The sequence below is a fragment of the Bombus vosnesenskii genome, unplaced genomic scaffold (assembly GCF_011952255.1).
Source record: "Bombus vosnesenskii isolate JDL3184/JDL3185 unplaced genomic scaffold, Bvos_JDL3184-5_v1.1 scf7180000013431, whole genome shotgun sequence".
Lineage (NCBI taxonomy): Eukaryota > Metazoa > Arthropoda > Insecta > Hymenoptera > Apidae > Bombus > Bombus vosnesenskii.
In genome coordinates, this window is record NW_022883046.1 from 143,346 (window position 1) to 204,293 (window position 60,948).

Consider the following 60,948-nt stretch of genomic DNA (forward strand, 5'->3'; position numbering starts at 1 on the left):
AAACGTGGGACAGCCGCGATTTCCCGCGATTATCTATTGCCGTTTAATTTCTTTCGTGGTAATCGGTCAAGCGCATCGCGATGTAATTGCTACTAGATACTCCGCGTTCCGTTATCGAGACGCGATTCGATCGAATACAGCGGCAAACATCTGAAATCGCGAATACCGTGGATAACGGCCGACTCTCGAGATGGCCATTTTACCTCTGGGAAAAAAAAGTTTGGATCGATTGCTTGACAGAGAAAACGCGACTTTGCAAAACGAAAGAGACTCTGCTTCGTTTCGATTTCGCCTTATTTTTGCCCTTGTTCTTTCGTTTCCCGTGGCATTCGCGACTTTTCGCCGACTATTTGCGGCCTACGAGCGGCTGCGGGCATCGCTCGAGAGGAACAGGGTTCGATGAAGGAAATACCCAGGTGAAAGAAAGATGCCAAGAGGTGGAGAAACGAGCATCGAGAATGGAACTGGGATGGAAGTAGTGAGATGAGAGAGAGTGGGGTCTGCGAGAGGAGGCAAACACGCGCATATTTATTTATGCAAACGGAATACGCATCCAGCTAATTGTGCGGTCGCACACCCGCAGTGACTCACGTGACGGCTACTCGGGCATCGTTTCTGCATGTCAATTCGCGTGACAAAGGATCGTGGTTCGCCGTCCACCCACGAAACTTCCGGTTCATCCTCGAACTCTCGCCTCTTCGTAGATAGCTGGCCAGTTCGCGTGCACAAGGACCTTCTCACCGCGTGGTCGCGCAATTAGCCGTTCTTATGTGCAAATGACAAGAATTTTAAATGCGCCTACACCAGATAAAAACGCTGCGTGTAACGAGCCAACGAGTGTTTCCTGGAATTCCTTCGATGCATTTTTCGTGGCGAGCGTCGCTCGTGAATTCGACCTTCCATTCGAGTTCCAACGTACCCCGTTTCTTCTTCGTTTCGATCTCACGGCGCCAGTCATCCGCGTCGCGCAACCCAGTCTCGCTCTATACTCTATCTATAATCTATACTCTATGCGTAAGATCGCGGCAGGTAGGACGCGGGGCGCGGCGCGGTGGAGCACGAGATGAAAAAGAACGCGTAGATAGGAAGGAAGAGCGAAAGGATCGCGAGGAATACTCTTGACAGTGGTGGACGACTGTCAGTCCATCAGAGAGTCGGCGAGCCGGGAATACCGAGGATGGCTTCTCAGCTTACTCGACGAACAGCTCTATCTGTCGAGCACGAGTTGACAAAAAGCGGCGGTCCGCGTGGTCGCACGCACGACCAACGGAAAGCACTGGGACGGCAGGGGGTTAGGACCCGAGCAACCGAGAAAAACCCTCGGATACTGTTCTCTGTTGCTGTTCAGGAAGCTGGTGGTAGGAAACAAGGACGGGGAAAAAGGCGTGGGACATTGCGCGTTTATCTCTATTGGAATTTCAAGTTTATTCGGAAACTGCGCGATTCTATTCGCTCGATAAATCTCGTTGCTAGGAAAAAAATGTCGTGCTTCTTTTGCTGAATTTCGCCAACGTCGCGATAATAACACAGGGCCAACGTTAAACGGCTGGTCGACCTACTTCGGTTCGCACAATTCGACACGATTTCGTGGATACGAAGTTAATTAGCCAAGAAAAGGCGGTAACGAAACGTTTGCGCGAGAAACGAAATATATCGCGAAGAACGCAACCGTGAGACCGTATTTCGGCGTTTCGAAACAGCGTACGTGGTAGATGCATACTTAGTGGCGATCGCTCCAGTTCGTTTCGGTTTTATGGATCGCCGTGAAGGATTATACGAGCGTTCAAAGGAAGATACTACTGCCTCCGGGAATGATTTAGTAACTCAACGTTGCGAAGGATAATCGTATGAAATATCATCGCATCGTAACGCAGCAACGATCTCGCCGCGTATACGTATAGGTACGACGAGTGCCTGGTGTGCGCGGCCTCGTTGACCTCGAAGAATGCGAGATCTTCCGGTAAACTTAATGTACGGGAATTTCGTACAATATTAAGGAATCTTTTTTCATTCGCGATGAAACGTCGAATGATGGGGTTACATCTTAACCCGACGAGTTTCATCGCATTAGTCGAATCTCGAGACGATTCTCGCGAACCGCGGCCATTCCCTTCACCGCCGGGACGTCGAACCCTTCGTCGAATCTATCGATCGAGGCGGGGCGAAACTAGAGCCGTGATTAAACTATAAAACGTTTGGAACGATGAAATGAAACGGACTTATTAGATATCCCGCGTAGCACGAACAGAATTTAAAACGTACTATATTTAACTGCAGCGCACGATCGCGGGCGTTGCAAACCGGTCTAGCAATTACATGGAAGATCGATTGCAGCCTTTTAATAGGCCCCTCTTAAACGGCTAAGACTTATGAATCTGTACGAACGAAACTTCATAGTTTTCCGTGATAATTGTCTCGGATATGCAAATGTTGACCGTGTAGTTGGATGTTTTTACGATTCCTTTAAACCACACGGCAATGCTCGCGTTTGTATGTCGTGTCCTATCGACGAGGATCGTGTCGATAGCGAGGCCATCTATCGCTAGACAACCAACGTCATCGCCGGCGCGCAGCATGTAAAAGTCGGCATACCAGACGCGGTTCGTCGCGTCATCCACGATTTACAGCGATAACTTTAGCAGTCGGACAATTTGTACCTGTAACAGGTGAGCTTTTGTCGCGGTTCCAGTCACCGCATCATCGCCTCCGCATACCGCTGTCGTGCAGTTAAATCTCGCGAACCAGACAGCATTCGAACGGTTTCGAACCGATTTGTTCGAAAGAAAACGAAGGTGACGAAAGGACTCAGATATGGAGAGACGGACGAAAAGACCAAAAGAGAATCGCACTCCATACTCTCGAAGGTAGAAGCGCGAGCATGCTGAGAGCCTTTCGAGGCACCGTATTTTATAACCGGTGTAGACAGCCACCGCACGTACAGACGGTTCTCTACCTCTGTCGCGATGCTTGTACTTACTTACGTACCACATAGCGAGGGCTTATGCTCCTTCCTCGTGGTCCGAGGAACGTGGGATCACACTGACCGCCAACCCATGCTCTTGTCCACCATGGCGGTCCAGTCTGCTTTCACAACCTTTTTTCTCTTCATTTTAAAAAGACGCTACTGCCACTTCAAGAATCGTTCCCTCATTGTCTAAAAAATGAAACGTGAAACGCCGATGTGAATTTTCCTGTATACAAATCGCCACGTGGAAGCGGCATTAGAAATTCGATAGAATCCCTTCCTTTCCATTTATCGGATGCCTTTGTGTCCAGCAGAAACTTTTTAAAAGTACGAGAACTCGATTCTCCTCGCAAGGCAAGGGTGCGGGGTATTTCGTTCGTGCGCGCTGGTATTCAGCGAACTATGGCTGCACGATGCTCGGCCTTTTCGAAGGAAACCCACGGTGGATTGTATTCCGTATACACCCCGATTGAAATCGATATTCCCGGCAAGGTCGGTGCGCAACAAAACCAGCGGAACAATGCATCGGCTGGTATACATTCGCCGAGCACGGAAATAACGGATAAAACTGCTCGCGATTTAATACAGCTCTCTTTCTTCTTTCTCGACCCTCTGCCGGCTCCCTAGCCGAGCGTCGCATCGCGTGGAATTAGCCAAAAGCGCGAGCGAATGTATAGTATATTGATTCGGTCTGCGTTTCTTTCGAGTCCGAAACGGGGACGAAGAGGAACGGTAAGGATGATTGCATTAACTAAAGAATAATTCGCGCGGAGTCAGGATTACCTGATATGTATCGTGAAATAGGAAGCAGGAGAATGCAATTTAGAAATGCAAATCTAAATTGGAAAATTATACAAATGTGTTTGAAGAAGGATGGGAGAGGGGCGCGAAACTAGTGCGGCGTAAAACGAACGAATAGGAATCAATCTGTTGATAGAAAGTGAAATTATCGTCGTACGCGATCGCAAGTTATTAGATTAGTGGAGAAAATTGTGAACATCGTAGTCGTAACAAGATACCTAGTCAGACGTATCACGTGCCAGCTTTAATAATTCTGTGGAGAGAAATGCTTTCGATAACATCATTCGCGAACCGTAACTGCTTGTTTACCGAACAGGTGACGTCAACGTGAGATTAAGCGGCAACTAATACGAAAGATTAACGAAGACGCATTAGAGACGAGATTTCCGACAGGAAGTCGATGGTGAGGAGCGAAAGTGGTTCTGCGTAGAATTAGTCGGTAATATTATCCTGATAATGCTCGGTAATAATTCATTAGCATGATCGCTGGAACGAAAGTGAAACTTGTCGTTCCACTTTTTCTTTCTTTCCTTTTGAATTTTTCAAATTGCTACGTCGCGTCGACAGGAGGGCGATTCTTGACTAGGGAAGAGATCCTTTAAAATGAGTCAGCAATTTTCTTTGTCGCCTTTTTTCAGCTTTATCTTGCTTTCCTCCTTTTTTTCTCTTAGTCTTTGCGTTGTTCTCGTGTTATTCGCTCGGCGAGTTGCAGAAACCATGCAATGCCTCTTTAAGGTGGCAACAGTGTTGGCGGGAAAGTTATTCTACCGGCTGCCAGTAAATCATTCTTCGTGGACTCCTGCTTTATTATCTACTGTCTCTCTTTCTCCTGCTTTCGCTCGGATCTTCGTTGCTTCCTTTTCATCTTCCTTCGTCTATCTCGATGAAAACTCGCCTCTCTCCCTCTCCGTTGGAATCTTTCTGTAATAGCTATGTACCTTGGTAGGCATCTTCCTCGGTTCCTCGCTCGTTCGTCGTGGAAAACGCGTGAACAGTCGGGTAGAATTTTCAATGGGGTCTTGATACCTAATTACGACACCTATGCGACGAACGATGTTACGGTTTTCGTTGTTATTTACCTTTGAAAATGTTAAGAACGATCGGTAGCGACGAATCGGCCGTAAGCACGTAACGAAGTAATCGATCATCGAGATGCAATCGCAATCGAATCTCGGGATTCCACATTCTCGTCGAACATGGCCGGAACGATTTCACCGGGGAACACTCGGATCACGGCTAGATGGTCGGTGCGATACCTCGAACGCGAGAAGAAACTTTAAACTGTCATTAAAGCATCTCCGGCTGGGATAAAGGGTTCATTACCACCATCCGGGACTCGCGTCTCGATTTCTTCTACTTCGAGTTCCCGACGGTTGGCACACACCACGACTACCATCCTGCAAATTACGTTCCACGTTGATAAATTTACGAGTTTTCTCTTCTCTCTAGACGAGTTAACCCGCGTTCAAACGATCGCAATGTCAATTACCTACCTGTCGATCGACTCGATGTAATCGGTCACATGGTACTTGCGATACTCGCATTTTTGCTCGTCGGTGATGAATTTAAGGTTTATGGAATAGTTCCGTTTGGCTGTAAAAGTAATAGTTTCATCTGACCTATCAAAATGGCGCGTTTGTTCGGAAAAGAATACGTTGCATTGAGACGCATACCGGTACACTTTCGTAAGGGACATTACGAAACATCGTACTTGTAATCCATCGAGGGTAAAAGGTGGCAATACACGTCCGTATAAATAACATGTGCTGGAAGCACGCAAGCGTCTGTCAACGCCTCCACATGCGTCGTTGTAACGTGTCCCCGTAACTTTTCCAGTAGAGAAAAAGCAAACGGACCACTCGCAAATTAATCATCTCGTTTGATATTACAAACGGGCCACCTCGATGACGTTTCTTCGAATGTCACACTTTAAAAACACTGCGATATGTATTACTTCGAATTTGTCGACGTTTGCGACCGTACAATTTGTCGACATGATGCAACTGTTTGTCAGCATTCAATTAATTTGAATACGTTGATTTTTTCAGGTACAAGCTACGGATCCGGATTGCGGCGTGAACGCCATGGTAAATTACACGTTAGCCGCGGGAAGAATGGAAAGCGAACAGTTGATGGTACGCAGCGATACCGGAGACATTTGCGTCAGAACACCGTTGGACAGGGAAACAGCTCCCTATCTGGAGATTCCCGTCATCGCTACGGACAGAGGTACGTACCACTCGTCTGACCACTCTCCATAGAGTTATGCGGTACAATTATTTTACGACAAGGAACAAACTTTGTATTTTCTATCACGTTGTCGCAGCCTTTGCCGAGGCGTATCGTAACTTTTATCCGATACGTCGTTCTATTAGCATTGGCGTTTCGTAACGAATCTTCCGTGACCAGAATAAGAGTACGTAAGGAAGAACCGCGTGAACAATGCGTTTCCCCGGCCTTATCGCGACCTCATAGAGGAGGTACAACGCAGAAACGAAAATGAAGAAGAGAGGGCAACGATGTGCGCGACACACGGTGGAAACGTGGCATCAGGAAGAAAAGAAGCAGCTACGGGAGCTGCACGCTGGTGGAACAAGGAAAGGGCGAGCTATCGCTGTGCCAAGATCTAGCAGCCCTGTAATGGGGTGTATGATTTATGTCGTCGGTGTACGGTGTGCCCATTTTCAACAGCCTCCTTCCTTCCAAGTTATCCTTACGAGCGAGGACAATGACTGAAGTCCATTGATCCGTTGAAACACCGACATTGACCTTACAACAGATAGCAGGTTCTCGGGCGATTCAGATTCGTAGGAGATGCGTTTAAGAAGATAATAGAGATAGAGAGGGAATGGCTAGCAATCAAGAAACGTCGAATTAATAGGCAAATTAGAGAGCAAAAGAAAAATGAAAGAAAAGGAGGAAAGCGAACACGGATCGTATGCGAACGAAAGGAAAGGAAAGAGAGAACGAAGGAATAGAAGCAAAGAGAGCTCTATTGCTGGCTGTATACCGTTTTGCAAACAGGAGAACTCTCGTCCATAATTGTCGCTCGTTATCGATACGATTGTTCGACGTGCTACCAGACTCTCACAAGCACCATCGGCACAATAGTACCGCTCGGATATGATGGGAGAGCAGCGTGCGGGCCAACCACGGGACCCAACTTACCACGCGAGCCAGCTTCGCGTGATTTATACCACCTGCTGACGACTCGAGACGTTGCAACGGCAAGCCAGTGCAAGTCAATGTGCTTCGACTATGCTGCGTCTCAAGATACGCGATTACGAAAAGCACGAAATTAACAGCGAGGTGTTAGTCGCCCGAACTAGCCTGCGAACACGCGACCATTGCTCAAATATTGCTCAAATCTCATATCTGTATTTGTAATACCAAAAATCTCTTACGCTACTCACGATTAGTCTGGCACGATTTTGTCATTTGGACATTTACATTCGATTTCATTTGTCGATTTGTCGATTTACATTCGAGTTCAGGTCGATGACTACCGTGGTCCAAGAGAGAAAAGCAATCGTGGATAAGTATCTGTTGATAAGAAGAATGATAATCAAAACGCCGTGCATTATTGCGTTAATGGTGTCGGAAAACGGCAGAGCTGCACCGATAATTATTATTTGCGCAGTCTTGCTATGAATCGTGATAGAGATCCGCGAACGGTTGGGTAACGCGTGTACATATACTTCCTCGTGCGAGTCACTTTGTTCTCCTATAGGACAAGCCGCGGCTAGATACGTACGTAGACGCCGTCGCGCCGGCCCCTCGGGGGTTGCTGGATAACGTTCTTCGGATAATGAACGTAAAAATCGACCCTACCGCGAGAAGGAGTTTAAAAAGCAAGGGCCACGCCGGTGCGCGAGGCATCTTTATGATTTTGTTAAAAGTAATTCTTTTCCTCGTTTCTTTCTCCCGTTTATTTAAAACGAGACAAGATGCGTGTGTTCATCTCTGAACAATACGACGAACGACTGGATAATATCTTAAGATTTGAGTTCCAGGCATCGCGATCTTGACGAAAGAGTTGCCGGACTCGATGTTATCTGGCTTTCTGGAAATTGTGCATTACGTGGCGTACATGCGAAATGGTTTGCGCATCTTGATGCACGTCCTACGATCAACCAACAGAAATGCAAAGAAAGGCGAGGCCACGGTTACAGAAACTTCCTGAAAGCCGGAACAACACCAGCGCGGCGGTGACTTTATTGACACCGCCGTCATAAATTTCTGCCCCTCGACTCCCACCGGCAGCCATCGTCCTTGTCATGTTTCCCGTTTTCGCATTTCGTGCCGCGACCGCTCGAACAACTTCGTGCTCCTTGATGCGCGAAAGATTCAAAAAGTCGATAGTCGACCCATGCAGTTCCGCGAAGACACATCGGATTTTGTAATTTTCTTTACTCGTCGCGTAAGGCGACTATTACGCAACTTTGTTGGCGCATGTCGGTTGAGCACCCCTGGCAAGCATCGGCCGCATAAATCTTTCGGAGGCACTATATCCTCCGCCGCATGAACCTCGAAAAGGATTCGTCGGTCGACGTTCGACCGCGCAAAATTAAAAGGATCGGTGTAGCAGACATGAGGTATCGGAATACGCGTTAGAGTGTCGTTGATCTATGTCCAGGAAGCAGAGTCTCTCGACGACACGCAGCCATTCGCTTCTGGATATTCGGTTTTATTCGATCGTTAATTTGATCGATCTTCGAAGTTCGGATTCGCATGGAATGTCGAAGGAACGTTTCGAACGGTGGAAGGCGAAGAGAGCGAAAGACGAGAGACGAGAGAAGAGAAAGGGAGTTGGTCGATAGAGAAATTAGGGGTACATTTCTTGGCGAGGGAATTCGCGTGGCCGAGTGGCAGGGGCCCGAAGATCGGCATTTCGATACCTCGAAGTCGTGCAGAAGATGCCACGGTGCCGAGAGACGGTGGAAGGCTTCGTCGTTCTTTTCGGTCGTCGCGGCTCCGAACGAAGGAATGGAAAAGGACGGAAAAAGATGGAAAAGGATGGCAAGAAAAGGATAGAAAGGAAGGTTTGGAGAATGAGGAGAAGGGGGAGGAGGAGGAGGAGGAGGAGAAGAAGGAGAAGATGAAGAAGAAGAAGAAGAAGAAGAAGAAGAAGGAGCGGGAGGATAATGGTGGAGCGAGGAGTACAGAGAACGGAGGGGACTGGCCCTTGACGCATGACTCCAATGACACTCGTACCTATAAATCTCGCTGCGCTCCGAGCTCCGTACGGTCGAGTCCATATATTACTATGAGTTACGGGTGTAAACCGTTTAAACATCGGATTACCCGTTTTACATACTGTCTTTAATATTAACACTTGCGTCGGGGTTCGCCTAAATCAGCTTGACCAACCAGGAGCCCGCGTTCTCGCGTTCGCGCCTTTTCGCTCTCGTGCCACCGTCGATTAATTAATCCCTAGTCGCAATCATTGTCGTAATCGTGGTCGTGGTCATACTCGACGAAAGGCAGGAGGAACGCTGTATGCGATTAGGCTTCGACGAATAACGTGATTTACGGATAGCGATCGAGGGAGCGTTATTACTTTCCGTCAGATCGTATATCACTCCTATACCGAGAGAGGCGATACTTTAGCAGGCAAACGAATTATCATCTCGCAACCGACTTTCTTTCCATTGTTTTTGATCCGCTTCGACTTCGAAACAGCAGAACGGACGCAGTTGCAGCTAACGGAGCGAACAGGGAACGCGTACACCCGGTATTATTGATCGATCGGTTCGCTCGTATAATTGCTCAAAAAACAGAACAATCAGAGTAGAGGAACGGCGAAGCGGTTGGCACATCGCTAGGACCATTTGAGCACCCCGAGAAATTCCTTTCGCTTGAAATATTGCGGCGAACGCGTTGCCCTGCACCGAGGGTAAGAACTCTGGCCCTCGACACGCGCACGCACGCTTCTCCGAATAACGCGCGCGAGAGAAAAAGAAAGAGAGCGACGAAGATCGTTGGAGAAGGAAGCGAAAGAGAAAAACGGAAGGAATGAACTTCGAAGTACGCGAGAGAAAAAGAAGGAAACAGCGAAGAAAGAGAGGCGAAGTAAGTAGAAGAAGTAGGTAGGAAGAAAGGAGGTAGGAGGCTGATTGGCTCCGAAAAAAGGCAATGGTACGGGGCACGCTGTTGTGATTTATGTCGACCGGCTCCAAGCGTCCCCGTAGATTCGTTCTCTACGCCGGCTAATACCTCGACATTATTTGGCTCGATAAGAGGATTTTACCAGAGATTGAAATAAGCATAATCGCTCGGGTTTGTACTTCTGGTCTTTGCGCTTGACAAGTTCTACGTACAGTGCTTCCCAACTGTTAACCTTTGATGCTTGTCCCCTTCCATTTATACTATCTAGACGATAGGTTCTGTCTAATTTTGATTATTTATACTGTCGCAGGGGGTCTCAGTACCGTAGCTATCGTGAGGGTGCAAGTAACGGACGTTAACGACAACCGTCCGATCTTCGAACCCAGAAAGTATAACGTCACCCTGAAGAGTGACGGTCCTATTCAGGGACCGATTTTGAGGCTGGTAGCTACGGACTTGGACGTGGGTCTTTTCGGTCAAGTAGCATATCGGATCACCAACGGGAACGAAGCTGGTGTTTTCCACATCGATCGAAATACCGGCGAACTTCAAGTCGCGAGACCGAGTTTACTCTCGAGATCACCGCTGCATCAATTGAACGTGACGGCGACGGACGCGGCTGGCCTGAAGAGCACGTTCGACGCCGAAGTCCGGATCACCACATCCTCCCCCGGGCATAGAATCGCCAGCTGCGAGAAGCCACGCTACACCATCACCGTTAAGGAGACCGTTCCTCAGAACAGCATCGTTGGTGGCGTGAAAGACGGAGCTTCGTCCCCTGTGTCGTCAGGTAAGTTGGATACCTCATAATCATTAGCGACCACTTAGCCGAGAGTACCCACATTCGCTCATCATTCGGCAGCGTTTATATTTCCCCCGTGTTGTCGCGGTATTATCGATTTCCGGCGAAGAAGGTTCGCGCAAAGGCGTTGCATACCGAGTTTAATGGTCGGGGTTTGAGGAAAGCAAGGTACATATACGATCGTCGCTCGGTAGCTGGCGGCGAGTACATCGAAAACGTATTCCACGCGCGGCGTTACTGCGTTAGCATAGTCGCGTCACGAGAAAACGGCGGTGACGCGACGTAGCGAGCGCCCACGTGTTGGTGTACGTGCAAGCATGTAGAGCCATAGTCAGCGGAGTCGCATAAGAACAGGTAGGGTCGGAGCCAACTACTTTGCGTCCTTCTTTCTCGTATCCACCGGAGGAACCGACGACATGTAAATCATACGGGGAAGTATTATGAGTGATATCGTGCAGGAGCGTGATAACTGTTTCGTTGAAACTTCAGTAAAAGTATCGTACAATTTCGCGTTTCTTCGCGACCAGCGAACACGGGTGGATAAAAGAAAAAAACGAAAGAAGCTAGGAAAAGGCGGAAGGGCGAAGGAAAGAAGAAGAGAAGAGGATGCGAATAAGGGTAAGGTCGCGGACGGATGCTTGGGTTGGTCGGTGCAGACGCGATTCTCGAAGGGTTAAGAGCGTGAGGGAGGAGAGGAAAGGTAAAGGCGGGAGAGGTACGTATCCGTGTTTCCACACTGGTGGTACATCCGATGCAAGATACGGCGCGTCACGACCTGCGCTCACCGCGCCATATAACCGATGCACCGTGTAAAGTGTCTCGTGGCGTATCGACCGGCACGGTTCGCTACGTTATAGGTTCGAGAATGGTGAATAGTTTACACGATGGTGCCTTACCGGTGGTCGTATTGTTCGGCCGCCATGGCCCGCATATGCAGCCTGTTGCATATCAATGCGCGAACCTCGAATGTGTTCCTCCTTCGTCGACCGGCGCGACGTCGTAGCTCACTGTCTTTCTTTCGTTGGCTGCTCTCTTTCGCTCCCATTCTCTGCCGCTTCGATCTCTTCTTTCGCCAAGTTTCTCGATCGATCTTGCGTTCTGCTGTCTCTTTCTCGACGTTCATATTCCTCGGCGCGCGATCGAAACAGAGAAACGAGGAGGCCGGCCGAACATGGGATACGCTATCGCAGGTTGAAAGGTATTCCGTCCTCGGCGAACGCACGAACCCGATTCGTCGCAAATCTCTGCTTCTTCGCTGTTCGAGCGATCCCTATGGCGGGTCGCGTCGGTGAACAGCTCGTTTCTCGAATTCCTTGCGTTTACTTTGGTGCGATCGCGATCGTTGATAGATCGTAATTACGCACACCATCAACGTGGGTGTATTGGACAACACTGCATGACACCAGTTTCGCCTGTCCTTTTGTCTTTTTCAACGAATCAACGACGGTCATTCGCGAAGAGACGTGGAAAATGCCATCGCGCGTGAGCCAAGTGTCGCTAAGCGCGATACAAAAGAGGTTTCGGGTTCGACGAGAGGTGTGACTCGGTTGTTCCTGTATCGATCCGATCGATCCGGTGATTTCGGAGTGCAGCTCCCAATCGGCCACGCGTCCGAGCGAGAACCTGTTCGCACGGAAGATCGAGGTCTGGCACTCGGGCCCACAATATTTGACACACGGCAGCCAATCAGATTATCAGATTAAAGTCGGACGAGCCGACGCAGCGGCGATCGTCGACACAGGTGCGATTCATTTTGTAAGAGAGAGCTCGACCGCGTTTCCTTCAATGTTCTCGCGGCTGATTCTCATTGTCCTTTTGCGGCACCTGTTTCGACACAGAGCACGTTTTTCCGAACGATACTCGGCAGTTCGTTTCTTTCTTTTCGCCATACTCGCTCTCTATCGATGCATTTGCACAATTATAGCACGGTGACTGTTTGAATATTTTAACGTCGAATTCATTAATTTCGTATTTATTATGGAACATCGAATCGCGTTATCAGATCGCTGGCGAAAGGCAGCCTCGGAAGACGTTATTGCCACTTTACGAGCACCTGTTCTGATAAGGACGGTGGTTTCTTTCTGGAAATACGAAAAATAGTGCGGTCATTATAGGGGCGCATGATCGTCGATGAAGCAGAGGCCGTTAAAAGCAACGTAGACGAACTCCTTATTGGGCAGGGTTCGGCCACGGACGGACCGACAACCGTGTACGATCCTTCCATAAAACCAGGCGACAAAGTGAGGAACGCGCTTCATTTTACGGCCGAGTTTATGGTACGTGGCAAAGAATCATCGGCCCGTGATCGCGTCGACTAGAGACGGACCGGTCTTATCTTATCCGCGGAACGAGAGGCCGCTCCCAACTTTTCTCGGCTTTTCGATCGCTTTTGTACAGGAGTGTAGTTCGGTGATCTTGGCGACCAAGGTTGGATTACGCAGAAACTGCCTTAAAATTCAGCGCGTTTCGGGAGACGGTCGATTCTTAGGGACCGTGATTCCTTTTAAAATACGGGTCGATCGTTGATATTGCGAATTGCTCTGAGACGAAGTTGCATAATCCATCTGGTAAGGTACTTTGGACGCGGAGAAGGTTCATTTAATCCGTTGATCGAAAGTACTGGTAACGAAATCGAATTACTCGAGGATTTCATCGTGGCGTAATCTCTTGTATTTTTTGATCGAGCCATTCGTGGTTTTTGTACCTTGGAATTCTTGTCAGGAGAATGCATATCGACTGGCGGCCGGGCGTTGGAGGCGGAACGGAGAGAATCGGTTCGTGCGAGACGACGGAGCAGGACACGAAAAAGACCAAAACAGTGAAGAAAGGAAGGAGGAGAGGACAGAGAAACGGCAGGGGAAGGTGGACCGTCCTCATCGTCGTCGCTATCGTCGTTGTTGTCGTTGTTGTCGTTGTTGTCGTTGTTGTCGTCGTTGTTGTCGTTGTTGTCGTTGTCGTCGTTGTCGTCGTTGTCGTCGTTGTCGTCGTCCTTGTCGTCGTTGTCGTCGTTGTCGTCGTTGTCGTCGTTGTCGTCGCTATCGTCGTTGTCGTCGCTATCGTCGTTGTTGTCGTTGTTGTCGTCGTTGTTGTCGTCGTTGTTGTCGTCGTTGTTGTCGTCGTTGTTGTCGTCGTTGTTGTCGTCGTTGTTGTCGTCATTGTTGTCGTCGTTGCTGTCGTCGTTGTCGTCGTTATCGTCGTTGTCGTCGTTATCGTCGTTGTCGTCGTTGCCGTCGTTGTCGAGGTCGCATAAATCGTCGCGAATCGGATATCGAGGAACCGAAGGCAAGTCGCTATTGTCCAGGCCCCCCTCTCTCTCTTGTTCCTTCCCTTAGAGTTGCTGTTACGGAACTGCACTCTTTGCATACGGTTTAAATATCATCTTACTTACTTTAAGGACTCCTAGTACCATATCTTCTCCTCTTTTGTGCTTCTTTTCGATGGTACTGGGCGAAACCGGGATTCGCAAGACATGAAACGTCGAAAGGAACCCAAAGACGTGTTCTGTCTCGTACTTTCGTTCCTTTTCTATCGCTGAATCGCATCGATTCTCTGCGATCGGTATGAGCTGTATATTCATAGTGCCGCTTCACCGACGCGTTTTTACGTTTCTTTCGAAGTAGATCATCTCGCAGATTCGGTCCGATCCATCTCGAGTTCTCCGATTGGCGAAACACGGACGACAATTGTTACGATATCGTCGAGATTCGAATACCTAGTTCTGGACCGTGGTAACGTTATTTCGAGTTCCGAGATAATCGAAGAGGAGTAGATCGAATAAAATTCGGTGCAGTCGTTTTTGTCCAAGTCTCTTGACCTCGGAAAAGCGGTTTCAAGTTTTCGAAAATGACGACAGGGGCTCGGCTCTAATCTTATCCAACCGGCACATCGTCAGTCTTTAACGAATTTAACGACGACACTATATAAAAATCAACAGGCACTGACGTCGTTTAAAGGTGTCCATAAAGATACACAGAGATATAATTCGAGGACTGATCCGGCTGTTACGACCAAAGTTTCATAAAAGATCGTTCGCTTTTCGAGAAATTTCGCCGATAATCGAACTGAGAGGAGGAAATTTGTAGCGAACGCCTGACCGAAACCAAAGGAAAAGGTATCGGTGAAGGCACGAGACCCGCCGTAGATAAAGGATCTGTCGACGTTCGAAACGAGGAGGTCGCAAAAAGTAGGATTCCTCGTTCCTCGGAGATGAAGTATTCCGCATGGCGAAGCGGCCGATACGTTGTCTCTCTTTTCTTTGTCGGACCTTTCGTTCCTTTTTCTCTCGGATCTTTGGATCTTCCCTTCCTCCGTACCGCGCATCGTGCTTTCGCCGGACTTGCAAATTTCGCGCAGGCATCGTCTTTTCTCCGGGGTGCAGCGGTACGTTGCGACTTTGCATCCCGAGAAGAGAGTTACCGTCCGACCCAACCTAAACCGAGCTACGAGATCCGCATGGAAAGATAGCGGAGTCTCTGCCACGGTAGGACGAATGTTCGTAGTCTGATTTGCGTAATTCCGTTCCTGGAATTTCATTTTCTTCCCGCCTTTGGTTTCCTAGTTCTGTTATTCAGAAAGAAAAGCTGGATAACAGAATCATCCAAGCTCCGGACGAAACTTTCGCATTCACGATATTTCGCAATTTCGAGGACACATTTTATGCGTCGAAAACAAATTTACATGGAAACACGTCCACTTCTCTTAATTAAGAAGCGATGTTCGGACGACTACGATAGCTATTCCCGGGGATCGTTCGTTCGAATCTCGATGATCCAAGCGCAGGTATTCGTCCGGTCAGCGTCGAATTAAGAGACGCGTATTAGGACCTCGCCGGCGAAGATGGTGGTTGGGCAAAGAGGACAAAAGGGAAGAGAAAAGAATATACGGATGCAGAGGAAAGGCGGCTGGGCGGCAGTTTGGATCGCATATGTTAATCTCGGTTAGTTCGGCATCCGTTTACATCATTTTCGACAGCGGCTGTTTATTGCCAGATGTAAATCGATATTGAACGGGCGAGCAACAACAACCTCGTGCCTCAGTTGCGAATGATCGAACGTTCGTATCCTGGCTCACGACCCGATCGAGCGTATTTACGTCCACTTTCCGACGCGTCTATTCGTTTCAACGAATTACGGGAAAGTTCGATCGAGTGTTTGTTCGGGGAAACGATTTCAACCGTTTGAGTCCCAGGAGTCTTTGAAAAAACAGGCTCGAAAAATCCCGAACAGCGCGATAGCGTTTGTCTTAATCGATTATGAAGAGAAACAAGCGGCGCAATAGCGCTCGTCATATTTGCCATTTTTATGAAATACATCTATATTAGTATATATGTGCATTATTAGTTTATAAATATTTCAAGTTTTGTTCAATAAAAATTATTGAGAAGATAACAATGAAATACAAAATACCGTCAGTCGTTCGTAGAGTCCAAAAACACACAAAAACGACACAAAATCTAAACAGCGCGATCGCGCTGCTTGCGACTCAAACGATTAAATAAGGCATATGAGCGGTGATGAGCTTTGGCTCAATCCTCGAAAAACTAGCGTTGTCTTCGAAGTTAATAGACAGTTCTGAACTCACGAGACAGCACAACGTTCAAGCTCGTTTTGAAGCCTTTTCCGATGCTTCTTTCGCCCAGCCCATCAAGGGAAATCCACGATATAAATCGTTCGCGGGTACTCGGCGGGTTAGGGACAGGAAAAGCACATCCTCTCCGGTGGAAGAATCGTGCATACGCGTGGTTATGGAGTGACGGGAATCGTTTTGAATCGGGACGAGCTCGAGCCGCTCGTGAAAAGTCGATGGGCGTTGCAGAAATCCCGAGGTTGTGGTTTGCAGCGGCAAGCGCGGACAAGTCGGATGTGTAAATGCTTCCTCGCGCTTGGCCCTGTGCGCGGTCGTTTGAACGAATGTGTGTGCGAACATATAGATGCCCAGATAGAGGTGCGCTACGAGGCGCGATCAACGCACAGGGTCTGCGATAGAACGGCTCCCCTTCTCTGGCCACGCTGGGCCTATAATGCGCCTCCCCGACTCTTATCTCGCGCCTCGTTATCGCCGTTTACCATCTCACGGTCTAGAGAGCGGTGGGCTCTCTATGCGATCTCAGTACATGCACGTGCACATCCATAGATCTTTTTCTCGCTCTTTCTCCGACCCTTCGCCGATTCGATCCCCTTTTCCTCTGCCTTGCCTCTTCGCCTCCTCGATGTTTCCAGGGAGGGAAATTATCGCAGGATAATCCAAGATGAGATCGTCGAAAGAGGTGGTCCGAAGGATGAAAAGGTAAACGATTTCGATCCGGTAGACTTAGGATACGAAGCGAGCTGTTCCAGCAATTTGTCGAAAATTTCTAATCGTAATGATCGTACGAATATAACGAACGTATCTATACCTAAAGATAGTTGGCAGTATAAAGTTGGTGCTGCACATAGCACGCTACTAGGCAACAGTAGCTAATGTCCAGCGTCATTTTATTTTCGTTTGGTTGCAAGCTGCGCAACCTTATTGTCGCCGTCCATTGTCTTGTCGTTCTTGCCGCCCTCCGCTTCTAAACCTTCTCTTCTTCTTCCCCTCGTATACATTCGTCGGCCATGCCAAACCATTTAGCTGCATCTGCAGACCGAGACGTTTTACGCGTGTATGGAGCTCTATTCGTTTGTTTACCAGTCTCTCGATGCTTGCATTTCTTGCGCTATTGTGCGCCGCGAACACGCTCCGTCCTCTCTCGTAAGTACTTGCCGCGTGCAACTGAGATCCCAGACAGGCGCACTTGCGCGAATCCGTGTATACATAGTCGTATCGAAATTTGCGTGTTGACAGTTTACTTTAGTCTAAAATCGTTTCCCACCTCGGAGGAAAGTAAATGGATCTGTTGAATAATTTAGAAATTCGAAGGCAGCGCGATCGACCGCGAATAAATGTCGAACGTAGTCCGCGCATCAAACGCGGAACGCGAGACGTTATCACATATATATGTATGGCAAGACACGTCGATGTAGCTGTAAGAAGATGGAAGGGAGATGGCGACGCAGAAGGGACGGTGTCGATGCGTTAAAGAGAAGGCCCGAGGAGCTTAGAACGAAGGAAGATGGCACGTTGGAAAGATAGGCGAGAGAAGGAGAGAAAAAGACGCGGGACCCCCGTCAACGAAGCATACCTTTACCACGGTATCGTTTCTTCATCGCATTCGTCGCGTCGCTCGACGCTACCACGACTCATGGCTAATCATCATTATTTAATTACGAGGCCGTTTTTCGTTAGACGGAGTAGAGTGTCGGTGGTTCGTGGAGGCACGTCCCTATCGTCGAACGAGGTTTGTTCGTCCAGCGATTTTCGTAAATCTGTTTTACGAGACCTACCCCATTTGGAATTTGAGACACGTATCATCGCTTAGGGAACAGAGAAAGAGAGAGAGAGAGAGGGAGAATGAGAGAGAGGGGAGTGGACAGTTTCCACGGACAGTTTTATGATTCTCGCGTTGGAATCGGCGACGATGAGCTTGGGCACGAGCGTGTTCCGGTTCGTGGTTCAACGGAAAAGGATTACCAGTGAAAGAGAGTCAATTAAAACGGTGGCACAAACGTTTTCGCTCTATTTCGAGCTATCGGCGCCGCTAGGTTAAACGTATTTCTCAAATTTGATCGCGCGCCATTCCCTAATTAACGAATTCGATCGTTTTCGCTTGGGTGTCAAGCGCGATCCCGCCTATCTCGATCGTCGCTATTACCGAGGCTACCTCATCCAATTAAAAATCCACCAATTTATGCAAACGGTCGGGCTTTTATTGGCTGCCGACCAGACTCGAAACATTCCGAAATGGACCGCGGGATGCCTCGAAAATCGCAAGCGCGAAACCGAGATACCTCGGGGCCGGGGGATCCTATTTGGAGCGAAATAGCTGGTAATTCGGTGGCCGATCGGCCGGCCGATCTGTTGGTCGGTCGGTGAACGGCTGGCCGCGCGGGTTCCAGAGAAAAGAAGGAACGAGGTGACAAAGTATTCACCGGAGGCGATTACAAGGTTTCCTCGGCGGTCGTAAAGGTGCGGACCTCGTTTACGTGGATGAGGGCTACCGCGACGATGGTGCCGCCCCTGAAGACGACCGAGCAAGCGATCCAGCCAGCCAGCGAGCCACCGACCGACCTCGAGTGGGATGGCCCGTTACGAGCTAATTAGCAAAATAAGAGAAACTCTCTGTGAGGTATACAGCGTTGTAGCAGCAGCGTAGGCAAGGGAACTTGCGCGTCCTTATACGGCGTGATCGAATCGTCAGTCTGTAATTTATCGCGAGTTTTCTTAACCCGGAATGTTCCTGCTTGTGAAACTCGGTACACCGGTTTTTTTTCCCTAGTCTACGTTTCTTCTTTTCCTTCTTTTCTGACCAATCGACCGGCAATTAAACGTGATGCTTAGCGAAGAATATCTTCCGTGCTTATACTCGTGCTCTGTTAGATATAACATCCCCACGAAAATGGTATAATCGTTCGCGATCCGATTAAAACAGTGAACGAAGCCCACACCGCATTCCGTCGGTAATCACTGTTTCTAATTAACCAAACGAAAGCTTCTTGTCCCGCGTTTTGCTACGCGCTCCGGAGGTTTTTCTACTGTCGCAAGAAAACCGCGATCCACGCCTATAAATAGACTCGCGTTACTCGTCGATGCATTCTAAAAAGTTTCGCGACTATAGGTATCCCGCGGTCATCGCGGGATTTCAAGTGTTCACCGTTTCGAATTAAAGGCAAAAAGACGCGTTACTAGGTTTCGTGCCGAACGCAAGCGTGAACGGGCATGACAGCCGCGGGAAAATTAGTTGGCTAAAGAGAGTGAAAATCTAGCTCTAGCTAGATAGCTGGTGAGGACCACGCAGAATCGTCAGTAGGCTCGATCGTTTTTTGCATTGCCACACATTGCCGATCTACGCGCGATGGTCGGACGATCCAATGGAGAGAAGGGGTAGGAGGTTTCTTGACCGCATGCCGTAACGTCGCTGTTTATTAATGCGAGCTAACGTTTGCCTGCTGGCTTTTCTTCTAGATGAGAATGCGGTGCAATTATGCGGCGCAACTATGCGACGCTACTCGAACCGTGCCACGCTCGATATCAATTAGACGGTTTTTATTGCGATTCCAGTGGCGTACGGCGGCTCGTTTATACAAGGGTGGCGACGGCGCGTCACCCACGGTGAGTACCGGCCGACGAAAAACAAATGGTCGTAATCCCGCGATCTTACGACCGTCGCCCGCGGTCGCGGGCCAACTTTTGTCCTCGTAGCGTTCTCCAACCGAGAGTCGGGCAAGTCGAGAGAAGCGAAGTAGAGTGAAGAGCGAGCGGCTCGTGTTGTACGTGAGAAAGAGTCGAGCAGAAGCGGGATCGAGCTATCGTCGCGCAAGAAAGCCGGACAGAGAGCGAGAGGGACAAGAAAAGGAGCACGGGAACGGGAGTCAAGGAACTAGAAACGAATTCCATTTGTGCGACTGAGAGAGGACGAGGCGTGAACGGTGGAATCGACGGAGATACGGAGAATCAGAGAATAGGATAAAAAGGGTTGTGGCACGACGTTGGTCGCGAGGTACACGCCGCGCTTACCGTACCGCGCGCGTACCGAAGTTAGAGAAAGAATCAACCACGTAGGAACGCAGGCTGAGAAAGCAAGAGAAACCGAGCGCACCGGATAGAAGGGAGGATGCCGGGTAAACGGAACTCGGGGCGTAGAAGACACGGATAGATTGTAAATAAGAGAGGAAAGCATGGTGAACGTGCAGGATTATTCTGAATCGAAAAGCTCTCGACGAGTTTCTACCGGCTTGCATTGTCGGTACGCTAGAGGGCACGTTCTGGTACGAGGTGTTGCACGACTACAAGGTGTTACAGAGATATACTCCGGGCATACCGCGCACGTGTACGCACGCGTACGCACACGTACACCATTGACCGGCGTGCAACAATCGCTTAACCATTGACTGGAACCTCCGGATCCCTCGCGTTATTCCTATCGAGGCCCTCGCGTTCTCTACTCCGACGTTAACAGCCTCGAAAATCTATTAAAGGCGGAATTTCGGCAAACAAACGTTTAGTATTGGCCGTTGTCGATGGAATTGTCGGTGTAGTAATAACAACGATATGTCCAGTCGTAGTAATTAAGTCGGTGATTAAATTTGCATTGCTAATGGATCTTTATGATTGCGGAGATTGGGAGATTAGAAGCAACCTAATGTCGAATCTATGTTCCAACGATTAAAAACTACGAAAACCGATCAGATACACGTCCTTAATGCCATACATTACCGAACGCAATAATACCTCGTAGGACCTTCCGTCGAGGTCGCTGCGATCAAAAGTCGTTTTGTATCGTAACGTCAACGACCCACCCTTCCTTCCTATCCGGAAGCAAAAGTCGAGTTAAACGTACTTTCGCGGAGGGCATGGCTGAACTCGTCGCGATGCGAAGCGACGCGACGCGACGCAACGCACCAACAACTGGCCGAGAGGACGCGAAAGGGCGAGAATCAGTAATGAGTACGTTACGGGTTTCTTGACTGGCTCGGGTATCGCTGCAAAAACTCGCTCTCGATTCTATCCATGAAGCGCGGAGACGAACGCTGGAAGAGGAGCGAACAGAGGAAAGACGGGTAAAGGAGGCACGGAAAACGAGAGAAGAGGGTAGAGATGAAAGCGATGGTGCAAGAGGAGAGGGAGAAGAAGGAGGAGCAGACGTGGGCCACGAGAGCTCGAATGCACCGCGCTGGACCAGCGATCTCCGCGAATTAATCAAATACGCGAGCGATTTGTCTTCGTTACACCCACGTGGGCACCCCGGAGGGACGCCTGTGTAACCGGGGTGACGAAGCCCTCTCGACTCGGCACCGCGGGTGAAAAACCCGTCCACCGACTGCGTCCACCGGACACGCTCCGATTGCAATTTATTCATTTCATAATCGAAGGAAGGGAGCAGGTTTGGTTTTCACGTAGATCCCGCACGGGATGGTTATAACTCGAGAGTCGCGTAAAATCGCGATAACGCTTCTTATCGGTTCATTTTCGCTCTGTCCCTTCGGGGTTGGTCTCGCAATTATAAGTTAACGATTATCGATAAATAGATGGGTGCGAATGAAACGATCGCGTTTGTTTATATTGCCGTTTAAAACGCACTGGCGATTATGCGAGTGGTTCGGACGTGGTCCGAAATCGTGTCGGAGATCCCTTCGGACACGCGGATGATTCTGCCGTATTGGGATGCGAAGTAAATCGTAATTATATACGGAGAGTAGTACGTGATCGGTGGATCCTCCTCTCGCAGCGAGACTCGATGGAAAAAGATCACGCGGACGTTTAATAACACAGGTACCGAATGCCGATGGGTGTAGAGTGTAGGTACGGTATATAAATGTGCGTGTACGTCTCTCCGCTACCAGCGTCGGTGCCGAATACGCGACCTCCGTCGTGTATTTGTACGAGCGCTGATCTCATCCATACGCTATTTTACAATTACACTTTACGATACACAATTTCGTACAAACCTGCTTACATTTACGCGCGCAAATTCGCGTCGGTATTCTTCGAAGCGAGCATGCACGTACGCCAGCTACATTTACATGCGCGAGGACGAGTTTGCAGCAATTTTAATAACACGGCTATCGGGTGCCGGTAAGCATAAGTTTCGACCGAGCGTTCTGGCGTGCGCTCGCGCGCACATGTGTATACTTTTTCTCCAGATCGATATCGATCCGTGGTTGCGGTGTGGTTCGTTGCACGCCAGCCGATTGAACGACCGCTTACTGCTTACGAGCGTAACGTGTGTGCGTGTCTCTGAGAAATATTACATAGTCACGCGCATACGTATACCGGTAACCGTGTATTAATTTCATTTGTCTCAGCTCTCGAGCTCTCAAACACGCTTATTAGAATTCGGATTGAAACGACGAAACTGTACGCGAAACAACTTACTTACTTTTTAGTCGAGTGGGTCGCGTGGGATAATAGCGCGACGTTCTCCATTCCCGTGGATTTCGCGTATTTATCGAGGAGACGTAGAACTATTAGGAAGGGAGCGAAATGGAATGGGTATAAATAGCGAACCATAAATTATGCCATCCACGTACGCGTCCGAGTACCATCTTTAAGGCAGAGTCCGTATAACCTATGTCGCTCGACTCGTCGAGTCTCGATACGATACGATGGCGGCGACGACGACGACGAAGACGATGTTACCGGATATCGTGCAAATGGAAGCCCTCGCGGCTACCTTCCACGTAAACCCATGGAGGCGGTGCTTACTCCGCATCTCCGTCTACCAGGTTTTTCCTACAGTTGCCGAGGAAAAACTCGATCGGTTCCATGGGAGACACGATCGCGACGCGGTAGATCCAAGGCGTTTGTCGAAACCTATCTAGAAGAGACGTACCGGACTCCTGCTTACCCGTACCACTCCCGTTTTGGATTGAAGTGCGATCGATCGATCGGGGCAATTATCGACGAGCATCTCGTGAAAAAAAAACTTATGTGTACTCTCGAGTCGTATCTAAGCTATACGAATACGAGCCGCATCTCGATGTCAAGGTAGGGAAACCGTCTGTCCGTCGAGTACATCGGATCGTGGGGATCGATCGATCGAGCTCGGCTAAATGTCACGAAGATATTCGCCAGGTAACTGGCGAGACAAAGCGATAACGGTTCGCTCGACCGTATTCAATAGCGTCGATAGCGCGAGCAAAACCGAAGACGGTCTAGAAGTCTAACGCAAGAACAATACCACGTGGGATACCGCGGGGCGGCGGAACATCCCTACGGTTCTTGGCACATTGACCGTGGGCGGACAGGGATCGGCACTGGTTATGCAGGAAACATGCTCTGCTCTGCCGTCCGATCGTTCATCGTCTGCCAGCGGTAATGATCGCTTGATTTCCCTATTAATTAATTGATTTCATATGTACGTGTTATAAATTTTCCTTGAATAACTCTCCTCTTTCGAGGTTTTGGGATAAACAGCGAGTCGTTGAAGAATATATATTTCCTCGTCTCATCAAAGATGATCGATCATTGGTCATTTCTTACTTCTATTCGCTTGGATTGACTTCCGTAGAAATCAGCCAAGGAGAAAATGTTCTGGTGATAGCGAGTATGCGTGCGCACGGTTATTGGTAAGGTCATTAAAGAATAAGGCGTACTGTATACGCGCGATGCATTTTATAGAACGGTGTTTAGCGAAATTACTGCCATTCGATTCAATCAATCGATCATACCGTTGGAAACAACGAATCGCGAACGTATCAGAAACAACGTATGAGTGGTGATTGCCAAGATTTTCGTACAATTTGCACCCCAAGAAAGGAAAGGAGCAAAATGCGCACGTGAGAACAAGCCGAAGTTGTAATTAACGAGCAGCTTGCTTATATAGTATCCGAATACCTTTTCGTCATTTTTGCGCTTTCAGTCTTCCCCCTCCACCATTTCCGCCCTTTCTTTTCGTGTTCCTTTTTAAAAGAAACAGACCAACGAACCAACGAATTCTTCGTTCGCTAAGGTCGAGGAAAAAAAATTAATACGAGGTTTGCATCGCATCCCTTTCTCCTCTCAAAGATTCAAGCTTCCGACGCTCGGTCTTAAAACGATCGTTACTTAAAAGAAAAGTATAAGAAAAAGCCACTTTGTAGCCATTTAACAACGATAATAACTGTGTTCGCAGGTGAACGGCCAACCAGATTTTATTTGGTGAAGGAAGAACCGGATCTAATGATGGATTCCAACACGGGCATGATTCGGATTCGCCTTCCACTGGACCGAGAAACTCGGGACAAGTACATTCTCAGCGTAGAGGCGCGCAATGGAATTTCCGCAGGCTACTGTCAGGTAACCGGCGTCGATAGAAATCGAAACAATCACGAGAGAAATCGCGATACATACACGAGCCAAGGTAGCAATCTGATCGCAACGCCGTCGCATTGTTTCTCGTCACACAGGTGGAATTGAACGTGGAGGATGTGAACGACAACGCTCCGACGTTCCCGACGAGCAGCGTCCGCATTTCCGTTCCGGAATCGCATCCCCTTCATTCGGCGCTTTACGTAGCACATGCCACCGATCCCGACATCGTTCCGTCTCACCCTATACGCTACGTCCTTGGCCAGAATAGCAACGACCTCTTTGGAATAGACGGCCGCTCGGGAGAACTCTATTTAGCAAGGAGATTGGACTACGAGACACAGCAAAGGCACGGTCTTCTGATAAGAGCGTTGGATGGTGCGGGTCTCTCCGCGAATCTCAGCCTGAGCGTCGAGGTACAGGACGTGAATGACAACCCCCCAGTGTTCGAGAGGAACGAGTATCATGTGGAGGTTCCCGAAGGCGCCAAGCTCGATTCTCAAGTGAGAAAAATCTTCATTACACGCCCGTCACGCGGGCATTTGTTTGTCGAGGAGACGTGCGGTAGGATCCCCTTTCGCGGAAGGGAGCGAGGGAGCGCATCGCAAAGTGTACATGGAAATGTGTACAGAACGAAGAAAGACTAGAAGAGTGGGAGAGAGAAATTCTGGGTCGGTAGAGGAGCGAGAGGGATTAACAACCTTTCTCCAGTGTTCCTCCGCATTCTTGTTCCTCGCACTCTTTTTGTTTTTCAAATTCGTTTTCGCCAAGCGTAACTTCATCCGGCGGGACAACCGGGAAGACCAATCATGCTGAACCTTAACACCCACTCGGATCGATGATCATCTCCTCCTCTACCTTTTGTCCTCCTCCTTCTCTATTTTTCGGTCTTCTTCGATTAGATACGGCGAATAGAGTGGAAGAAGAAGACGTTGACTCATCGAGTTCACCTTGTCAGCGGAAAACAGAAACGAATTAGCTGAACGCCGGAGCGCGCGAAAGATTAGTGATGCGAACTATAAGGTTACTAGATAGACCAGTTCAGTGGAAGGATTGATAGACTATAACTGATAGTTATTTATAGGAACGCGCAGTACGTTGTTACGCGATATATACATACGCGCTAACACGTATACGCTGTGCGCATGTGGTATGGTGTATCGCGACCCTTTACAGAGTAGTATGGAATACACGGGATTGATAGGTAATCGTTGATAGGCTTAACAGAAACGCAGCGCACAGCTGCTCGTTTTATGAACAACCCATGCTGATTATCCCGCTTGAAAGGATTATTTATCGTGGTTAAACACCATTACCGACGAAGTTGGAACGAAATTCTTCTCCATTCCGTGAAATCTTTCCTTGATGGTGTCTGACTCTCATGGAGACGTCGAACCTCATGCTCACGGATACGACTATTTATTTCGAGTAGACTAGTTTTATGTCGTGGTCGTCGCAGTTATCTCTGTCGTCTTCGAGAAGAAAGGTTTGTCTAATTGTTCGATCAGTGGTTGACAGATAGCATCTTATTTCGTTGCGTTTCGTGGCACGACGCGCGACCATGACGGTCTTGCTCTAAATACAAGGTTAAAGATGAAGTAGAAAGCAATCGGGAAAGAGTCATTAGCTGTTGCGTACACGAGAACATGTTCGTCATTGGAGTAGCGATATCTAGCGGTGGAACGAGAGACGAACAGCGCGATTCCTTGCGGTACGGTGGTAGCCACTGGTGGACGCAATCCCGAATACAAGGATACCGATGACGAATGGCCGAGAGATCGTTGCCGCAAGATAGGCCCGTTAAATGACGTCACATTTTTAATACAACGGATACACGAGGGTACGATAGAACGGAAACGACGACGACGACGACGACGAGGTGAACAGCGCGCACGTTCCTCTCTTCCTCTTTCCTTCTTCCTTCGCCACTCGATCTCTCGTTCCATCTTTTCACGGCGCGGCGTACACGTATATATCGGTGGTATCTATCGGCGAAACAGATCTGTGAGCTGTCGGTGGTATCCAGACAATATCTTAGCCGCGACCAGGAGAGAGACGAGCAGAGAAAGAAACTCGGGGAGATAGTAGGGGGAAGCAGCAGCTAGCAAGAGTAACTTGGCTTACAGTGAGGGTAACCCTTCACCCGCCGCGAACTAATAACGTACAGTTAGACACATTACTGCCTGCTCCCACGTCAGGTTCTCCTTCTAATGGTGGTCGATCTCTACTCTTCCTCCCTCTGTGCCGCTGCTGCCGCCGCCGCCGCCACCGTTTCGTCCTTCTTCCTTCACAGATGAGAAGACGAGTGCCGATCCTTTCTATCCTCGTCCTCGTCCCTCCGCCCTTCGCGCTCGTCGCCTTTTCTTCCTTGTGGTTCGCCATCCATCATTGCCCGTGCGCCAGCTTCGTGCACGGGATACCAAGTTATATACCCTCGATCCTATGTTTCTTCTTCTTCTCCGACCTCCGTAATTCACGATCCTCCCGCACTGGAAAACATCGACCGGTTCGAACGCATTTAGGGTTCGCGGACTTTGGGTGCGTTTAATTAATACGAAACGACCGGATCGACTGGTCTTGTCTCCTCGCCGCCTCTTTCTCCCTGCGTGCCACCTCACCGCCGCTGCCTTCTTTTTCATCGATCTCATCGGCTTTTTTTCGTCTCCTCGAGAAACGTTTACATCGCAGAAATTCAGATTTCTCCCTCTTTGCGCGGCCGAGGAAGTATCGTAATTGTCGTACTCGTTTTTCCGTTGTATCGACCTACCTAAAAACACGCTCGTAAAACAAACTTGTTCCTGTCCTCTACACAGATTCTTCAAGTGACCGCGGTGGACCTTGATACGGGCAATAATGCGAGGCTGAGTTACCGTCTTCAAGGATCAACGGCCTTCCGGATCAGTCCTAACACCGGTTGGATTTACCTCGCGCAGATTCTCGATCGCGAGACCCTGGATCGGCACGCGCTGACGGTTCTCGCGACCGACAACGGTTCTCCGGCCGCGACCGCGAGCGCTTCCGTGCTGGTCACGGTGCTCGACGACAACGACAACGATCCCCGATTCGAGAAGGATTTTTACGGATTCGACCTGTTGGAGAATCTACCCTCGGGTACGCTGGTCGGATCCGTGAGTGCTTCTGATTCCGATCTTGGGAAAAACGCCCTGCTCAGATACGCGGTGGTCCAGGCCAACAGCAGTTTCACCGTCGATCCTGATACAGGTAAGATCTTTTTCTCTTTTCTGACTTTTTTCCTCTGTTTGCATAATCGATATTAATCCGGTGTGCGCGTACTTACTTGTTTCTCGTCGACGCTCGAGTGTTTGCGAAAGCTGTCAGCCGACTATGATACAGCTGATACAGTTATGAGCGCTCGAACGTTCAAACAAAAAAATCCCACACGACTAGAACCGTCCAGGAAAATATCAACGAATTTTATATACTGTCCGAATTTCCGATAGAATTAACATACCATGATATCGAACGCAGTTCGGTACGATATCGAACACATTTACAGCTCGATGTTCCTTTTTTATAGTGACACACATGTTGGAAAGGAATTTACGCGATCGCGTTACGTCTCTAGCTTTCTAGCACGGAAAGAAAGGAACGAAGCGTATTCGAATTGAATTCGAACCGGGCGTTGAGCAAGGCGTGAAGAAAAGGAAGAAAGAAGCGATTAATTTACTAAATAGCCCACGGCCATCGACGCTGTTAATTTACGCGTTGCTCTTACGTCAACTCGGGAACGGTCCTGGTGATGTTGCGTACCATTGTTAAACAGCGGTACCCTGCACGATTGTGCAAGCCTTTAGAAGCACCAGACAGAAACGACACGATAGATCTTCAGACGCGGGTTTCGTAAGTCCCCGAAAACGCTTAATGAAATCGGCTTCCACGGTGCGCACAAAGCTCTGTCGTTCGTTCTGGTGGACGCGCGTCTCTCGGCTTTGGCGCGCGTTCAAGATTTATAGCGGTCGAAGTCGAAGAAAAAGAAGCGAAGGAGCGTAAATTTATTTTTGATACGAATGCCTTTAATTGGAAGACCATACAACGCAATATCGGAGATACGAACAGTGGCGCGATTATTTCGTTTTTGTAACATCTCCCCTGCTTCGTGGATATCAAAGTATAATCCCGTAAGAGTGGTGCTTTCACCTTACCGGCGTGTAACGAATCACCAGAAAGGGTTCAGCACACACCGCGAAACGAGCACGCACGCTGCCTCTCGTATGCTACGCGCATACGTGCTTTGATTGGCATGCGACACGAGAGTATTTGTGTACATGCTGGTTCGAGACCAGGTCGGTCTTCCTCTCGTATCCACGAGAAGTCTCGCTGGTTGGTGCACCGGCCTGCCTGTTTGCAGAGGAGGGTCTCTTCTCCAGTCATTCCAGTGCGAACCTTCGCTACAGAGAAATAAAAATAACCGTTGCCTCTCTCTGCCGGAAGTATCCAGTTGTTCCGTCGCAGCGGTACTTGTATATTAATCTTTGGTTTCGGAAGGTTCTACTCGACTTGTGCGCGTTGTCACCGATAGTTATGCGAGAAATTAGCGGAAAACCAAATAGCGGTGAAACGCGGGAAATCGTGGAGCGGTTGGTCGGTTGGCCAGTTTGGGTATATGTTCCACAGCTTCTAAGAAATCTCTTATTGATCGTGGCGGCGCGGAACGAGTTTCCCTAACGCAGTCTCGGAAGAGCATGGATTTCCAAATATTGGAAGAAACGCGCGGGAACGGAAAGACAGCCGGTTCCTGAAGGGGGCAAAGAAGTTCGTCGCACGGTCCCACGGTTAACACGAGAAACGCATTAGCACGCGTCCTACGATATACTTCTTATTGTTCCGCGATGGTATCCCTCGATGCCGGCTCGTTTGCATGTTCCTCCGTCGATCGTTTGTCTTCTAAACGACGAGCACGGCGACGTCGACGGGGTTCTGTCGGCGCTGGTAGACGAGGTGGACGCGTCGGACTGGACTAGGTACGTCGAGAATTCGTAGAGGCACGCGGGTGTCTCGTGTGTCCTACGAACACCGAAGCCCTTCTTTCGACCCCTTATACGAATTGTTTTCCCCATTCCTTTCCACATCTTGGAATAGTTTTGCTCGGCCGGCTAGGCGTTTGCTTAATTACCCATTAATGCGCTGACCCGTCGAAAAGACAGCTCGAGAAGATTCCCTCTCTCCTTTTTACGTTTCTTCTTTCTGTTCCTTCTTTCTTTCTATCTCCGTCTCCTCCTTCTCGTCCCGTTCCTTCTTCCTCTTCTTCTTCTTTTTCTCTTCCTTCAGCCTCCCTACCCTTCGTAACTTTTGCGGTCCGTCTGTACCGCGAGATACGTAATTACAACGATGCTCGTTACACGCGCGACTGTATACGCATCCATATTGCAATTATAATATGCGAGAGGAGGACGGAAACGAAATACGATAGCCGGTGTCGAGGCGCGACCGAGGAATTCGGGCGTTTGAACGGACGTTTCTTAGCGAGCATATGAACAGCGATTATCCAATTAATCGTTCCTGTCCAGGAAAATTGATAAGGTCGATTTTCTCGCACAATGTCGACCGATGATCGTCCGTCCCACGTACGTACACGAATTCTATGTCAAGATATTTACGGTATTTCCATCTCATTTATAAGCGGTCTCTCGCTCCGTATCACGAGCATATTCTCGTACCGATCTAAAGAGTCGATGCGGTGAATCGAAATAAATACGAGTGGGAAACGTCTCGGATATCTTAGAAAATGAACGAAACGCGACTCATCTTTTCGTTCGTGATTTTCAGGCGAGATCACGACTAAAGAGCCGCTGGATCGGGAAACGAAAGGAGTGCACGAGCTGGTCCTCGAGGCACGAGATCAAGGAACCCCGTCCAGAGCGGCCAGGGTACCATTGAAGGTTACCGTACTGGACGTGAACGACAACTCGCCCGAAATCGTGGATCCGCAAGGGGACGTGGTGAGCGTCAGGGAGGAACAACCACCGGGAACGGAAGTAGCGAGGGTTAGAGCGTTGGACACGGATCTCGGCGAAAATGCGTCCGTAACCTACACGATTTTGAAAGGTAATGCGTTACAGCCGAAGAAACACGGATCGAATCGAAGCGATTTCGTCTCGATCCACGAAAAGGAAGAAAGCGCGCTCGAAGAAATTAGTTATCCAATTACCAAGACAATTATGCACGGTCTTAAAGACGAACTCGAACGGGTTGTGTTTATACGTTCTCGTTAGGATTGCCATCCGATTTTCTCAAGAACGTTTACGAGTCGTTTCGACCCTTTCGAGCCAGTCGGATACATGCTTAACGAGTTTGAATAACCGTAATATTGCTATTTCCTTAATGGTGTTTTAACGTTATTCGTTCTCACTGTCGAGATCACGCGAGTTTTTCACCGAGTGTCGATTATCGTACTCTCATGACTAACCTTAACCTCTACAGACCGAGACTCGGATGGTTACAACGTTTTCACCATTGATCCGATCACCGGCATGATCAGAACGAAGGCGGTTCTCGATCACGAGGAACGGAACGTATACCGGGTGTCCGTAAAGGCGACGGATGCAGGCCGACCACCGCGACATGGTATACGCGCGTTAAGAGTCGAGGTTTTAGCGCTGGCGGATAACCGGCCGACCTTCACCAGCAGCAGTCTTGCCTTTAACGTGAGTATCATCGACCTCGTCGCCACCGCTATGCAACTTTCGTTCACTGGTCGATTCATTCGGATTTTTCGCGCGATTTATGAGCATCGTGGCTGATAAAGCATCTCGTAGGATGGGCGCGCGCGCACGTTCGAAGGCGTTCAAGCATCGACAACTTTTCTTTCGCAAAGCGGTAAAAAGTTAATTACGGAGGAAAGGGATAAATTTTAAAGGGGCATTTTAAATCGGAATCAAACTACTGCTTCGGCTTTTACGATCTTACTAATTAGGAAAAAATCGCGTAACTCGATTCGTTTAGGTACGCGAGGACGCCAGTATCGGACAAGCAGTGGGATCGGTGTCGGGAGCGGGTCCAGCAGGCCGCGTGGCTTTCACTTTGGATTCCCTGACACCCATCAGCGAGTTCCCAGCATTCGATGTGGATCGTAGCTCCGGTCAGCTGGTGGTCGCTCATTCTCTCGACCGCGAAAACGTTAGTGAATACCACCTAGAGATTCGCGCATTGGACACCACGTCGATCGGCAACCCTCAGAGCATCGCCGTCTCGGTGAAGATCGTGATCGAAGACGCAAACGACAATCCACCCCGATGGCCGCAAGATCCGATAACCGTTCGAGTCTCGGAGAAGGCGGTGATCGGTTCTACCATCTACAATTTGACGGCCATCGATTTGGACAGCGGTTTGAACGGCGATCTTAGATACGGTCTGGTGGCCGAATTTCCATCGAGAGGTAGTTTTGCGGTCGATTCGCTGACCGGCGCTCTAACCTTGGCCAGGCCTCTCGACAGGGAGGAAAGAGCCGAGTACATGCTGATCCTGAAGGCGTCCGATCGCGCTCCTCCCGGCGAGCAACTAGCCTCGACCGTGACCGCGAGGATCATCGTGCTCGACCAGAACGACAACGACCCGGTTTTCGTTGCCCCGGAATCGACCAAAGTCGCGGTCACGCCGGACCTCTTACCAGGTGAGTGACTCTCTGCTATGCGATTTAGCTCTTTCAGGCAAGAGCAACGAGTGAGTTTAATCGAATCTTAAACACGTAGAGATGCTTCAGTTTGCCGCGCTAACGCGCAGAGACGGGCGATTCAATTACAAAGCAGCATTATCGTAAATTGGCATCGTTGCAGGGGCGATGCTCGTGAGAGTGGTCGCCGTGGATAAAGACGCAGGTGACAATGGCCGTGTATCGTATGTGATTACATCGGCGAACGAGGAGGCGAGATTCTCGGTGGGTTACGAATCTGGTATAGTGAGCCTGGAGAGGCCGATGGTAAGGTCGACGGAGCTGGAGATTACGGCGAACGATCACGGTTCCCCACCGCGCAAGTCCACTCTCAGGCTGATTCTGACGTTGGCTTCTGGACAGACCAACGGACCTCCTCGGCTACTGCTCGCCAACCCCGTAGCTAGAATTTCAGAAGACCTCCAGGTCGGAGCACCGGTTCTAAACGTCGCCGGTCCTATCATCGCCGATCAGGGTAAGCGTGCACCGCGATCTCTCTCAAAGAGTTATCGTGGACTGGCGAACCGCGAGCGCGCGGATCGTCAAGATCGCGATTCTCGATTCCATTTTATTCCCATTAAATACGCGAAATAAAACTCGCGTTGGGTTTACAACCGGTCAGTTTATTGATAAATATCCGCCGATGCTCGTATATCATTCGCGAAAGATGATCAGATAGAACCGTGTATATTCGGTTAACGCTTGCAAGGATAATGCGAAGGGACAAAGCTGAACTCGGCTGCCTCGAAACTTATCGATCTCTTTCGCGTACACGCACACACCGCCGTTGTACGACAAGGATGCACGGGAGGACCAAAAATGGGGCTCTCGCGCGGCTATCCTTTTAGGTGTTCCGCGAGCGTCCTTATTGTTTCGGTGGTGCGTCGCTGCATAAAGTGCGACGGAACAGGAGGGGCTGTCAATTTAGCGCTCCCTATACCAGCAGAAGGTGAAATTACATTCTGCTATCTTGTCCCGGCTTGTGCCCTCTCTTCTCTCGTATCTCTTTCCATCCCTTCTTCTACGTTCTGCTCCACGGATTTTCGAGTTTGGCTGTCGCCGCGCGCCAGCGTTTGCGCAGTTATGTGCCACCTACATGTCGGACTGCCAGAAAGGAATATAACCGCTGCGAATGGCCACTCCTGCTAATAGGAAAGCTCTGCTATGAAAATACCACGAATAATTGCCTCGAATCTGGCTGGTACCGGACATTATAGTAAATTCAGCGAAACGACTCTCGGTCTGGCTCCCTCCTGTTCGAAAGTGCGTTCCATCCGCGTGCTACGTCTGCGCGATACTCTCCCTCTCTCTCCCCCTCTCTCACACCATTCTCTCTTCTCCCACAATATGGTTGCTTGCCGCCACGTTAAAAGCTCCTCGGAGAATTCCGCCGATGAGAAAATTTCATCCTCGTAGATAGAGGTTCGACGGTGTGCGTTAGGTGACCGCGCTCCTTGGTGCTCCGCTTTCCTCCGCGTTGCCTTTTCTCCACCTTCAGTTCCGGCCGCCACTTTTCGAATAGAAAAACGGACCGTAAAGCAGATGAGACAGAGCACGAGCATAATGATCACTAAAAGCGTGCGCAGAAAATCTACTAGGTATTCTCGGTCTCGTAGCAAAACATTCTGTGCGACCGACAATATGGTATATCGCTCGTTTTGCGCTTATCTAGACCGGTGCCCGTGTATCAGACGAGCGCATTAGCGCGCCCTGCACAACTTGCAAAGGGTTCCGCGTCCCTATGAGATACCCCGAAGGACGAGGTTGCTGTTAGGGGTCCGGAACCGCTAGCGAGCCACCGCGCCGCATCGCAGCAGGGAGGGCGGATGAAAAGGAAGAACGAAAGGGGACAGGGCGAAACAATGGCCGCGTATATCATCGTGCCGCCAGCTTGCCGCAGTACGCATAGGCAAATCACCGGTTCCAACCAACACCGACACCCTCGTACGTGCGGCACGAGCGTGTGCGTGTCGTCACCGTAACTACCGTTCTGCTGCGTCTACGAATACGTAATACACACGAGACCCGGCCAAATGCTCTTCTGGCCACGTTCACGATACGAGAGAGAAATACCGAACGATCGCTAGTGCGTCTCTTTGTTCTATGTTAGCTAAAAGTATTGCCGCGGTAGTTTAATGCGCACCGTCCTTCGGAATTTGTGTATAATAACGAATGCATTAAACTCTGGCTTCCACCGGAAGACGTCACTCCTTCGAGTGAAAACGATGACCACGCGAATGGAATATTCCGTACTCGGATTTGTCGTAAAATTCTTTCGTTTCGACCACACTTTTGATTGTTTTCCTTGTATACGGCCAAACGCGACCACCGGTAGGTATTCCTTGAAACGATATTCTTCCTATTCGACCGCGTTTCGCGGATCGTGCCCGCCTAAATCTCGATTTTCTCTCGTATAAATTTTGCAAGCATCCGTAGTTTCGCGGTCGTAACGCGTTGAGTATAATTGTTGCGGGGCTAAGATCCTTTGCTTTTTATCTCCTTCTTCTCTCTTGTTATTTCCCATTCACTCCTGGTTTCGATCCGTGTCCGGTAATCGAAAGAACAAAGCTATTTCGCGAATCGAATTTGCTTGGTGTATTTTCAGGAATTTACGAAGCTTATCGCCTCGCGCTACGTGTCGATCTCCGACCAAGGGATTCGATCGCTTTCGCTTTAAAGGCACACATTTACGTATGCAAACTGACCAATAATTTCAGATTTTCGGAAAGGATCCGACAGGATAATGGTCTTGCGAGGAAACGAGTCTCGGTCGCGTGGTCCTAATTTCTTGTAACGTGCTTCGGTTGACCGTAACTTCAAAAAAAAGAGCTTAATTTTATTCCACGCGTTGAACATCTATCGATGAAAATATCGACTGGAACGTTGACGAAGGTTTTGATATGATTGCGCAGGTAACGTCAGCTTCAGTATTCCAAGCAATCTGGCCGCGGACAAATTCTCCGTTACACCGAACGGTCTAGTGACCCTGCGTGGACCTCTGAATCGCGAGGAAGTGTCCCACTATTCCGTTCCGATTTTAGCGAGGTCCAGCAAATTGTTGGATATTAGCACGCTCGAAGTTTTAGTCATGGATGAAAACGACAACAGCCCCGAATTTCGACCAGGTTCCTGTTACACGCTCGCCGTACCCGAGAACCAAGGGACTTCCGTGATTCACACGATCGCTGCGGCTGATCTCGACGAGAGAAAAAATGGGGAAATTTATTATAGTATCGTAGGTAAGACGCTTCGAGGTTCCACCTACTGTTTCCCTTCGTCCATCTATGCATACATACAAGCTTCATTGTTCTGGTGGCTTTTTAGGTGGTAACATTGGCGCAAAGTTCATCCTGGACTCCATAACCGGAATGTTGTCGATGTCGAATCTAGATCGGGAAGCGGTATCCAAGTACATCCTGACGATTTCAGCCAAGGACAAAGGTCGGCCCAGCTTGGAGACACGATGTAACTTAACCGTAATCGTGCTGGACGTGAACGACAACGCTCCATCATTCGTTCAGAATCAGTATACCGAATCGAGACCTCGAGGGCCTGTTCCAAGCTCCGAGTATCCCGGATTCGCTTTGTCCAACGGTTTCTCGTATGGGTCTTCCAATTACCCGACAAACTATTATCCTAGCAAGTACGTGGCAACTATTTCCGAGGATGTGGCACCAGATTCTAGCGTCATGTCCGTGAGAGCGACGGATCCGGATCAAGGAGTGAATGGAAAAATCACCTACGCCATCGGCGAAGAAACGAGCTGGCTATTCAGAGTTGACAACCTAACGGGCGTCATTACAACTGCTGGGTGAGTAACCGACTATCCTCTATCTTTAACTATCACAACCGAACGAAGGCTTTTTTTCACTCAGTCTTTATCCGAGAACAATGTTTTCACTGAGCTTTTGGTGATCTCGTCCTAGTCTCTTTACGTACGTCTTGTTCCTTCTCCCACATTGAATTCTTTCTTTCGCGAGCTCTTCCAGCAAACTAATTTCATCCTGGCGTTAATTACTGCGCAATCTTTATTGCGAGTGAGATTAGGATCGCCGGTGGGATATTACGTCGGTACTGTCATCATAAAACGAGGAGTAGGCGCATGGGAGGAGCGGGTAAAATACAGAAATGAAAAAAACCATCGGACAAGAAGTTGGTAGAGATGGAAGGAGGTGGAAGGTCTAGGAACCTTGTAGAATTATAAAGTCAGTCGATGCGACTCGCGAACGATGCACTGTGGTCGATTAGTTGATTCCATATGCATAACCCGTCGGCACGGATCAACGTGTTCTTCCTTCTCCTGTCTCCTTTCTTCGCCCGCATCTCCCTTCTCGTCCTTCTCTTCTGTGCCCTTCTGCCCTTTGCGATTATGCGCGCAATAAACTCGTATCGCGAGACGTCGTTAAATCTCCAGTCCTTCCGTAGCTTCCGTTCTATCAAGGTCGAACACTGTTGATTAAATTTCACCGAGGGTCTCACGAACTCCGATCTCGTCACCATTCGAATCTTGCCGCGTTATTACTGGCGTAATCCCCAGCGAAACGAAAGCTTCTATATTTTTGTTAGTTCGTTCGTCGAAACGACATCGAATGGTACCGGCCGTGCTGGTTCCGTTTTCGATAGAGACGCAGACGAGTACGTAGGATCGTTGAAGAGAGACAAAAATTAGAAGGAGGAGTAGAAGAAGAGGAAGGCAAAAAAGAAAAAGAACGAGGACGGAAGAAAAAAGGAAAGACAAACAAGCAGCAAACCGAGAAATAGGGAGATCTATAGGATGAAGGGTGTCGGTAGTCGGGAGGAGGCACGCAGAAGCGTACTTTTGCCGCGCGACAGCCGTGTGTCATTTCAGCGGGGCACCATGTGGCATTTCAATGCATTATTTCAGCCGGCAAAAAGCCTGATATGCAAAACCAGATCCCGGTCGGGCCACTCTTTCGCGATCTCTGTCTGCGACTCTTTCTCCGTCCCTTTTTCCTCCCACCACTTGTTCGGACGAACTTTCTTTCTCCGTCGTTCGCTCCGCGGCTGCTGCCGGCGCTCGTTCCTCTTCCCAATCGGTAGTCACCAACCGCGTGGTTGTATCGCGTTGTTGTTGGTATTGTTGCTATTGCTGTTACCTCGGCGGCCCGAGCGGGTTTAGCAGCGCGGAGGTTCGCTACGAGTAGGTGTATAAAAGTTCTCCCCATGTCCATTCCCAGGACCACCCGGAAGAGATGGGATTGATAACTAACTTGAATAGGAACGACGATTCGGTATCGATAACGTTGCGCTCGACGATTAATCGAACCATAGCGGTACGAATCCCGTGAACATCGATGCGACATCATCCTAGCGGAGGTGATGATTTTCAAACAGAAGCGATTCGAAGAATATTATCTCGCATCTAGACGGTGTAAATAAAAATAGCCGCGCTCGTATAATCGCACGGTGCGACGGTCAGCAGCGAGAGTCGACTCTCGGCTCTGCTCGGTTAAATCGTAAATAACCGCGTCGATTTTGCGCGCTACCGGCGCACGATTATTATTCTACGCTCGTTAAAGGTTATTACGTGCACATACGAAGCAGGCAGCGTATACGCGGCAAAGACATTGTCGAGCTCAGCCGGTGCTTATTGCCGGCTCGCGAATTCGCAAGGTTCGCGTGACTTTTCCAAGCGGCTAATAAAGACAAAGTCCAGCGATACGATAAATTACCCCTGACTCGCTTTATCGCTGTTATCTGACCGGGATCCTAGAAAAAATATCCGACAATTGAATGTTACTCGTTAAACGGTTACTTTCAATGGGAACAAATTATGCATTCGAGTCGTGGGTCGAGCGAAAAATTTGCCACGATAGTATAATTAGATTAGAATTAACATGTGCGATAAAGACGTCGCGCCGTTTGGTTTCACGGATGTATCGAAGCAGGAGAGCAATACCTCCTAGCGAGTAAATTCTAGATAGCGGCAAGAGTGCCGGCCAAAGGGAAAAAGATGTTTAAAAACGCGCTGAACTATTCAGTTGAGGAGGCGTAGAAATCCGGAAAAGGAGGGAGAGAGTTGGAGCCCTAAGTCGATATAGCGATTTCTCGAGGCGTATAGCTCACGAGGACGGGGACGCTAAATTCGCTCAGTGGTAACGGCGAAAAAACAGCCAACCTTCCCCGGCTTTCGCGCGATTTAAGACACAAAACGGCGACCAGCGAGCCGCCATGGAGGATCCGCAGAGTTATGGTAATGGCGGACGTGGATTACACAAGATCGCTGTGCACGATTAAGGCTTCCGTCAGACAAACAAGCTATCCGCCGTCGCGCTACGCTGCGCTGCCACCTTCCGCCTTAAATCCGGCCCGTTCTCCTGGTTCGAACAATCGTCTATTGACCGGTAAATCAGAATTAAAGATGCATCTGATGCGCAGGGGAAACGAGCTCTGAACCGAACGTAATTTTCGCCAGTCGCTAATGTAACCGAGCTTTCCGGCTTGTCCGTCCCGCCAAAAAATTCTTCCTTTCCCTTTTGTCCATAATTATCGCGAATTTTCGTCACTCGTTCAATCCATCGAATATCTCTAGCCCGATTGTTTTCCGCAGCCCCTTGGATCGCGAACGCCAAAGTTCCTACAACTTCGTGGTGGTAGCTACGGACAGCGGCAAGTACGACGCCAGGAGTACCACGATCCCGGTCGAGATTCGAGTGAGCGACGTCAACGATAATGCCCCTGTCTTCGACGAGTATCCCTTTCGTGCCCGCGTGTCGATCGGCACTCAGCCAGAGAAGAACATTCTGCGAGTAGTGGCGACCGACGCCGACGACGGTCCCAATGGAGAAGTGGTCTACTCCTTTCTGCACGAGCAAGAGAAGCCTAAATTCAGGATACACCCAAGCACAGGTGCCGTTACTGCGGCGTTATCTCTGTCGCAGGATAACGGCAAGACGTATCACTTGGAGGTGCTGGCCAGGGACAAAGGAAATCCACCGAAAAGCACTCGAGGATTGATCGAACTTCAAGTCGGAGATCTCGCCGACTTGGCGCCAGTGTTGAAATTTCAAAACGAGTCGTACGAAGTTGTTATTCAGGAAAATTCTGCGGCTGGCACCGAAGTGGTCCAAGTCTCGGCCGTTCGGTCGGATGGTAGAAGACAACACGTTTCTTACTCCCTTGGATCGGGCAACGACTTTGGCACGTTCACCATCGACGAGGATACCGGGTTGTTGCGCGTGAATGATCCCTCTAGGTTGGACGCGGAGTTGTGGACCGATATGAGGGTGAAACCTGTGGAAGAACAAACCGATGACAGTCGAACGAATTCATGGGGTAGATCTCTGGAAGGACAGCAATCCAAGGAGAAACCTAGAGAAAGTTCGCAGCATGTGCTCGCTGTAGCTGCTAGAACCAGTGGTCCCGATCCTTTGGAAGCATACGTGAAAGTTGTAGTCAAGGTGTCCGACGTCAACGACAATCCACCGATCTTCACTCAAACACAGTACTCGGCAACGGTCCTGGAAGGCAACGTCAAAGGAGACTTTGTCGTCAAGGTAAAAATATAACGTCGACATGTTAACAATAATTACAAGTTTCCACTAGCTTGTAAGCCAGAGGCGTATAATACGCGTGTTTCGTTTGCATAGCTTTCGGCCAGCGATGCGGACCAAGGGATGAACAGCAGAATCTTGTATCATATCGTCGACGGTAATCCGGACAATGCGTTCACCATCAGTCCACCGTACAGCGGCATAGTTCGAACCAATATCGTCCTCGATCGAGAAATACGAGAGAAATATAGACTAACGATAATCGCGACGGACCAAGGAAATCCTCAGTTGACCGGAACAGCTGCTCTCAGCGTCCGCGTGATCGATATCAACGACAATCAACCGACTTTTCCAGAGCACAGTATCATCTCCGTTTCCGAAGGTAAGCCACGTTAATTATCACTAACGACGCTAAATTAAGGTCAGAAGGATAGCAAAAGATAGAATATAAATGTCATTGAGTTAATTATGCCGGTCGTATAGTTCAATTATGGCGTTTATTCTTCTCAGTGTACGGTCGAGGCGAAGGTTAATCACCGATTATTTGTCTCATCTGGTCGCGATCGTGCGCGAACAAATTACGGGCAAACACGAATACGCGTACACCTCCTTAATTTCGGCTTAATTGCGGCCGGCAATTAGCTCCCTCACGACCAACACGGCGTTGGTCAATAACTCCAGAACCAGACGCTCTTCGAAAAGAACGATCGAATTTTCATATTCGTTTACTATCCTATTTTACGTGGAATTCGTTAGCATCGATTCGCTCGAGTTCTAAACGACTTTGTTGAAAGATCGGTTGGTCGAAAGTAGAAAGAGATGTTTCCGCGTGGCAAAGCCGAGTGTATCTTGTGAGAGGCGAAACGCTCGAGAACGCAAGTGTACGAAAGAGAAAAAGAGATGGGATCAAAGAAAGGGAAAAGTAAGAGCAATGGAAAAAAGAAAGGGACACGAATACCAGAGGTAGGAGTGCATACTACTCTCAAAGTATAAAGTTAAGTGGGAAAGGATTTATGCCGGCATTAAAGTCCAACTGTTCGGAACAATCTGCATAACTTAGGCGAGGCTGCGAACGCCTGTTTGAATAATTCGCGGTCTTCGTTCTTCCTGTTGTTCCACGCTGTTTGTCCTTCACATTCGTTTCATATTGTTCCTCATTGACAGATACGATTCAATGAAACGGCACCGAGCGAAGGTGGCCTCCAGTTTAACGCGTAAACACCAGGCTTCGCGCTGCTACCTTTTCGAGCAGACCTGCTTTTTCGCTGGAGTAACGATCAAAATGTTAAAAAACATGACATGAAAGAAGGCGATAGACTGTAAAAAAATAGATGAGCAGACGATACGTAAAAGTAATTGATCAGAGCTACACGTAGAACAATTTTCTAATAGTCCAGTACGATATCTTTTTCTCTGCGCTTTCTGCCGTCTTCGGACGACGAGATTTAAACGCGCTTCGTATTCTTCACTTCGTTCTCTTGTGCCTCTCATCCTTCCGCTCTTAGTATATGGGAGTACTTCCCCTTCTCCTGCTCCTGTTCTTCTTTTCTTCTTTCGTCCACGTTTTTGTTGTATTCTTTTTGATTGTTCGTTGTTTTTTCTTATCTTATCGGTCTTTCTTTTGGTTTTTACTGTATATTTTTAAGGTTCAACGCAAAACAACGTGCGCTCTCACGCGAACGGAATAACGTGAGATCGCTATCTACTTTGTATCATCGTAAAACTTGAACGCGCTGTAAACCAGACTACTACATAGCAGCCCTATTGAGGATGCAGCATTCGATAGAATTTAAATAGCGCAATCGCGTAACGTGTTAAATATGCAGAAACGTGGCAGCCTTTTTACGCGCTTATTATCACCTCAAAGATTTGACTACGTATCCCTTCGACAATGACGTGGAAGGCCTCGATGAAGGTCTCTACGTCCGTTGCGATGCGATCGATTGCGAAAAATTTGGTCGTGGCATAAAGTAATCGATGAAATCGAGGACACGATTACTTCATTGAACCGCGCGCTGATAAAAAACGATCTCGTAGTCGGGTCCGTTCATATTTTAGCGAAGCGCATGATAATTGTTTTTAATTATCCCGGTGAACGTGGCGTATGTAATTATCGTTCAGCCTAAAACGAGAGGTGCGGTTCGCCGATGTTTGATAGCCCACGCCTTTGTTCCTGAAGGGCCTTCCTTCGCGTCCGCTAGATGGGAACACGTACGCGGCTGCACACGTACACATGTATCCAAAGGAGGATTTAATCGACAGCATCGATCGTATCGGTTCCGAAAGTGGCACTGACACGAGAAATCGAAACAATGGTAGACCACCGACGAGCGCATTTTCCGTACAAGGAGCACATCGCCGACATCGTATTCGTATTTACGTAGCCAATCCGCGAATACCGAGGACCTCCGGTAATCAGAATTACCGCGATATAACTTACGGAGATCGAGTAGTACCCGATGTGAATTTATATATTTCGCGAGCAACGAGTTTTACCACGTGCTGGTTGCCTGCTCTCTCAGCCTGTTTCTTGGAATACCGCGGGCTTGAAGAGAGAAACGGAAACGCGGACGAGAACATCCACCGATAGAGAGATCTTTGTTTCGACTTCCGTGGCATGACGCGCGGCGTGGCGGAGGAACACTACCGGCATGGCGCGGCGCGGAGCTCGTACAGTGCGAGCCACGCGTTCATTCAGGGCCGTGGCCGCTCTCGAAACCGATTTACACGACTTTAACGATCACCCGTGAAATTTACGAGCGGACGCTGCCGCGTGCCAACTAGTCCCCGAGTCATTCGGACGCGTCACTTCATCGGAAAATAATTCCTTTATCGGCGCGTGTATCGCTCTGCTCGTCCTTCATCTCTGTCCAGTCTCTATCGTTTCGCGAAATTCTATTTTAAACGTTATCGTTCCTCACAGTAACGACGATACTTTTGTTTGGTGGTACGATTTCTAATATCCAGTGGCCGCTCGTAGATATCTCTCTCACAATTTGCTCACGGCAAACTGCAGATTATCGCCTACGATCCGCAGACCGAATCTTCGCCGAGCGTTCTTCTTAGCACCAGCGAGATAGAGAGAGCCGATAAGTAAGGATTCAATGCATTTTAAACGCGACTCCCTCGAACTGTCTTTAACTTCGCGGAAGAGCTCGGTCTGGCTCGGCCGAGATTGCAACACCGCTCTATATATATATAATACTCTGTATACGTATCGCACATGATCGTCTGGCGGTGACAAAGTGGCTTCTGGCCGAAAATAAAAAGATCAAGGGAAGCGGGTTGGCCCGTATAACGACGCCATTCATCAGTAACAACGGAGTCTGGCATTGTACCACGATGAACTGGCTGCCATTCAATGTTCCAGTTAAATGGTTCATCAAGAGCGGACGTTCTGTGTCGCTCGACGAACTTAACGCTATTTTCCTCCCGATTTCAGTAAAATTCTAACGAGTTGAATTTCATTTGCGATATGTTTTGCGTTAGGTACCGCTGTTGGCACCGTCTTAACCACCATCACGGCGAACGACGTGGACAGTTCCCCGGCTCTGACCTATCGATTTGGTAACGTGACCAGTCCAGGTCCTTTCAGTATCGATAGATACGGAGGCAAGGTCGTTCTCCGAAGACGTTTGGATGCCGAAACACGGTCGGAATACAGCTTGCAAGTTATCGCCAGCGACGGTGTTCACGAGGCGACCACGGACTTGATAGTTCGTGTCATGGATCTCAACGACAACGCTCCACGGTTCCAGCAATCCGCTTACATCGCCACGCTGCCTGGTAAGTAATTTTCGTGGCCGTTTTCTTCGAATCCGCGAATCGTTTGCCACATACCGTACCAACCTGGTCGGAGAGTTTCCTGCGAAGCGAAGGTAGTAGACTCGTGTGAACGTTGAAGGAGAAGAGATCGCAGTGAACTGTACATAGCTACGAGTTGCAACCTATTCGGTCGATATTCCGTCGAAGGAATAGCGGCGAAAGGGGCTCGAAGAAACGAGGGAAAGGGAGAGAAAGATGTCGAGGGGGACGACGACGGCCCGAGGCAAGTCTCTCGGCGCGAAATAAACGTGAGTTTAAAAACTGGTTTTTAGTAGACACACGTTGTCTTGTTGCCCGTGTTCCAAACTCGAATTGACACCGCGCCAAGATAAAGCGCGGAAAAGAGAAGCGAAGAGAACGGAAGAAGCCGGACGAGGGGGGACGAGCATCGAAAACGACGAAAAGGAAAGGAGAATGGAAGGATGAAGGAGAGGATCGATGAAAAGCTAGCTACTCGAACGCCGAAGGGAGCACACAGCGAGCAGAGAATAGAGAGGGAGAAAGGGGGTCGGGTGAAAAGGAATGGCAAAGACGGCATGGAGAAGGGACGAAGGGGGAGGGGAAGGGAGATGGAGAGGAAGCAGAAGGGAGACGAGGAGAATTGCGAACGCCTCGCACATAAATAAACGCGAGGACACCGTTTGCGAGGCAGCCGAAAAGCCGCCTTCGTTGCAACCGCCGGCCGAGATCGCCGGCTTCGAAGACTCTCGAAACTTATTAAAAATACATAGGCCCGCGCCTAATGGTGCATTTGGGTGGGCGGCAGAGGGGTGACAGGGGAGGCTGGATTGGCAGGAGGTGGACGTGGAAAGAGTTGAAAGGGGGGAGCTCCGATGGTGACTGCCTCGCGAATTTGCATCTCTCTTTTCGTCTCCTCTCGGGCTTCGCCGCGTAGATTCGTAAATAGAGTGGGAAAGTCAAGAGTGACGTTTTAAAAAATACTCTCCTCCGCAATTGATCGATGACGCCGCTTCTAGTAGGGCTATTTTGTCGCGGGATTTCCAGAGAATAGGCGAGCAAGGTTTAATTTTCTCGCTGACACTCTTTCCGATCTCTCACTAGGGAGGAATCGTGCGCAGATCATTTATATCGTGATAAACGAACGAGGAAGACGGGTTAATCTGGCGATTATCAAAATCGTATTAAACTGTCCGGGGAAGGCAGGATATATTCCGAAAAGAAGGTGGGATTAATGAAGCTCGGCCAGTAATAAGAATTCGTCCCACTGCAAATCGTGATGCGAACACGCATACTCCACGGTCATACGCGTCTCGCAATAATTATAGAGTACCTGTCACTTCTCGGTTCAAATTCCCTTTCCTCCGAGGTCGTCCTACCTCCTCACCTCGGACATCCCCAAGGGGGTGCGCGTTCACCAAGTTTTATTTCAGCCTCCCCTCCTCTCCGCCTTTCTTTCTCTCTCCTGTTTCATTCCAGCTTTCTTCTTTATCTTCCTTTTTCGCTTTAGGTTGCAACTTGGCACATTAATGCCGAGTTATCCGACGATTTGAAACGCATCGAAATGATTTTTGTAGCTGCGGAGCTGCTCCATCCTGCTGGCCCCACGGCTCGCCCGAGCGATTTATATAACTGGTTATTATTTCATACTTCCGTTCAGCCCGATGTCAGGACGGCTTATCCTCCTCCTTTACCAAGAAAAGAAAGAACTTAGTTGGTGGTGGCGGTGGTGCTGCTCGAGGACGTGGTACCTCCAACAAAAAGAGGTGGAGAGGGTACTTGACCTCGCGCCCATGATCCCTCGATCTTTGTCCCGCGCGCTTTTTCAAGTATACTCTCCCGAAGCGACCGACGATCGATTCCCAATACGTCGGTGCAAATACTTAGCTTTTTTCATCTACATTCCGCTTTATCGTACTCTCGATATAGGGAAACTTCGTACGGTTGCCTACGATCGATAGCTCTTCTCTTTTTCTCACTTTCGTCATTCTTTTTTTGTCGTTGCAGAAGGACGAGGGGACTTGCAAGAAATTCTGACGGTAAACGCGACCGACGACGACCTTACAGAGGACAACAGTCGAGTACGATATTATCTGCTGAAAGCTACCAAAGGTTTCTCAGTGCATCCCGCAACCGGCGTTCTGACGGTTAATCGTACCGCGATACCAAGACCTTTGCCCAAAGAGGTGGAGTTGGCCATCGTAGCGGAAGATTACGGTAAGCCACCGGCCTCGTCCATATGTTCCGTCGTCGTGCGATTGAGCAGCTTGAAGAGCAGCTTGCCCGGCAAAGAGTACAAGGTCACTGCGAAAGAAAATACGTTGAGGGGCACCACTTTGATGAGATTGTCCGACGTGGACCTTTTGGACGGCGCCATCGTTGCCGGCGATGACAGCGGAACGTTCGAAATATCCAGAGGCAAATTGATTCTCTCCAGAACGCTCGACAGAGAAACGAAAGACAAGTAAGCACGATCGATTTTTAACGTTTTCGTAGGAATTCCAATTTGGCACTAACGAGGGTTATGAATTTTTCAGATACGTTTTACGACTAGGCTCCAAGAACGAAAACATGACAACCGGGTCGCTGGTAGGAGACGAACCTGTTACGGTAATCATTACGGTGGAAGATGTGAACGATAATTACCCTCGTTTCTTGGAGGATCTTCATCAAGTATCGATCAAAGAGAACGCAGTACGCGGTACCACGGTGGCCATGTTGCGCGCCAAGGACGACGATCTGGCTGGCAGCGTGGCTGCGAATTTAGCGTACGAAATTACTTCCGGTAACGACGGTGGTCTGTTTCGTGTGGACAAAACCACCGGCGCTGTTCAAGTAAACGCAACCTTGGACTGCGATCTCGAACCAGACATTCACAATCTAGTGGTCATGGCGTGCGACAGCGATCCAGTTTCTCCGCTGTGCGCTTTGACGAGGCTTCGTATTCACCTGGAAGACGTGAACGACAATTCACCCAAGTTCCCAGTCTCTGAATACCTGGAATTTGTCGGAGAGAACGAACCGATCGGAACGATCGTGTTTTCCGCGCGAGCGTCGGACTTGGATCGCGGTATATTTGGATCTTTGAACTACTCCATAGTATCTGCCGCGGCAACCGGATTTTCCGATATTGACGATAGCTGGAAATTGTTCGCTGTAGATGGAAAATCCGGCACAGTGACGACGCGCGCTGTCTTTGATTATGAGCTGCGAAACAGATACGCGTTCACTCTACGAGCAACCGATACAGGTGGCCGAACGGCAGCCGTCAGAGTCCGAGTGGAGATCGAATCCAGGGATGAATTTTACCCGCAATTCACAGAAAGAATGTACAGATTCGGTATTAGAAACGGAGCTCAGGTGATCCCTGGAACGGTGATCGGTCATGTAACAGCAACAGATCGAGACAAAGGTCCCGACGGACGAGTCGTTTATCAACTAACCTCGCAACACCCTTATTTCAAACTGAATCGCACCACAGGCGCGTTGATTGTGAAGCAGAAGCTGGTGCACATTGATATGGACGTGGAGGAATCGTCGAGGTTAGTGGTCAGTGCCAGTTCCGGTAGACAGGGCTCTTTGTCGAACATGACAGTGGTAGAAATCACTTTGACGGATGATAGCGACGTGAACGAAGCTAGAGGCGCCACAGCTTTGGCTACCCCGAACGATGTTGGGTCTAACATGGCAGTCGCAGCGACTGGGGGTCTAGCCGATTGGGCGTTAGGTTTATTAATCGCTTTGCTTTTGTTGGTTATCGTCTTTGGTGCTATTTTCCTCTATCTTCATCTTCGAAATCGAAGGCATAAGAAACCGGGCACGAAACCGAGTTTAAACGGGGAGAGCAATGCCACTGCGTCCAATAGCTACGTGGATCCGAGCGCCTTCGATACTATACCGATTAGAAGCGTTGCCGGGGTGGGTGCAGGAGGAAACGGAGGCTCTGGGAACGGCAATGGTGGAAGCGGCGCTGCTTCCTGTCAATTTGCACCCCCCAAGTACGATGAGATACCACCGTATGGTACCTCTGGTCAATCCGGGCAGCAACAGGCGACTTCGGAATTGTCCGGCAGCGACCAGTCCGGCTCGTCTGGCAGAGGCTCGGCCGAGGACGACGGAGAAGACGAAGAGATTCGAATGATCAACGAAGGCCAACAGACTGGAGACTCGGCTAGTGATCTCTCGGTTCACAATACTCAGGAATATTTAGCCAGGTTAGGCATCGTCGACCCTCCAGCTGGTACTCCGAGAAGACCACCTGAAGCGCTGCCTCTCGATAGCTTACACTTGTTCGAGGACGAGGCCGCCACCGAAGCCGATATCGCCACCTTGATTTATGGAAAAATCGGGGAACCTGGAAGACCGATGTCGGGTTTAGAAGTTCCTGGAGGTCCATCGATGAACGGATCCCTAAGTTCCATCGTTCATAGCGAGGAGGAACTGACTGGATCGTACAATTGGGACTATCTGCTGGATTGGGGTCCTCATTATCAACCACTTGCTCACGTGTTCAGCGAAATCGCCAGGCTGAAAGACGACGCTGCTAGCGTTCAAAGCGGAAATTCAGGAAGCAGCGGCAAGACCAAGTCTGTACATAAAGCCCCGCCCCCGCCATTGCTCACTTCCGTTGCTCCTAGGTCGTTGGCGGCTCCCGCGTTAGCCAGGGGCATTCTTCCAAGATCTCCGATCAGCCACGATGCTTCCACTTTCCCATCGGCGGCCCTTAGCCCGAGTTTTTCTCCGTCCTTATCTCCTCTCGCCACCAGAAGTCCTAGTATCAGTCCTTTGGTGCCACCTGCCACTCAAAGGTCCGGTCAAAGTGCCAATAGAGGTATTCCAGTTACCGACGCTGAATTAAGGATCTAACGGTATATCGAAATCATAGTCGCGTTGCGTCAGATATTAGTATTAGTCCCGTTATATCTTGGATCCGGTATCGCGTATATTCGATAGCGTCGATTCGAAAATTGCGAGTTATATTTTAGAGAATGTTTTAATCGGAGTTTATCGCGTTGAAAGCGTCGTTAGCGTATACCCGATTTCGTGTGATTGCAGTATGAGCGCAGTGTGTATAAAATAGAGACTTTAAGTTGACTGACCTTCGACGAGATTCTCGAAGGTGCCAAAGTGCACATTTTTTTATTTCTGCCGTGATAGTCACGAACGCCTCTTTTACGCGTCTAGTTGTAGAATCGAAACGAACGTTTGTAGATAATCCCGTATTCTCGTACTCGCGCAACGATCCTAACGTATTGAACGTATGACCTGCGGAAAAGAGGCGATTGCGCGATATTTTTTTAAGCACAGATATACGACTGTTACTTGCCGTTTCGATCGTCGGTCGATCGATAGTTAAAATAATACTCGTTTGTTTGTACATAGAGGAGTCCGAAATGGGCCGCGTAATCGTTAAGCAATCGTGTAAATAATACTCATGCGAAAAAACAAGAAAAAATTGACCATTACGCCTTATAATCAAAAGATAGACTCGATAGCGCACCGATAGTCTCGATTCGAAGTCCGTGTCTTCGTGCCATGCCCGTTGAAACGCGCGGCTGTACAGTCACCTTAATTTCGTTAGAGACCGAGACGAATCGGTCGATCGCTCGAACGAACGTTTCCTCGAGCATGGCGATATCAACGGATTGAAAATGCGTCGACACGAGCGAACTGATCGATCCGATATTCGTGCTCGCGCAACTCCGGAGATACCTTTTCATGCCCCGTTTCATTTCTACTTTGTGCTGGTCTTCCAATTGGAATTTCGATGTAACGGAAGACGACAACGTTTTTCTCAGCCAGGTATATATATACATAAAAATATTAGGAAATAGGTATGTCATATTTTGTATAAAAAAAACAACTCTTTGTACAAAGACTCTTCTGTGAGCCCAGGATTCACTTGACGGTGAATTTTAAATAAATGAATTTTTTAGGAATCTATCGGATTTCTGTTTACAAACCCTATATATCTCATTGTGGGTATTTAAAGGAGACAAGCAAGGAATATGTTTGAAAAGAAGAACACGACAGACTTGTATAAATCTGCGTCTTGTAATACAACACGTTGAGCCTTACAAGTATATTCACATGTAGTCTTTGAAGTATTTTGATAAATTATTTCTCTATTCGCTCTTTCAGATTATAAGACTACGAACAAAGCGCGCTTTCGTATACGCAATTTGAACGAAAAATAAAATCAATGTTACGCAAACGGTTGGGCTACGGCAAAACTCGAAGGTAAACGATTCGACGCAAATTCGACAACCGGGATACCTGAAAAGCAAAATTGTTAAACGAAAACGGCGATGAAGTTGCGAAAATTATTCCAAGTTTCTCGACGAACCCGTGTATATTTTTCAAGCGACGGAGAGCTCGCTACGAAGCACTATTTATCCAGTTAATTTGTACATTAAACAGTCTCTACGAGAGAACACGTATCGACCTACGTTTCTAGTGCCTAAAATTAGTGAATCCTTTGCAGAATTCTCCTATAACGGTATAAATACATTGTAATTTAAATGGCATGTCCAGTCTTGAAACTTCTCGTTTACGAGCGCTATGTCATCTTTTCTTTTTCTTTTTTCTGTTTTTTTTTCCTTTTAATCATCTTCTTGGATGTGTTACAAAGTCGGCAACTGTAACTCGAGATAGAAATTGGCCTAAGATTTAATCGAAAACAGAGGCAGAATCGCAGATTCGGTACTTGTCGACAAATATCTCGGACAAAAATGTCTTCGGTTCTAAGATCGTCGATCTATCTTCGGTAAAGATTTCTATACACCGATTTACGTTTGTCGATGGTCCAAATATGAAATTCGGTAGGATATACGCTAAAGGAATCTACGTTTTCTTTCGAAATGTTTCGTCTACGTATTGGTAGTGTTTAACGATGTTCTATCTATCAAACGTTAACCGATGGTATGATACGTTTGTAAGTAATTACTATCGTGACTCGTGCTAATCGATTCATATCACAACGATTCTAACGCTACACAAAATGTTGCATAAAACCCTTTACCAACGTTTCGATATTCTTCCACGTAATTGTCAAGAATCGATCAAGATCCGATGTAAAAGGGAACATCGATCAAGCGTTACAAAGTCATCGTGGCACCATGCAAGGTTTCACTCATTGTCTGATAACGAAGAAAGGTTCTCGATTAGTTAAATGTTTCGTGAAATTGTTTCATCGATTCGCACAATTCACACTGTACAAAAGATTTTATGGCAGTACAATGATCGGTCACGGGATATATTTACCAGGCAATGAGTTAACGCTGCCCTACGCTTGGCAAATAAAAAGCGCTTTTACTACTTTCGGGCGGCCATTTACACGCCGCCGTTAAAATAAGGCACCACATCCGACGCTGTTCACGCGATCGTTAATACTCCAGAGTGCAATCGAATCGGTGATCTGGCGATTTTCAGCTCGCTCGAAGAAGCCACTACAAAAGCTTAGAAATGGTGTCGTTATCGTTATTGCTATACGATCATAGCACTGAACGACTGGCGAATCATGTAGCACACTCTTTCGTATTGACTTTATGTTTGATATCTGTTATGGTTGCAATCATGTAATTCCTTCGAACACATTCTGTAAGAGTAGAAAACAGATGCGATAAAAGGATAACATTCGCGTAGCCGGTGTACTGTTTTTTGATCCCAGTTGAACGCATCACACTCGATGGTATTTTATATGTACGCAGCTAGCTAAACTAACTTTTGGAACGTTAGCGCAGGTCAAACTGTCTCTTCCGTCACGCTCCTTGGTATCTGCAATACGCTGATGCTGAAATGAAACGACAAAATTGAAGAATGTCCCTGTGTTGATACAAATTCGAAGCGGCACTTTAACAAGCACGATGGAACGTTAGCGTGTATCGAGGATGACGATCGCATGGAAGAATGCAGTCAAAGCTGTCGACGATGAATCATGATCGATGTTCGATGATGGATAGATATTTCATAATTTGATTCGTTTATTCCGAGAAGTTTAAATCCAAGTCCAAATCCATCGAGATTGGTTGTTATTTCCAAAGAATTATGTAGAAATCTCAAGGGGAAAGCATAGCCTGAATTATTCTCGACTCACGCAATTTTCTTCGCTGTTTCACATTCGCTTTTCCCCAATGTCACGCAGCATTTATTATGCCACATTGTGTACTCTCAAGGTTGTTTTCGCAATAATTTGAATAACATCAGTGCTAAAGTTCACTCTGTTTTTCGCATGAATCACTCCACGGTACGCCACATTTGCGATTGATTGATTATTTATAAGATGCTATGGGAGTACAATGATCTACGGCTTCTAGGTCAAAGCGGCTCGATTTTCATAGCGAAGGTTACGCTTAATAATTACGAATGAGTTATAAAAAGAGTCGGGTTACGTACGATTCATGAAAGCACATTGTGGGCGGACATGATTATGCTTGCTCCTTACTGTTATTCGGACGATGATCGATACGACTAACGCGATTCATTGATTTTCGCTTCTATTGACAGTGAGCCGATGAAAATTTGATAGCAATCGAAGAAAATATGAAAATGGAAAGACGTACGTACCATGAGGAAAGCCTGCCGTGAATCATTTGTAAATATCAACGATTTGCATGAGATTTTGCGGTAGCAAAGCAGAATAAAGGATGTAACGAAAATGCACGCGATCGTTGCAATCTTACAAAGTGATAGCCTAGCCCTACCAACAAGCTTGTTTACTTGGCGACGCCGGCTATCCTCGTATCGTCTTGCATTTCGACGACGATGGTGTCAGGATCGGATACCCTGTTGGCGGAAATGCATCCGTTTGCGATAGTCGTTGGCAGAACGGTCTCCGACTAAAAGAAATATCCCGAGTTAATTTTGTTTCGTTTCACCCCAAATAACGTTCACACGGTCTCGCAATGATCGTACTTGATAAGCTGCTGCATCCAACGCCATCAGCTCCTTCTTCGACAATTGCTCGACCACAGCAGCGGCGTAACAATCTCCCAGCATGTTATTCGTGGTTCGAATGCGATCCCTGGATGTGGAAATTGTTAGTGAACTTAGTACTTATTGCTTGTTATCGAAAGAAAAATGCTGTGTTACTTACACGAACCAATCGATGGTGAATAAAAGAGAGACATTGTAAACAGGAGCATCGATGGCGCTTAGGACAACCAGAAGGAGAACCAAGGCGGCGCTTGGAACTGACGCCGATGACACGGACGCAGCGGTAGAGGTTAAACTTAGAGAAGAACGATACCATATTGATGTAAATGGGAATCGTTGTAAGTAACGAGTTCAAACAACGGACTAAATAAGGAAAAACTTACATAACCGTTATAATTTCGCCGAAGCCCAAAACCATGCCATGCATCTGCGCGATGAAGATACTAGCTACGGCGACGAACAGCGCTGTCCCGTCCATGTTAATGTTGCAGCCGATCGGCAGAACGAATCTGGTGACTCTAGGATCGACTCGAAGCTTATCCGTCATCAGGCGAAAAGTGACCGGAAGTGCAGCAGCCCTGTACAAAACTGCGTTAGAAAAGATCGGGCAATGCAGATGTCGAGTGATAAAGAAAGATCATTTCTCCGTGCTGCGTAGCTGATGTCCATGGGCGAAGGGTCATTCTGGCGTAATGTGATCGTAATTCGTAAATTCTAACACAACTTCCTCGACATAGTGCGCTTTCGAGCGGCGAATAATGCAATGAAATGGATAAAGCACGAATTGTACGAAGCGAATAAGAAATTCGATGAAAAGATACGCGTCAAGGTCGATTGATAGAGCGTTCGGTGGTACAAGTGGCATGGACAGAAAGGTTTCGAGAGACTAATAACCAGAATGACCGTAAGACGAACTGAAAATCAACCAGGGTTAATGTCGACGTCGAACGGAACAGTGACGATTCTTCCATCGTGTCTCGAAATCAGGCTAACTCCTGTAACAGACAATCGCATGTACCTTCATGTTGCGGCCATCGATTACTTACCAAGGCCACCCTCGGTCTCTGAACCACCTGCAAAAGGCCGCGTGCAGCGCGTGTTCTAATACATCATCATGATATTCATACAGTCTCTGTTCAGATACACTAAGAGCTGTTTCTCTCAGTCGCACAGTGTACGCACAGTTGTGTACGCTCTCTTCTGGAAAAAGTTAATCCACATAGAAAACAAGTTGAATTAGATATTGCCGTTGCAGGGCGTTTACGATCTTGAGCGCCGCAATGATGGGACGGAAAAGGTTCGAAGCACGTTAAGAATCATTGCAACCGTTACACACGATGTACGAATGCTTCTCTGTCCCACGATGCATCGAAAGGAACGAGCGGGGAATAAACGTCTGAAGAAGGAAAGTGGATAAATGAAAGGAGAACAGGGGTCGGATCACGTGAATTTTGGTTACTTGACGAATGCTGATGGACAAACTGAAAAAATGATCGTTGCTTCGCGTGATCCGCGATAATGAACAGTTAAAGAAATAGAGAATGATCGTAGTTCGGGTGTTCTGGCCAGTGATGGACGGCGCCGGCAAACCTGGAAGAGCGGGCTCGACACGAGCAACCAATATTTTTTTCAGCTTTCCTCTTGGAAAATTTTCTTGGAAAATACTTAAATAAATATCATATGTGGCACGAAGCCTGTTTTGGCGGTCTCGTCTTCCTCTATCCTTCCTCTTACGAGGGACAGAAGATTCGGATAATGGAAGCCCTTTAAGTCTTCCACGCCAAGAATCAGTCCAGGTGACACGGAGTCAGCTGATTTCCGGCTAAATACACACGGACATAACCAGGATATTTCCGTGCACTTATACAGTTTTTGTTTATGATTTTATCCTTCCTCGTTAGTCTACTCTCTATTGCATATTTCATATTATCAATGTCATCGAAATTTCGGTAATACATTCGATTATTTCGATAATACATTCGATTATTTCGGTAATACATTCGATTATTTCGGTGATACGCTTATCATTTCGGTCAGAGATGCGTTTAAACATTAAAACTTCACCGAAAGTTCGTCGATAATTACTACTAACCGGGAGTATCTGCATCCTAAGTGCCACCCAGAACTGCATACCTCTCTCCCTTTCTCTCTCTCTCTCTCTCTTTCTTATTGGTCATGAGGAGTTTCCCCGCGAACAGCGCGGAAACATTAAAGAAACATAAAAGGTTCAAAGAGGAATCGAGTGAATGACGGAAAGTAGGATTCGATAGCGTTCGACAACGTCTTCGAAGCGAATCGTAACTGTGTTCTAACGTTGTGAAACGCTGCTGGGAAAGTATCAATCTGGGAAGGTGTACAGGACTAAGGCCTCGCAATGCCTCCTCTCGGCTGGCTGAAACATATTGTCTCTATCAATCGATTCAAACGCATGCGTCGACCTGTTATTTCGAGTCTTGATCGCCTTGCAGTTTCCTCGAACGATCGACAAACGTAATCGACACGATGTAAAATAAAAATAAAAGGCACGACGAATTCGGTTGGCAAGAGACCCGATGGTAATGAATCGCGATCAACCGAGTAAAAGAATCAAAAACTAAATGACGATGACGACCGAGGCCATGTGAGGTAGGCGATATGGGTACTCTGAAGGTCGGGCTGAGTTCGAAGATCGACGACTCACGTTGATGACATGGCGAATGCGGTGAGAGTACCCTGGGCGAGGCCGGTGTAGAATTTAAAGGGGTTCTTTCTCACGAAGGCCAAATAGATCAGCTGCATGATCACCAACTGATAGAAAAACACACCGATCACGATCGTAATGATGAACCAGGCGAGCTGCGACATCACCAATGCCAGATCGGCGACACCGAGTATTTTGCCGGCAATTACCGAGGTGATGCCTACCGGTGTCATCCTACGAGGAAACGATTTTCATGTTTAAGCTTCTCATCCTTCCATCGAATAAGCGTCTTCATACGTACCACATTACAGTCGACACCATTCGCATGATAACCTCGAACACAGCTTTGAAAAAGTCGATTACGATTTGGCCTTTCTCGCCGAGAGTACCTAAGAACGTGCCGAACACCAGGCAGAAGAATACTATGCCCAACGTGTTCGTGCCGCTTCTGTATTGTGTTACTCTCATCAATTCATCGTCCCCGAGAACGTCTGAAGATATCGAGTCGGTTAGATTTTGAAAGGGCATCGTTTTTGGAACATATACGGTGTGAGCCTGCCAGAAAGATTTCGTGTAATGAATAGAATATACGTATAGATGCGATTAATAATGGTGAAAATGCGTACCTGCTGAAACGCTGCTTGGAAAATATTATCCGGAAACATATTCCTGTAACACGCGAAATACGGCGCAATTTTCATAACTAGTTAATCGATAGCTGCGTTTATCGACGATATGCGCTATAATTTCGCTAGCCGATAGCATGCACCGCAAATGCTTTGAACTATGCTTTAAACGGATTTCTTTAGCACGTATAAATAAAGTATATGCGATCGATACTTTTAATCCCGTCATGGTTGGTATCATTCCCAATTGTTGGAAAAGTTCACCGGTCGTGAAATTACACGACCTTAATTCCCGCTGGAACGCTTATGTAGTTCCAATAATTTATCAGAATGTGTAAATAGCCAAAATGGAGAAAGGGTTTTTACTCGGCGAATCGATGAGTCGATTGTTGATAACCGTGTTTAATCCGGACAACGCTGTCGTCGTGGTTTGGCTTTATTATACCGGACAAGCAATGGAATCAATGAGAATAATCCAATAGCACGCAAGGCATGCGATGAAAGTTACCACGATACCCCTGTCATCGGAGAGTACAGTGGAACGAGTCAAGCGTTGCTCCGGCGACGAGGTAAAGGACTCTACTTTTATCGTAGGAAAATTCCGGGACAGTGTTGGCGTACGTGTCGACGCAGAAGTACAAAAATAACAAGTATGATCGATATTTAACGACTAACACTATTTCATAAACGAAGAAGATAGGAATACTATCTACCTTCCCAAATCGAGAAGGCTGTCCAAGATGTTAACGGCTCTCCCGCTGTGCGAGGTCGCCATCGATTTTCTAATTCCAGGATTACCCGGATGAATGAGCAGAACCAGGACAACACCAAGGACAGCGTTCAGTAACGACGTGAGTATAAAGTACACCAAAGTTCTGACGGCGATCATTCCGTTCATTCTTGCGTTCAAACTTGCTGAGCCTGTAAGTTGTAGACGTTACACGATTAGCGTTGCTTCGGCATAATCAGTTTTTAATATAGTTTTTATTAGCTCAGCTCTTCTCATAACGCATCGAGTTACATGTAGTTACCTGATATGAGACTGGCAATCACTAGTGGTAAGATCATTAACTTTAACAACCTCATGAAGAGCTCTCCAGGATAACTGATTAGCATAACTGCGTCATCGCCGAGGCTCAAGGGTCGTAAACCGAACCCTGAAAAAATAACGAGATTACTACTATGACAGCTGCTTCTAGAAGGCTTAAGTCTATTCAAGGTGAATGTGACGAAGTGGCACAGCAGAATGAAAACAAGTTCAGTTTCTGAAATTTTACCAGTAAAAAGTTATATCTGTATAATACACGAGACCATGTACGGATGATAATATCGCTTTAAATTTACTAGATATGATCTTTGCGATAATAATTTTTTAAAAATAATAATATTTTAATGCGTAGGGATATAAAAATAAAGTGTGTGAGCGAGCTGAGAAGGCGACATGGGAATAGCAAGAGAACGCTGCAAAAGAGGCTACTTGTGTCCTTGTCTAATAATGCATGCAGATTCGTATATTAAATATGTAAGTGTAACACCGATCAACGAGCAGCATCAGTGTGCATGCCTAATTAGACAAGGACGGAAGACATCTCTATGCAGAGATCTCTTTCTATTCCTATAACGCATCCACTTACACAACGATACATATTTTTATATCTCTATGTTTTAGTGCCAGTAACTGACTGTCGATTGTCTATAAACGCGAGCGAGTTTTAGAAAGAATTACTTTATCGACGAGTAGTAATGCGAATGTAAAAGGATACGCGAGAAATTGGGCGTGCCATTTAATGTAATTGCGAATGATTAGAAAAGCGTATTTCCAAATTCGAATTCGCTAACATCGCCACAGATGTACACTGTGGTAATTAAATCGTCGAAAAGAATGACGAAGCGTAAATGAAAATACGTCGACGGTCATCGAGTCATTTTAAAGAGAGTCGTTTTCGACGTAATTCTAAAGAAAGGTTAGTACGTTCGTGTTCAAGGTTGTCCTCCCTGTTTCTAGGTGATAAGTTAGTTAAATAGATGAGACTTTTAACGGAAACCTTTCGTCGATGATTGTCACCTTTTAACAGGATAACACGTTAGCGTTTTATGTAACAAAAGTTAATTTTAACGTGGATCGTCTCGGTTAATGGCGCGCGAGACATATCCAGTCTATATCCCTTCTCGTTGTCAATGTTAATTTACAGCAAGCAATTCGACTCGCGAGGGAACATCATTGACAGATATAGTTTCAACGATTACGAAGACCCGATCGTTAAGTAGCGCGCATAATCATTTATTAACACGTGTATGGTGTTCGCGCACGTGACGCAACAGAAAACTCGCATTTCGTTTGCGTAAAATTCTAATGGAGAAGAGGGAGATAGAAAAGGATGGAAGAAATGAAGAAACAGAGATGGGCTTCTATCTACGACTGCTATCGATCGGCAGAAAAAGTAAGATCGGCTCGTATCGGATGAACTCGACCTTGGCACGCTTTCCCGTAATGGACGAAAGCGTAAGGAGCTTTTGGCATGGCCCTGTCATTATCTGGAGTACGTGATGTAGCTCGGAACTCGTCCTTACAACTTTCATCGTATTTACTATAAATAAAAAGTTGATGGAAATTTTGCAACCTCATTAAGTAGATACTATAAGGAAACCATGTTTTCTCAAGTTTCAAGCTCGATGTGTAACCGATTGACATTTAGTTGACATATCGATGATTCATTGACTCGAGAGAGAAAAGAAGTCGCCCCGACGTACGTGATGAATCAGGTCAACGTATAAAATTAATATTATCGTAAGGATGTTCGACGTCGTAGATGAGTAAACCGAATGTTCGATCGATTTTGATATTTCTTCGTACTTACCGAGTATTACGCCGAAGAGAACACCGGAGAGAGTAACTATGAGAAGAAGATTTTCCCGCATGAACTTTCTGGTGTCGGCGGTCACCTTACGGGGACCCTGAGAGGCCGACACGTCCTGGCCATCCATCTTGGCGAACAAGTACTCGGAGAACCGAGCCGAGGACTTCTCCTCCATTTCACTAGGCCGCCAGTAAGCGGCGTAGGTGGTGGTGGTGGAGCCGGTCGCGCACGAGGAGGCCGATCCTCTGGGCGATCGCCCCGCCGATTCTGCCAAGTTCCCTTCTCGCGATCTCTCGCGGCTAACGGCGGGGCCCCGGCAACACCACAACGACGACGGGTTGCCGTTTTGGGGGTGTTTCGGGAAATCCGTGCGGAACGAGCAATCACGCGCTCCCACCAGACGTTCCAATAGCCTGACGGCCTTGCGAGAGCGCGGCAGCTCGATCGTGGTACAGGGATTCGACTCGACTTCTTTCGAGTCAAGTTGAGACGAATCAATCGGTCCCTCGCTAACGCAACCCAATGGCCTCGCGTTACTATCCGCGCTCACTTGACGTGCGAGAGGATTAAAGTCACAAGTTCTTCAGGATGAAAGAACACTGGGATGGGTTGTTCTCTGTTTTCTAAGCTTCGGAGGACTTACTCTTTTATGGATCGTTGGTAGATAACCAGGCCGTATTGAATAGGGAGAGAATTTCTTGAAAGGAAAGCTTGCGATCGATCTTCCTACCGAGGTCACCGGTCTCTCGGAGCAATTGGTTGATTCTGCCTGAACGTTCGCGTTGTTGCACAGGGTCAGTTACCTTTTAGAGTTAGCACTTTGCACCTTGGGCTGATATCGCTGGTTTGCATGCACCAGATTACTCGAATCGCGTGACTCTTTTCTTTTTAATAGTAGAACGAGCGGGATCGATTAGTCGGTCAACGTGGCAATTAAAAGAAAATGGCGAATAAAGTATTCGAATGAATTTTGATGGTCGTTTAGACTTCGATACGTTTATCACGAAGGATGAGCCCCAACTGACCGGTTACTGGAGGATATATACGTATTGATTTGCCGAGGTTCCCCTTTTCCCCGGCGACCCCTACTCGTTCCCACGGGCTCAGCCGGAAGACGCTTGCGCGAACTCCGGTGGCTAAGTCGGTCGACTGAAAACGGGTATGTATATCTGACACCGATGAACTGTCGTTGGATTGTGCATTACAAGCGACAATAGTCAGAGAAGAATAACACGAAAGAGTCGAAATAAAAGCGCACAAGTTTTGATGGCCTAAACGAACGAACTATATGACGCTTTGATGCTCCAGGGGAGTATCTGCCAGATATAGATGCACTTCGTCCTATGAAACGAATCTACTTTCACAATGCTTGCTCTTTGATTTTTCGATGTCCTGAAAAATCAATGTCCATATTCCTACGAGTATCTCGATGATTTAAGTTTCTTTGCAGCTGAAAAAGCTGATAGCAGTCGAATACAAAAATATTCTTCCCATAAACATTTTCTAACGCTTTAATTCCATTTTAATCGTATCTGGTTACGTATTTCGCAGTAGCGATATAACGTTGTATTGATTAGGAATATACTCGATAAGTGTCCGACCGGGAACGAAGTGAATCTACTTGTGTCCGACCGTAATGGCTTTTACTACTGGTAACGGAGCAGGTGATTGTTACCAACAGCAAGAGATGGAAGCACTAGACTTTATTTCGATAATTTGTCCGATATCGAAGAAACGTAAGCTATAGACTGAACCGATCGAACTCGTACGTGTTCCGAACAACAATGAATTCGGGACGGATCTTAAATCGCGAGAACGAAATCGCGCATTTATGCCAATTTGGTTTCATCCTCGTTAAAAAAGACGACTTTAACAGAAATAAAACTGCATTGGGATATAATATTATTATAAAAATATTCGTATTGTTATAGCTAAACGGAAGTTTCTTTGGCCTTTCCTCGATCAAATGCCTACATGCGAGCTACTGGTAAATAAGTATCGATATTTCTGTCGTATTCGTATGACAAAAGTTATTCGAAATGCGTGGAATTATCCCAAGAAAAATTCGGTCGTTGCGTTGCGAAAGAGCGGGTCACCGTTCTTGAATAATGGAAAGGAACTTCTCGTTTGAGATCATTCCGATAGCAAGGTGCCGGGATCCCGACTCACCCCTCTCGTAAATAATCTATGGAGGGAACTGTAATACTGTCGAGAACAGCATCGGTATAAGTTTTTCTATTTATCGAGTTTCCCGAACATGTACAACCACCGATTCCGTATCTTCCTCTTTGTCAGCGAGACGCATTCGTGCGTGGCTGTTTGCATTTTTCGCGCTGCCGACGACA

At 47.9% G+C, this 60,948-nt stretch overlaps 2 protein-coding genes across 4 annotated transcripts; one reads left to right on the plus strand and one right to left on the minus strand.

Annotated features, from left to right (window-relative positions):
- The first annotated feature begins 5,850 nt into the window (after window positions 1–5,850).
- Window positions 5,851–49,448, plus strand: LOC117238064 (protein dachsous). Its single transcript, XM_033502631.1, has 16 exons — window positions 5,851–5,995; window positions 10,185–10,664; window positions 24,364–24,527; window positions 24,638–25,042; window positions 27,353–27,761; window positions 30,327–30,605; window positions 30,981–31,204; window positions 31,503–32,169; window positions 32,333–32,683; window positions 35,121–35,447; window positions 35,533–36,019; window positions 38,780–39,725; window positions 39,819–40,104; window positions 43,212–43,508; window positions 45,513–45,969; window positions 46,043–49,448. The coding sequence occupies exons 1-16, from the start codon at window positions 5,851–5,853 to the stop codon at window positions 48,369–48,371; spliced, it is 8,253 nt and encodes a 2,750-aa protein (XP_033358522.1). The 3' UTR covers window positions 48,372–49,448.
- Window positions 49,449–49,537: 89 nt separating this feature from the next.
- On the minus strand, window positions 49,538–59,639 carry LOC117238047 (excitatory amino acid transporter). 3 transcript variants are annotated; one of them, XR_004494104.1, is made up of 12 exons: window positions 59,247–59,639; window positions 58,604–59,152; window positions 56,777–56,902; window positions 56,459–56,666; window positions 55,746–55,788; window positions 55,421–55,674; window positions 55,120–55,353; window positions 52,823–53,017; window positions 52,600–52,734; window positions 52,419–52,527; window positions 52,071–52,342; window positions 49,538–51,297 (listed from the first exon to the last, which is right to left on the minus strand). XR_004494104.1 is itself a non-coding variant. In XM_033502595.1 (12 exons), coding segments are annotated over exons 1-12 (2,022 nt in total). In that variant the 5' UTR covers window positions 59,248–59,639; the 3' UTR covers window positions 49,538–51,248. The 3 variants fall into 3 exon arrangements, 2 of the variants coding, with proteins under 2 accessions (XP_033358486.1, XP_033358487.1); XM_033502595.1 differs by having other exon boundaries at window positions 52,224–52,342; XM_033502596.1 differs by having other exon boundaries at window positions 52,208–52,342.
- Window positions 59,640–60,948: the final 1,309 nt, after the last annotated feature.

Bases quoted from the DNA above. Each gene is read 5' to 3' on its own strand.
- LOC117238064 (XM_033502631.1), top strand. From the start codon at position 5,851: ATGGTAAATTACACGTTAGCCGCGGGAAGAATGGAAAGCGAACAGTTG. The intron at 31,205-31,502 runs GTGAGTATCATC...CGATTCGTTTAG, and splicing joins GCAGCAGTCTTGCCTTTAAC to GTACGCGAGGACGCCAGTAT. The intron at 43,509-45,512 runs GTAAGTAATTTT...TTGTCGTTGCAG, and splicing joins TTACATCGCCACGCTGCCTG to AAGGACGAGGGGACTTGCAA.
- LOC117238047 (XM_033502595.1), bottom strand. The intron at 56,903-58,603 runs GTAAGTACGAAG...TTATTTTTTCAG, and splicing joins TCTCTTCGGCGTAATACTCG to GGTTCGGTTTACGACCCTTG. The intron at 55,675-55,745 runs GTACGCATTTTC...TCTTTCTGGCAG, and splicing joins TCCAAGCAGCGTTTCAGCAG to GCTCACACCGTATATGTTCC.